Source organism: Nuphar pumila, chromosome 7, assembly GCF_984573655.1.
Source record: "Nuphar pumila chromosome 7, dmNupPumi1.hap1.1, whole genome shotgun sequence".
Classification (NCBI taxonomy): Eukaryota; Viridiplantae; Streptophyta; class Magnoliopsida; order Nymphaeales; family Nymphaeaceae; genus Nuphar; species Nuphar pumila.
The window spans coordinates 36,329,560-36,395,873 of record NC_143255.1 but is presented as its reverse complement, the minus strand read 5'-3'; the positions used below and the strand labels follow the sequence as shown (position 1 = coordinate 36,395,873).

The 66,314-nt window shown below is 37.7% G+C and overlaps 3 protein-coding genes and 1 long non-coding RNA gene across 5 annotated transcripts; 1 reads left to right on the top strand and 3 right to left on the bottom strand.

Annotated features, from left to right (window-relative positions):
* Positions 1-9,932: 9,932 nt before the first annotated feature.
* LOC149831920 (LEAF RUST 10 DISEASE-RESISTANCE LOCUS RECEPTOR-LIKE PROTEIN KINASE-like 1.2) lies at positions 9,933-10,739 on the bottom strand. Its single transcript, XM_090013115.1, has one exon. The coding sequence runs from the start codon at positions 10,737-10,739 to the stop codon at positions 9,933-9,935; it is 807 nt and encodes a 268-aa protein (XP_089869241.1).
* Positions 10,740-21,650: 10,911 nt separating this feature from the next.
* Positions 21,651-25,303, bottom strand: LOC149831919 (rust resistance kinase Lr10-like). Its single transcript, XM_090013114.1, has 3 exons — positions 25,298-25,303; positions 24,760-25,027; positions 21,651-22,117 (listed from the first exon to the last, which is right to left on the bottom strand). The coding sequence occupies exons 1-3, from the start codon at positions 25,301-25,303 to the stop codon at positions 21,651-21,653; spliced, it is 741 nt and encodes a 246-aa protein (XP_089869240.1).
* On the bottom strand, positions 25,243-53,936 carry LOC149831917 (LEAF RUST 10 DISEASE-RESISTANCE LOCUS RECEPTOR-LIKE PROTEIN KINASE-like 2.1). The gene is made up of 3 exons (XM_090013112.1): positions 53,084-53,936; positions 27,373-27,402; positions 25,243-26,594 (listed from the first exon to the last, which is right to left on the bottom strand). Exons 1-3 carry the CDS (start codon positions 53,934-53,936, stop codon positions 25,495-25,497), a joined length of 1,983 nt encoding a protein of 660 aa, XP_089869238.1. The 3' UTR covers positions 25,243-25,494.
* LOC149831918 (uncharacterized) lies at positions 35,763-37,485 on the top strand. 2 transcript variants are annotated; one of them, XR_016433315.1, is made up of 5 exons: positions 35,763-35,839; positions 35,920-36,164; positions 36,351-36,407; positions 36,491-36,641; positions 37,005-37,485. It is a non-coding gene; the product is annotated as an uncharacterized LOC149831918 (long non-coding RNA). The 2 variants fall into 2 exon arrangements; XR_016433314.1 differs by lacking the exon at positions 35,763-35,839 and having other exon boundaries at positions 35,860-36,164.
* Positions 53,937-66,314: the final 12,378 nt, after the last annotated feature.

Genomic DNA, 66,314 nt, shown 5'->3' with positions numbered 1-66,314 from the left:
ATGGATAGCTTAAAATGGAGATCCCCCATTTGAGAAGGGGTGAGATCCCTACACCTTGATCTGATCCATGTGTCCGTCGATCTCAAGAGATCAACGGCTGCCAACAACTTGATGATGGTGGTGATGGTGCATCCTATGCTGTCGTGCACTCATACAACAAGTGTGTGGTTGGTTGGATGGTCTTTGTCTTATGGGCGCCAATTAAGTTGGGACTCAATACATTCTCTATGTAGTTATGAATTTTGAAATACAAACAAATTGGATCAATGACATTAGGGCCACTATGGGTTGAATGCAAGGCCAGTAGCAGCTACTGTGGGACCGATTGCTTTCAAGTTATAGGTTTAACATCCCTGCAATTAAGAGCATGATATTATGTTCAAATCATATTAATTTTGGAATTGAGACAGCTGAGGTCAAATGTACAAAGAGGTAGAGTTACCAACCATATGTATAGGCCGCTGGATGGCTTAAGTTTATGAGGATATAATATAGATATATTGGCTTGAGTAGATACACAGATACAGCTACCAAAAAAGAGCTCTGGTCATAGGATACGTTTAGCATTCTGTCTACTTCTCTTGTAAAATTAAGTTGAGATTGATAGGATTACTGTCTTTAGTCTTGAGCATTTTAATCTTAATTTAGCATTTTGCGCATAATCTACCAAAAAACAAGATTCATTGTGAGTTTCATTTTTTTTTTTTGAATGGCAAGCTGGGGTTAGGCAGACTCCTACCAGTTATACATCTATACCAATGGGTTTTGAACCTGCAACCTCCCAACACAAGGTGACGTGCACTAGCTATTGTGTCAGACTGAGTAGATATAGCTGCACCTAGACAGGAAGGTCACCCACAAGGGCTCAACACACCTGACTAGGTAGGTTAACAATTTTTTCATAACAGAGCTGGGTGAATAATCAACCACCTACTTACCAGTGGGATTCAAACTTGATGGTGACTGCACTAACTGCTCTTACCATACAAGTGAAGCCATGGTTGGTGGCTAAGTAGGTTAACTGGAAGCCTTCAAATTGAAGGACGTTGCCAGTTCAATCCTTGGATAATAAAGTTCTATAAGATTATTAATGAATGACAACAGCCTATAAAGAGTAAGTACATCCGCAGTTAACAATACATGAAATGACAAAACTTCATTGAAGATCAAAGACATGATCATTAATAAGGTTTTACATTAAAACACTTGGATGAGAAAACAAAAGGCTAGGCAGAAAAAATGATTTACGAAAAGAATCAGTAGATAATACATACCAGTTTGATTTGGGTTGAATTTTACGAGATGAGATCAAAAAAATAATCATATATATTGGATTTTTTCTATTGAAAAACAAGTTGGGGTATAAAAACGACAGGACTCAATGTGATTCAAATTCAAGATCCGGTGAGATAGGATCCATATTTTTCTTTAGAAAATAATTTTTTTTCTAAAATATAATTTTTGTGTTCTAAATTTTTCTTCAAACAGTAAGTTCTTTTTGGAAAAGATGAAGTTTCATTTGTTCATTTTTTCGAATTTCAAAGTTTTGATGAAAAAAGACAAATCATAAAGAGAGTTTTGCCAACTCTGAGTAAAACTAACAAAAGAGGAAGTGGTTAAGGCATCACATCCTTGTGATACATAGTTGGCATGTGGTTGTTAAAGAGATCTAGGGTGAGGAAACGAGACACAGTGATATCAATCAAACTGATATGCATTGGTCGCAGCATCTTCTTTGGTTTAACTAGTCCTTTTAGTTTTACCAACTATCCATGAGACTTGAATCTTGGTTAGTGAACATGCCCAAAACCTAGCAGTTTGCACCTAACAATAACTGTGATTGAAAGCAGTGTTATTGATGAAACATTAATTAACCTTAACTAGCAGAGTCTGCATGATGTGCACTATTTGGTCTCATCTACTACCATTTTGTAGGCCATGTTTTTTTATTGAATTACGTATACCACTACACGTGAACGCAACTGTTCCAAGTGACTCTTAGATGGTGCACCCATCAGAGCCAGATGAGTGCCATGCTTGTGCAATCAATTTAGTGAAATGAACAATAGACTAAGTTGCAGTGTCCAGCATGGGTATGACGGGACAGATCAGTTAAAAAATGCTTTCAACAATGAGATCTCAGCATGGGTATGACATTACCTTTTTCTGGGTGCAGGGGGCTGTGTTGGAATGGATTTCTTGGGAAGAGTTCTATGTGGAATTTCCTTTCTTAGCACACAAACATGCCCTTAGACAAGAGAACCTATAAAATGAGCAATCCGTCTTCCGTTTACCTGCTATCTGGCCCCTGGAGGGTCGATCTAAGACATACCTGTTGGGTTAAACCACCACGTTAGTGGTGGTTACCCACGATGTAGGTAACGCTTCTCCACATAAATTGCTCCTTCCGTTAAAACTGCATTAATCCAGAGGGAACGGTTACTCAACTGTTCTCAATTTTTGAGCTTATAAAAGGGTATCCATGAGCGACCCTTGAGGAGAGCGCAAATATACAGAAATTTTAAGAGGGAAGAGGTCGACTCACCGGTAGCATTCAGAGGCCTGCGCTTGTGGTGGTTGCAAACCGGCTGAGTTGAAGGAAACCCCTCTCCGACAAGCACAGCAGCTCGTCAATGACCGCCTCAGGTACGCTGTGTGTTTCATTTTTGCTGGGGTTGTATACTGGATGGTGGTTGAGACGCCGGTGCACCAGACCGGCGGTGGAAACCCCTGGTCGACCCTACATTGGGTTATGGGCCCACACCCCGCTTCCGCTGCCGGGTGTGCTCTGGGTCATCCAGCAAATCATAAGTGTGGTTCTTCTGCAATGCATCTATCTCATCGTGCATAACTATTAGCCATTGCTCTTTCTGCTCACACTCTTATGCTTCCTAGTAACTCTTTGGTTCACCTGCATCAGTAAGCATCACATACTCATGTGGAGAATACCTTCTACACGGTTGTGACTCTCTGGAAGATCTTCTCAGTTGGGGTTCTGGAAGAGGTTGTTCTCTAACTTCTTTCTGCTCAACATGGTCTGCGGGTAAATCAACATCCGTCGCTGCTTCATCTTCCTGCACTATTCTTCCTTCAACTTGTGCCATTGGAGGAGTAACTGGATCTAAGTGGATAGATCCACCTTGTAGAAGTCTGAATTGACACCTCTTTCTTGATATCTTCAAGTGGTTGGTCTTCAAAGAATACCACGTCTTTGGATCTGAATACCTTCTGCTTCTCTGGATCTCATAGCCTGTAGCCGAATTCGGCATCACCATATCCCAGAAAAATGCATTGCCTTATCTTATCATCAAGCTTGAACCTCTTCTCCTTGGGGATATGTGCAAATGTCCTGCATCCAAATACCCTCAGGTGCTTGTAAGACACATCCTTTTCTGACCATACCCTATCTGCAACATCATTTGCTAAGGCATGAGCAGGAGACAAGTTGATCACATCAACTGTTGTCCTTAAGGCCTCACCCCAGAATTTCTTTGGCAGCTTGGACTGTGCAAGCATACACCTGATTCTTTCTGCAATTGTACGATTCATCCTTTATGTAATTGCATTGTGTTGTAGGGTACCTGGAACTGTCAACTCATGGTGAATTCCATGAATTTTACAATATTCATGGAATGGACCTGTGTACTCGCCACCATTATCTGACCTGATGCATTTCAGTTGTTTTCCTGTTTCTCTCTCAATCATAGCATGAAATTGCTTGAATACATCAAGAACCTGATCTTTGGTTTTCAGAGGGTATGCCCAAACCTTCCTGGAGAAGTCATCTATAAAAGTAACAAAATAAAGTGCACCACTGAAAGTTTTTACATCAGTAAAACCATTAACAGTTTTTGTTCTCAGAGGACCACAAACATTAGTATAAACTCGCTCTAGAATATGAGATTTTCTATGAAAGACATTTCTAACAAAGGATACTCTATGTTGCTTACCATCTAAGCAATGAACACACAGGTTTAGACATGTACATTTTAACTCTGGGAGTTGCTCCCTCTTAGCAAGAATTTGCAAGCCCTTCTCACTCATGTGGCCTAATCGATTGTGCCACAAATCAATAGAAGAGTCTTCAGTTGTATTCAACTGTCCCTTGCATACCTTGCCTTGCATCTTGTAAAGAGTACATCATCTCTTTCCTCTGGCCTAAACCAATGACCTGCTGTTGAGTTTCCACTGTCCTTGGCTAAAAATACTACTTCTGCCCTCTTCATCAAGCTTTCTTACTGAAAGCAAATTCAACCTCAAGTCTGGAACATGTCTGACATCCTTGAGCACCAACATGTACCCAAGACTGGTCTGGAGATGAATATCTCCAATACCTACAATTTCTGACGTTCCTGTGTTTCCCATTCGGACAACACCAAAATTATCGGTCCTGTATGTACTAAAATATTCTCTTCGTAGTGTGGCATGGTACGAAGCTTCTATGTCTATAACTCAATCTGTATCCTGACATACACAGATACATGGATCATTAGTAGTAGACAAAATCACAAGCTCACCTTCAACTGTGGTTGTGGTATCTTCTTTGGTTTCTGATGATTCTGTCTCTTTTCCTTTTTTCTGATTTTTCTTTGGCTCTTTGTACTGATTCTGGAAGTGTCATTTTTTTTCACAATTGTAGCAAGTGGTGTCCTTCCTTGACCTGAACTTGCTCCTATATCTACGGTCATTTTTTTTGTCCTTTGACCGACCCCTGCCTTTGGATGAACTCACCATCAATCCTTCACCAAAATACTCATTCAGTGATGGTATTCTCCTAATTTCATTGGAAATGAGCGTACATGTGACATCTTCCATATCCAATGTTTCTTTTCCATAAATTATAGTTGTCACAAGATGCTCATAAGATGGTGACAATGAGGTTAGTAACAACAAAGTTTTATCCTCATCTTCAAGTTTAACATCCAGACTAAACAGACCAGCAATAATCTTATTAAACACACTAAGATGGTTAAGAATGGGAGTACCTTCCTTCATACAAAGACTATAAAGTTGTTTCTTGAGGTGTAACTTGTTGGAAAAGTTCTTGGTCATATAGAGGCTCTCTAGCCGCAACCACAATCTCGTTGTTGTCCTCTCTTCCATCACGTTACACATAACTTCATCTGATAGACACAACTCAATCATACTAGCAGCCCTCAAGTCAAGATCATCACATTCATCATCGGTCATGCTTTCTGGCTTATTCGCCTTCCTGACAAGAGCCTTGTGCAACCCTTGCTGTGCAAGTAGAGCTTTCACTCTTCTTTGCCATAAGGAAAAGTTTCATTTGCCATTAAACCTCTTCACCTCAAACTTAGAGCTAACTGACTTAGAAGACATGATTTTCCACGAACCAGCTCTGATACCATTTGTAGAGAAATTAAGATAACAAAAAATATGCGAAAGCAATATAGGATCTAACAAAGGCACAATCAAATCACAACACAAGGGTTTACGTGGTTCGGTCAACACGACCTACATTCAGGGGGCACAGAGAGAATAATCCACTATAATGAAAGTAGAGAGTACAATGTAGAGAGTACAACGTCCAATAGCTTGCCCAAAGCTAAAAATAATAACAACAAAGAAATCACAAGAAGAAATGAATACAAGATTACCTCTCGGGTGCACAACCCGAGTCAAAGCTCACACCACAACCAACACCTCTCTCTGAGGATCAATGCGTGGTGACGAACCTTCTTCCTTCTACTCTCTCTCTTACTTCTTCTTTCTCTGCACGTTGCACACAGCCACTCTACCCTTCTCCTTTTAGCACACAGCCTCTGCACTCCTATTTATAGATGACATAGAGTCTTCTAGATATGAACCTTCTAGAAGTGAGCCTTCTAGACTCATTCTAGAAACCGAAGGGATTTTAACCCTTCAACTTCCTGCATTAATATGAGTTAGGTGGTTATTTCACTTCCCCACATCATTAAATGAGGGGATAGGGCTGACCCTTCAACTTCTTCTGCATTAATGAGAAGTGGGTGGTTATTCCACTTCCTCATACCATTAATGAGGGATAGAGCTGGACCCAACAAAATCTCCTTACAAATAGGAAAAACCCTCTCTTCTCATTTATAGTTTTCTTCCCTGGTAATTCATTTTCTATTGAAACTAGACTGGAGCCAACCTTTTTGAAAGGAATCAATGGGGAGAGATAAAGATCTATACGGAGTAGATTCCTAACAACACTTTGCAATGGATGCCTAACCACCGGCCAAACCAAAAAGCGCTTCGGCGCACCATGGTTGGGGTTGGTTGGAAACTCTATGAATATTGGCAATCTTATTCTGCCACGTCTTTTAGCTTGTACGTAGTGGAGCAAGCCATAGCACAATACATTAAAAGTGAATGGTCCTCCCCCTCCAGTTCATGGCTAGAGTTTGGTGGCTTTTGGATATTGCCAAACAAGAACATGTCCCATGACACCAAGAAACAGAGCATCATGCAAGTGACACACTTGAGGAATCGGATTGGGTGTCACAGGCCAACAGATAATTGATATGAGGCGGTAGCCAGTCCTAGTATATTGGAGAATCATCACATCTTAGATGTCAAGATTATTGAGGATAAGGCAGAATCTTTCATCGTTCATTTTTCATGTATTGTGGGATCAAAACAATGAATGGATAGAAATATCTATCAGATGGAGCAGGGTATTAAATTAGAGAGACTGATTAGAGGAGTTATGACTACCGGCCAGTCAGTTACAAGAAAGATCAGCTTCTAGCCTGATAGAAAGCTCTTTTTCAAGAGATTTATCAATAGCTCCCTCCAAAAAAAGCAAATGAATCCTTAAATGAAATGGATCTTAACGAAGAGTCGTCAAAGTCCAAAAAATCAATGAGACATTGATTAACTGAGGAGTGTTGTCGTCTACCGGCCAATTGGGAAGTTAGAAAAAGGTTGAATTGAAGCCTATTAAGTCAAGTAAAGAGAGTGACTGGTCGGTCTTTTTCCTCCGGAGCTTAATGATTTACTTCACTATTGAGGATAACTTGAAACTCTGTTACCAACTTTGTGGGTAAGGATATCCTAGAGCCCTGATGCTAATGTGATCCAAACTCAAATCTCCCTTGATAACTAGAGACGAAAAAGCACAAAACAAACTAAAGATGTGCTTTGAATAAGTCCACATTTTGCTAGCAATTGTCAACTGCCTCAGCTTTAACTCCTGGATCGAATTTAAATTCTATTTACATGGGGTATGACCTGATTAAATAGTGCTATATATATATATATATATATATATATATATATATATATATATATATATATATATATATATATATATATATATATATATATATATAAGTTCCAATGAACACACACACTAAATGACCTTGAATTAGCTTATAAATACAATGGTGAACATTTGGTTCACTAAGCATATCCCTCTAATTAAGCTTTTCAATGAAAACACAAACACACTAAATTCGAACACTGGTAGCCAAAGCTATAACCTGTTAAAGTCGGATATCTCAATTTGGTCTTCAAAATGGTCCATCGAATTTGCTTCTCAAACGGGCTTGGATCCATACTCAGATAGTCCAAATTTTCCTTAGGTTGACTTTCTACCGTACTAAATTTACAGAATCAAAACATTTTGTAGAAATTATCTCATGTCCTAAATTAGGAGCTACTGTTCACTAAAAGTGAGCTACACTTTTCTGTTAATATCAGATATATTCATTACATTTTATTTTTTGCCCAATGAGAATATATACCTAAGCCGGGAAAGGATAAGTCTAGCATGAATTCAAGCTCCAAATATTAGAGGATCATCTGACATGTTCAATATATAATTAATCTGCTCTTACAGAGACAACTTGAAATATTGAATGTCTGCAGTATTTTCTTTGCATCAGGCAAACATCACATCATAGAAATTCCTAGAGTTTGGCATCTAAAGATATCAGCCTAACAGTTAAAGAAGACCAGAAGATTAGCACCGAATATGAGTTTCGACTTGCATTTTGGAGATCAAGGTTAAATTCTTTTCAAAGAGATGTAGTTTGAGCCCATGGAAACTAAAAGCCTAGTGCGAGCTTTGTTTGTCTTTAATATTCAAATTTCAAGATAATAACTAAAGTTTCTGAACCCCAACTCCGCTCCATTATTCTGTTCTTGAGTCTTGTGTTAAGGAGAGAGAATTCATGATGCTACTCGATAAGGCCGTGTTTGGTTGGTGTCTTGGTAGGGGTGTCAACGGGTCTGGTTTACTCGGACCAAACCCTATAGGATCCGGGTATGGTGACAAATAAGAAGACCCAATTAAGACCCGGGTCCAGACCCGAAGGTCCGATTAATATACGAACCCCGGTATATTTTGTGAAATTTTATACTAGACCCGGACCCGACCCGAGTTTCGATTAAGACCTGCAATTTTTCAACGTAAAAATGATAAAAATATTATTGTACCAGGTATGGTCTGGGTCAGGTTCATGTAGTTCTTATCGAACCAGGGTATGATTTTTTTTTTATAGTAGACACGACTATAACCGGGTCCAGACCCGATACCATACACAAAAATCTGGTCCAAGTCTGGTTTGACATGGGTCCGAACCAAACCTGACCCGTTGATACCCCTATGCCTTGGTGGTACTTGAGTTTCTCGATAGGCACCAATATAGCTTCCCATTGCATTTCCACCGGGTCGCTGGATCCACGGGTCTACTTACAACGGGTTAAGGGTGTTTCCCCGGCTTCCTAGATGTTAGTAAGGCACTTCCTGGTTCTATTAACCATAATGGTCCAATCTGGTATGAGTTGTAGGCTAAAAATGCTAACAGGAAGCCGATGCAGTAGTGGTACTACCCGAACCATTATAGATCCAGAACTGCACTGATCAATGTAGGCTTTGGTGATGCCCAAATGTCGGTTATCGAGAAAAAGCCTCATCATAAATTAGAAAAATTTATAGTTTCATGGATAAAATTTTACAGACATATAGAGGAAATATATCAAAGTATAAAACAAGGAAATATAAAAATTCAGAAGCGTGTAAATATTGCACTAATATCGTCATAATATCACACAAATTTTAAATATCAAGTAAGTTTGGTATTTTTGAGATGGGAAAAGTTGCAAAAATCAATAGTACGTACCATCAACTTAGCAAAGCACTTTTTTTTGCCACATCTAACATCGCAGATGTTTTCTTCGTGTCTGTTTTAGTGAGAACCAGCTTTTGAATTGCCAAAATCTGACATGTGTATAGGTTTATTTCATGATTCAAAAATCAATAACTTACAATGCACGATACTTTCACGGGTCAAACAAACATGATTTTTCATTGAAAAAACATGATCCAATGGTTGATTCCCACTAAATCAACCATATTGAATAGTATGTCTGTATCAGGTTAGATTTAGCCAAAATGACTTGCATCATCAGATTTCAACTAAATTGTACCTACAATCGATTGTATTGAATATATACCTTTTAAGACATAATCGTGGTCCTATGCTTATAGGCTTCGAGATGTAAAGGATGTAAATGGGTGCAACCTAATTGGATTCCAGACTCAGATTTGGAACTGGATATGATCTAATCCAATCAAGACTTGCATGCAATTAGAGTCGCATATATCTGGTCAGTTTCTTTGTTAGATTCGGGTTCAAACCCGGGCTCAGATGTAAAATCACAAACAAACTAGAACAGATTCAGTCAAGTGGTCGGATCTTCTCCTCTCCTAATCCGACTAAACAAGCTCATGTTTAAAGAGAAACTCCTAAATCCCCAAAGAAATTCAAAGTCCCATTACCTCTGAATTCCAAGCAAAAATTTTCGAAAGAGGAAACAGAGTTCCAAATTTAACTGAAACTCCAAGTCCTGGCAATTCCCGAGGGACAAAAATGAAGAAGAAGAAGAAGAAGAAGAAGCCAATATTTGATTTAAGGCCCAGGAACAAAAGAGGGAAGCAATTAGAAGGAAGGAACGCGTATACCTGGAACATTGCGATAGTTGCAGTCTCGATCGTGGGCACCATCCTCGCAGAAGCAACCGAAGCCCTGGCCTTGATCGGTGACGTTGTAGCCGCAGAACCCTTTGGACGCCTCACAGTCGTAGCATTGGGGCGCGTTGACCAAGTCCAAAATGAACCCTGCCTTCACCTCCGGCGGGAAGCTGTCGGGCTGTTTGCTGTTGGGTTGCTTCCCCATGGCACCGTTGTAGGGAACTACCACAGAACGGTCGCAGGCAGAGGGACAAGCGGAGCTAATGGGAATATCGGTGGGCAAAACGTAGGACTTCTTGTTAGCTGAGGAAGTCAAACAAGTTATGGGAGGGACACTTTTATCCGCACTCCGAGAAGGCGGTGGTGCGTAGTCGTTGGAGCAATCGAGGAGGAAGGTTAAGTTGATGTTCCCGGGGTGGAAATGGAGAGGGGAGGTGGAGTTAAGGGTGACATTGTGGCGCGGTGCGGGGCAATCGCGGGCGTGGATGTCTGTGTCCACGAGAGATAGCTGGTTTGTGCTGTAGTTGATGTTCTTCACCACGTACTTGTCGCTGTGGAGGGTGAAGATGGGCGTTTTGGTGCTGTGGTTGCAGTAGATTCCGAAGTCTTGGTACCCACAGAAGAAGAAGGGCTGCTCAGCGTTTGTGAGGTAGAAAGGGTACTTGATCGAGATGTTCCCACACTCGTATTCCGGGCAGTAATCGGAGAGGGAGGCAGAGGAGGCGCTGCACAAGTAGAGGAAGAGGAGGAGGAGGACGAGGTGGCGAAGAGTCATGGTAGACACCTTGTGTTTCTTTTTCTTTCCTAGTGAACAGAAATGAGGAGGATAGTCTTGGGGTGGTGGGGGATTGAACGAGTGAGAAGGAGAAGAAGGGATCGATCATAAAGAATCTTCTTGGTTAGGCTAAGCCATTGACTTGCAGATACCAACACAGTTCAGAAGCTTCACTTGTCAACTTGCCCCATTGGAAACGACTCATTGACCGGGTCGTTCACTTTTTTCCTTTTACTATGACAATCGCTGCTTCTGAATATGCCCTACTTTGAACACTTATCTCCTCCTTCAAGGACCCAGTCTTAATTTTCTCTCTCTCTCTCTCTCTCTCTCTCTCTCTCTCTCTCTCTCTCTCTCGATCGATCGAGTGAAACCATCAAGAAAAAGACAACACTCTCTTGACTGACTTCTACTTTCCCTCTTTACACGTTCAATTTGGGTATGAAATCTGGGGGTAAAAAAATAAACATAGATTGGGATATCATCATTATAAAGGACTCGATTTGAATTTTGAAATGTGATATCCAAATTAAGGTCGAATAAACCATATTTGAAATCAACTCAATACATTGGGTCTAGTTGGGTTTTGGATTCATATCTGGTATTGATGCCTAAAAATACAGATACAATTTGACATTGACCGCAAACCAAACCATACAGATAGATTAGAAATCTTTCCAATGTAAAAACTGCATCCCAAACATCATGTGGGAATAGCTTAATGGATTCTAAAGAGAGATCCCAAATGACTCTAAGGATTTGCTATATCCATGACCATTCACAAATCCTCCTTTTCATCCCCAAGAGTCAGTCTCCATATAGAGCCTTAACTTGTGTGTGCAACCACTAGGGTTGTCGATGACTCAGGGTTGACCAGGACCTACCCATACCAAACCTTACAGAGTTAAGGTTTGGTGATAAAGAAGTAAGTTCAATTAGAAATTGGGTTGGACCTAAAGGATCAGATTAATTATGTATGGTTTATGAAATTTCATACGAGGTCCGAGTCCGACCAGAATTGCAATTAAAACCCTTGATTTTTTCAATATAAAATAGATAGAAAGTGTTATTCTACCAGGTATGGACCGGGTTTGGATGATGCAATCCTTATAGGACCAAGTATATATATAGTTTTTTTTTTATGGTGGACCCAATCAGACCTGGGTTCAAACCAGTACCCCCGCACGTTAAAGTCAAGTTTGAGTTTGGACTCACCCGTGTCTGAACCAGATCCGACCCATTGACACCCCAAGCGACCACCCATGTGATATATATAGAGAGAGGTTCACGTCAGTCACAGATGCCTTGGATGTGGTTCATCTTAAAAATGATTGACACTCATTAAACAGTGAATAAGCTCATTGTGAACAGTTTATTTTAAACATTCTGATGTTGTCCATTTGAAATATGAATGGCATCAGAAAAAAAAAGTGGGGCTCATCCAAATGATGGGCGTCCCATTCGAATAGGTTTTAAGATGCCGTTCATCTTGAGATCAACAACCTCTGGAGGTGCTACAACGGAACACCAGAGCACACTCTGACCTGATCCCATCTCACAATTATAAGGCCTCGTCTGCAAAAGTTTTGAGGTCAGTCCCAAGGGGTTTTGTGCAGTGGAGGGGGTCCTTGTGATAGACGACAGCAGATCCAATCTGATGAAGGATCCGAATCTGAGATCAAAGATGGGTCCAGGTCAAAAGAAGTTGGATGCAGCTCAAATGTCATTTTGGCAGTTCAAAAAATGTTACACCAAATGAGCAGCCAGACGTTATCTTATTTGGTAAATCAATTAAGTCTGTTAAAGACAAGCCAGAGATGTTATCTTATCTGGTAAATCAAATGAGTCTTTTAAAATGTTATCTCTAGAAGACTCAGTTGTAAGATCGACCAGTATATTTGAATGTGATGAGTTGTACCGAATATGAGGAGAAGTCTCCCCTTAATGTAAGAGTAGATAAAAGTAAAAAGCTCAAAAATAATTTTAGTGTAACCAAACAATATAAAGAACACTTGTTGGACTCTCTCTCTCTCTCAAGTATGAGAGATAAAGTGACAACCTTTATCGTAGATGTAGGTGATATTCACCAAACCATGTACATGAAGGGTCACCAGAGATGGCTGATGACGTAAAATTTAACGCTTTATGGGAGTCAACCCATACTGTTCTAATTTTAGTAATCCAATAGTTCTGCCTCTTTTTGTTTCATGAGCATGTATGACAAATCATGTATATATTTCATTCTGTTTGAATATGGTTTATGAGTTACAGGTAATCAGACAAATTTCATAGCACGGATCCGGTGACTTTTACTCCCTTACTTGCATGTCTTTTGTTCCATAGTGTGCATTCATCTAGTTTTATGTAAGCATGGAGGAGTGTCACTGAGGACAGTGTCATTCAAGCATGGGGGGGTGTAGTTTGCATACCTATTTTTTTTTGTTCATGTATTTACATTGATGAAAACTTATAAAAAATAGGCTTTTAAGGAATGAGTTTGACCTTATATGAATGCTTTACATAATCTAATGTTTTTAGAGAATTTTTAAGTCTCACGAAAAAAAATATTTAGACACTAATCTAGAAAAACATGGTTATTTATGTGGATTTCAAAGAAATATCGATAGATGCATGTTAGAGTTTATTTTGAATCACAAGTATGAATATGCATAATTTATTTTTGAAAAACTAAGCAAATAAACAACATTGAAAATAAGAGCTCAAAAAGTAAAAAAGAGCATACGTTTAGTTGTTTGACCTCTTTGTATTCCCTAGTAGCTAGGCTCAGACATAAGTTGAAGTGGTTAATTCCCATGTCGAAAAGGATAACGAAGGAAATCACTTCTTTGTCTAAGTTGATATATGTGACTTATTTGGTTCGAGCAAGTAAAGCATGAGGGATGTTTACACCTGGTGCCCTAAAGCCCTTTGGTTTGAGAGCCACCAGCCCGAAAGCCCATTACGTGAACTTTATGGAGAGCCTAATAGATATTGACATTACAGATGACAAAAAGCAAGCTATACGTAAAACTATTAAAATGAAAGGTCTAGCGACTCGAGCAATTGAGTTTGAAGGATACTTTGTATATGGTGCCCTAAGGTCGTCTGGCCTGAGAGTCACTGACCCAAATCTCGATACACGGGTCACAAAAATTGGAAATTTGACATAGTGCTCAACAAAAAGAAAAGAAAAAATATATAAAAAAATTGAAAAAGAAAAAGAAAGAAAAGTCAAGCGCAAAAGGATTAAGTTCACTGCTTAGGAATAAGTATTGAGAAAACATGTGCAGAAAATATATGAGTGAGGATAAGTAAATAATGACATATATATATTTGATTTTCTGAGAATAAAGAATAAATGATTATGAAATTTAGAAAAGTAAAAGAAAAGACTTTTATTCTGTGGTGGCCTATAAAAGACTCTAATTATATTTTGATAATGTAATGGTATGAAATATTTACGAAAATAAACTCTTTAATTGCCTAATACTTTTTGAAGTTAAATTTTTATGCATGCATGACAAAGACGTTTGTGGGTAGCATCACTGCAAACCCGCACGAGACCTTACTCATCCACTGGGGTAACCCAGGGGTTTAAAGTGCTTGTTGCATATGCTAAATACAATCGTGATTCCTACAAAAGTGAGTTAGGTTTTTTCTTTGTTAGTTTGCTTTTGTTTTATTATTCTGGTTCAGTTTGCTCGAGCACTAGCAAACGATTAACATGGGAGAATTTGATCATGCATATATTTTGCATCTTATTCATACAATTTTATGCATGATCTCATAGAAAATTGCATTAAAAACTTATTCTTAATAGTGTTTTTAAGAAACTGCTTTGAAATAAAAAAAATCACATATTTCAATCTCTTCCCTGCATTTTTCAGAGTGTTTAGCTTTGTTTAGAACTTTTTAATTCTTAGTCTAATTAGTTTAGAAGTGTTTAATTAGTATTTCATTCGGTTTAGAAGAGTCCTTTTTGTGAAACATGTTTTTCTCAAAAGTACTATTTTCAAATTTTTGAAAATTAATTAGAGTTTTCTGAAAAAATGTGTAACCTAATTTTTTAGTATAAATAGTATGTTTGCAGCCATGGAACACGTTTTTGCTTCTTGAGAAAATGCAGGCCTCTTCTCCCTTTTTTCTTCGCTTCCCCCTCTTTCTCGTTCTCAATCAGTTCTTCCTCGATCTCTTCCTTTCTCTCCCATTTTTGTCTCGCTTCTAACCTTTCTCTGACACCAGTTCTTCTTACCCCCTATCGACGGAGGCAAGTGCAGCTCAAAGATAAGGCCACTTTCTTCTTCTCAACCCCTCTGTCGAAAATAGATCAGAAGGTACATTTTTTCTCCCCCCTCTCCCTATAGTTTCATAGTTTTAGTTCCTGCATATATATCTCATATCATTGCATATTTAGTGCATATAGACTAGATTAGTTTTATTTTTAATATCTAAAAATATAAAAAGAAAAACTATATAAAATAGTTTAGTGTAGCCATTTTTCTCGATGTGTGTGTTGAGTTAGATAGTAGTATTTTTTATATAGTTAGTTCAGAATTTTAAATTCATGTCAGCTGTTGTTTTTATCAGAATTAATTAGTTACTTCTATTAGACATAAATTAGTTTAATTTAGTTTAGATTTAATCATGTTAGCCAATTAGGGTTTCTTGTCTTAGTTTCGATTCTTTTCAATATTTGATTATTAGATTTTTTTTATGTATTTACATTCATTAGGTGAATTTATATTCAGTTAGATCACATTCTTATATAAGTTTAGTAAATTTAATTGTGTTAATTAGTTTTTACTTAAATTATTGTCAATCTAGATAATTGATAGTTAAAGTAGATTAGAATAATTAGATCTTTTAATTCAACCAATTTTGATAGAGCATGTGATTTGTTGTTCTTTATCAGTTATTCATGTTAGTTTAATTCCAGAATGTATTTCTTTTATTTAGTTTAGAAAATAGTGTTAATCATAATTATCATTTTCAATTAGATTTTTTTATGTTTCGTTGATTTTTGTTCTTTCTTAATTATGATTTTTTTTATAGTGTAGAATATTTTGTTAATCACATTTTGCTTAGAGTAATTCTTAATTAATTTTAGTTAGTTTAGATCAGATTCAATTCACGTTAACCACTTTAGATTTATTTATTTATTTATTATTTATCATGCATTTTTAGTTAAATGAATAGATAGCCGATTTTTGCTTATTTCATTTGATTATTGAATAGCTTAGGTTAATTTTTACTTTACAGTTTTATTGATTAATTCTGGAAATTTTGAGTGAATATAGTTCTTGTTGGATTCATTGTCTTTTTTTGTCTTTTACTTAATGTGTTCTTAGTTTGTTACATTAGTTATTTTCTTTCTTGTTAATTAGTTGATTAATTTGTTTAGTTTGTTTTCATTTAGTTACATTGATTCTTAGTGTTAAGTAGTTAGTTTGATTGTTAGTTTCATAATTTGTTAGTAGTTGATTCGTTTCTTGATTGTTAGTTAGTTAGTTTTACTATTTTGTCTTTTAGTGAAGTAGTTACATGTAATTAGTTGTTATAGGTTGGTTATATTCTTGTTTTTGTGATTTTTGCCTAAACTAACATTTGATTTTTGTTCGGTTTCTCTGTGTTTTGTTCTTATTTTGTGATTTTGTTTTGCAGAAAAGCAATTAAATGTGTGGTGAGCTCTCAAACGAGCCAAAAAGAACCCTCTGAGGTTCTCAAAAGGCCCCTTTGAGCCCCTTAGGGAGCCCTCAGAAGAAAGAAAACCAACAAAAGCATAGAAGAAGAAAGGAGGGACTAGAAGCTCATGCACTGAAAACTTTTTTTTCTCTTTTCTTTTAGATTAGGGTTATTTAATTCATTAATTTGGGTTTGTAATAAGTCTATTTAATTATTCTTTTATTATTTGTTTAAGCCCTCCGCAGAGGGTCGCACTCATTCACATAGATTAATTAAGTATTTTTATTTTTCAAGGCAATAAAGAGTAGATTTCCATGAAATACAAAGTTTTCTCCTGTTCCCTGAGTTCGACTCGAATCTCACCCTAGTGTGAGCCGATTTTATTATTTGGTGTCTAGCTTGCATAAATCATTTTCACCAAAAATATCTTTTAAAATTTTATTTCATAAAACTTACGCCAATAACAGAGTAGATTGAGAGAACTTTATAGATTGCAGCAAAGAATAAATGAAGTTTTATTTTCATCTAGATGCAAATCTAGAGATAATAAAGTGTGGCATGCTATATTAGGGTATGCTCACAAGCAAGTAGTTGATTTTTTTAGTAGCAATAATGACATTGATATGAGGCAGAGCTCTTTAAAATTTTCATTTTGTTCAAGTTGTCAACTTGGTAAGATGAGTAAACTTTCTTTCTTACCTGTGGATGAACATTGCAATAAAATGTTTGGAAAAATTCATACAAATTTATGGAGACTGGCACCCATAGCGTCATATCAAAAATTTAAGTTTTATGTTATTTTATAGATGAGTATACTCAATTCATACGGTTTTTTCCCTTGAAGTTTAAGTTTAAGTTATGTTCAAAATTTACGGAATTTCATAAAATGGTTCAGACTCAATTTGGTGAAGAAATAAAAATTTTACAAAGCGATGAAAGTGGTGAATATAACAGTAAAGAACTCCAGGCATATTTGAAGAACAATGGCATTCTACATCATAAGGCTTGCCCTAAAATGCCAGAACAGAATGATTTAGTTGAGTGTAGACATCGAACCATAAGCGAGCTGGGACTAAATATGATGTTCCACGCTCATGTACCAACTTGGTTATGGGAAGAAGCCTTCTCTATAGCTCTTTGGCTCATAAACTGACTGCCTACATCTATAATGAAAATGAAATCACCATTTGATTTTTTGCTTAGAAAAAAACTTGATTTCAATTGTTTAAGAATTTTTGGCAGTAGATGTTTTCCTTTCCTTCAGTAATACAACACATAAATTTGAGCCAAAATATTTATCGTGTGTTTTCGTTGAGTACAGTGAACAACATAAAGGATATAGATGTTTGTATCCTCTAATAATGTGGATTTATATGTCCCAGCATGTGATTTTTTATGAAAGCATTTTTCCCGATAGTAAACATGAAAACTTATTTTTTCAGTTGAAAATAATGATAAAATTTTTAATTTCAAAGAGTGGAATGATGATAAATTTCTTGGCAAATGTTAAATAAACTTGAGTGGACTCTTAGATGATGTCCGATTGAGGTCAGCAATTAATGATCCAAATATCTTTGAGGTGGTCCATCGTGATGAGTGTAATGAAACACTTATAGTCGAACATCAAAGTCCTACAAGTCTAGGACTCAGTGAAGCACATAGTCAGGATGATAACAACCCTCTAAACAATGAGGGTGCTATCAGTTCTCAAAACAGTCATGAACATCAAAGTCCTACAAGTCTAGGACTCAGCGAAGAGCATAGTCAGGACAATAGCAGCCCTCTAAACAATGAGGGAGCTATCATTTCTCAAAATAGTCATCCTATGATTACAAGGATGAAAGATGGTATTATTAAACCAAATCTGAAATAGTTGCTGACTTTGTCTATTGTCTCTAAACCAAGAACTCTCCAAACTTCTTTAAAACATTCAGTGTCGCTCAAGGCTATGGAAGAGGATATGAAAGCTCTATATGATAATGATACTTGAGAATTAGTTCCTAGGCAGAGGCACATGAATGTGGTTGGTAGCAAATGGGTATACAAGACCAAACTCAAGAGTGATGGCACTGTAGAATGTCTAAAAGTGTGATTAGTTGCTAAGGGTTTTCACCAAGATCCAGTGATTGACTTTCTTGAAACATTTTCTTCTATCATTAAACCAACTATAACCCATATTGTTTTAAGTATTGCGCTTGTTCACAACTGGGATATAAGGCAATTGGATGTAAAAAATGTCTTTTTACATGGTTTTTTAAATGAAAGTGTTTCTCAAGCAACCACACAATTTTGTTGACAAACATAAAAATAATTATTTTTATAAACTTAAACTAGATATCTTCACTTTTGGGGTATAAAGGTTCATAAATTTTCTGCAATACTGTTTTTCAACCAACGACGTTATGCATATGAGTTGTTGGAAAGAGCTCGAATGTGCTTTGCATGGCCTGTTCATACCCCAATGTCTCTAAACCTTAAACATAGTTCGGATGGTGATATGATGTATCCAAATCCCACATTCTGTAGAAGCTTAGTTGGGAGCTTACAATATTTTATCATTACTCATCTAGACATCTCATAGAGTGTTAATTATGTTAGTCAGTTCATGCAAAATCCCAACAACTTTCAATTTCAAATAGTAAAAAGGATTTTAAGATATATTCATGGTACTATTGATTTGAGAACCTGATTTTTGATGAAAATATTCGGAGAACCTTTGTTTCCTTCCAATTACGACTTGTAATGTATAAGATTTTTACAAACTATGTTATTTAGGCACTTCACTTGACATGAGTGTCCATTTTCGATAAGACATGACACCTTTCATGACATAGACACAATATGACTCTTCATGATGCAATCAACTATTTCAAACATAGTCAAAATTGTGTCCTTAACTTTTTCAATTTCTTTTTATGATTTTAGTTGTTTACTTTGTATTGGTTACATTATATTCAAGTTTTCAACTTAGATTTATTATTTAACACTTTTAATCATAATGATTTAAAATTGTTGTCCAAGAATTTTCACTTATGATATTCATGCTTCATTTCTTTAGACTAAGAATTTTGAATTGCATAATATAAATATTGTCATGTATGTGTGTGTGAGTATATATTGCATGGTTGTCCCCCGTTTCTAGTTTTACAAAACTCATAAATTACCAAGTATGTATGTTTATGTCCATATGACAACCTATTAGATGGTGTTGAATTAAACCTTCATATTGGTAATTGCACGATTGGAGTTGCATCAATGTATAGCTGGGCATCAAGGTAATTTATCATATGATAGAAGATAATGGTTATGTTGTTGAAACATTTCCTTCATAATGTTTATTGAAACACTTTGATACCCAAGTTGATGTGTCAACTTACACCCCGAGCAATGCTCTTAGCCTTGAATAGCTAAAAAGCTATTGATTCTGCATGAAAATGTCACATCTTATCATCATTTGTTATTGTTGTAAATGAGCTTACTTTAGAACTTAAGGTAATAATATAAACAAAATATATAATTAGAATAGATGCTCTTTTCTGCTTTCTCTTTGTATTCATGTTCTATATTTGATCATTTATTAAGAACATAACCACAAATATTAAGCTCAACTATATCTTGGCAAAGGCAATTTGTCACGATATTATAGGTTAGGTAGATAATTCTCAAGAAAATCTCAGGCTTAAATTTTTAAAAAAATTATATAAAATAACAAAATTAAGAAAATAACATGTTTATTGTTAAGTTGTACATGTATATATATGTATTTTCACACACACACACACACACACACATATATATATATATTGTATATCTACATATATATTTTACGGTGGTTTGGACATATTCGACGAAGGCCTAATGATGCTCCAGTTAGAAGGATGGAGAAATGGGAAAATATATTAGTTAAAAGAGGTCGGGGTAGGCCTAGGAAGACATGGATGGAGGTGATAGGAAAGGATATGAATTCTTTGAACCTCACCGAGGACATGGCATTGGATAGAAATGAATGGAGGAGAAGGATTCATGTGGAAGACCCAGAATGATTTTCTTTGTTGGTTCATATCGCCGACCTCAATTGTTTTGGGATGAAGGCGTAGTTGTTGTTGTTGTTGTTGTTGTTGTTGTTGTTGTAATGTTGTAGGCCATTAGTGGCATTGTTTTTGCATTTTTTGCCATTTTATTATACGGTGACAGAGCCAAGAATTTCTTCTTGGCATTTTGCCTCTTTTAGGTCTTGGGATTCTTTGGTTCGAGTTCATGCTTTGTGAAAGATTCATGATCGTTGTGTAGCTTGAATTCAAGAGAAATCTTGACCCGGTTTGTATGTTATATATATATATTATTTTTATAAAAAAAATAAATAAAATTTTTAATTATCATTGAACTTGTTTTTATTAAATGTCTTATAAGGCTTACTTTTTTTTTTTAGAATAATTATATGTTCTAGAATGCCAAAAAGCAACCCACGGTTGCAAGATCAAGTGCCAAAGCCGAATATAGGGTTATCTGCTGCAAGTGTTGAACTCACATGGATACTATTCATACTCGGGGACATTGGAGTTTATCTGCCTCAACCCCCAAATTTATTTTGTAATAATATGTCTGCTCTTCACACCATGATCAAACCTGTGCTTCACTCAAAAACAAAACATTGGAAATAGACTATCACTTTGTCAGGAAAAAAGTTGTCGTTGGTGCTCTTATTACAAGATACATCAACTCTACAAATCAACTGGCAAATGTTCTTACGAAAGCCTTACCAAGAAGACAGTTTGATTCTCTAATAACCAAATTAGGCGTGTGAAATTCTTTCCAACCTATTTTGAATATGATGAAGGATCCAAATCTGAGATCAAAGACGGTTCGAGGTCAAAATAAGTCAGATCCAGCTCAAATGTCATTGGCAGTTTAAAAGATCTTACACCGTTATCTTATCTGGTAAACCAAATAAGTCTATTAAAGAGGAGCCAGACCTTATCTTATCTTGTAAAGCTCACTCTCGAGCCGGTCTGCCTCCCTCTTCACCTTGCCCACAGCCCACACCAGGGTTCGTGTAAACGGGTTGACCTGCCCGCCTAACCCGTTTATTAAACGGGTCAAACGGGTTGGCATACCCCTAACACGAACCCGACCCGTTTAATAAACGGGTTAGGCGGATCGACCTGTTTACGACAAGAACCCGTTTAAGCCAAACCCGAACCCAGCTAAGAAGCGGGTTGGCTGGTCGTGTCAAATTTTGCCACCCCTAGTTTTATTAGTGCAAATGAACTTATCAAGTGAACCATTTGGCATATATTCATATATAAGAGCCCTTTGAGATCCTTCAACGCAGAAGCGAAGAAGGCGAACAATGCCAACATGGTGGATCCTGCCAATAGTAGCCACCTCATTGATAAACTCCTCACCTTCATTGTGTAATTTGCTCAATAGTTTTACTGCCACAGCAGTGCCATTAGGCAGCTTTCCCTTGAATACACTTCCATAAGCACCTTGCCCAAGCTTATGCTCAAATTTGTTTGTCATTCTCTTTATTTCACTGTAAGTGTATCTAGTGGCTGTCAGGGATTTGTAATTACTCAAGAACTTTTCAAGTTTGGCAGTTGTCAAGGATTTGTATCTTCGATGGGAAGTAGATCGAACGCAGAAACAAACTACACTTGCTGTCAGTAAGAATCCAGCAACTGTACTCAGAACACCTGTGCAAGTAAAAGCATATGGTTATACTATTGATAGGAACTCAATATTTGAAATTTGGCTTGGTGACCATTTGGACTGAAAAGGTCGCGAAAGGCCAGCCCAGGCAGCAACGCTAGATCATTGATTCATTCACTTCTTAGATGCCCATGACTCATACAACCTGTGCCTAATTTATAAACCAAATATTGGAGCATATCAAATTCTGTACAGTGACATTTGCCAAGAACTACCAAAGTCTACAACTGGATGAAGCTTAAAATTTCCGTTTAGTAAATATGACAAATTGAATAAGTTCTGAAGACTGACTTGAGGTGGCTCCCAGGGATTCACTGATCCTGATTTGTAATGAAGTGGATTGAATCCGATACACATGCAAGAGATACAAGGCCTTAAGGCCAACAAGAGGGAGCCCTTGGAGCAGCCCAATGTAACTGTTGGGCGGCTCCCAACGGTCAGAATTCTGACTGCTGCTCCCAATGAACAAAAAGTAACTTTAAAAAACAGAAAAAAGAATGAAAGAAAATAAAAAATAAAAAAGAGATAAAAAAGGGTTGTCAGGCCTTGGGATGATGCCTATTATAATGAAAGTACCTAAATACCTTTGATGAGTATTTCGGTTTACAGTATATATATATATATATATATATATATCAAAACAACATAATTTAAAATGATTGGCATTAAACCAAGAGCTTTCACACCTTGTATGTTATTGAAAACTCTTCCTGTCAAGGATATGGGTGATTCAACATTCTCCCTGGTTGCCATCCATCGTCCATTCATCCTGATGAAAAACTGCAACTAAGGTCCCTAACCCTTTGCTTTCTGCCTAGATTTCTTGGCTCTGGCATTCTTTAGCTTTGTTTGTCTAGATTAACAAGATCAGAGGATGAAGTTTTTACCTATTATTATGATGAGTCCGGTCTTCCAATGGCGAGCTGCAACCAAAACAGGGCCTGATAAGTGAAGCAAACCGCATAGCATGTATTTTTAAACAATAGAATGATAATAAGGATATGACATTATAAGAAACAAAGCTGCCATGATTTAAGAACCTTAAAAAGTTGCAAGCAATTAGATCTAAAATCTATTAAACTGCCAATAAAAGTTAACACAAGATCATGGTTCGGTGGTAATGCCACTCCCTATTAACCGATGTTTAGGGGCAGAGAGCTGGCCATGTTAGGCACGGATTGGGCCTACAAGGGCTTGACATTCTTGGTTAGAGACTTGGCAGAGCAGCCCCAGCCCTTAATTAATGTGGGTCTTAGACAATAGAAAAATTCAGAGTAAGCTTTTTAACAGAGAAACTTTACTAGCCAATTGAAGCCTCCAGATTGACCTCAGATTCACCATGTGTACTTGTATCAACTTGGCCTGAGCCAGGCTAATTCCAACTTGGTCACTTTTCTATCCTACATATGTAAGACTAACCCCCGTCTGAACATCAAGCAACGAAACTCTCCTTTGCAGAGACCATTCATATGAAAAATTTAAGGCACTCAACCTGGGAAAGTCCAGCGTTTGAGTGCAGTACTCGACACAACTAGAGGGTGCAACGCAAAAACCACAGATTTCATCACGAATTTATTGTCATGTGTTTTTCAAAATATTGGCAATATTTGAAATACAGCTGCATTCCATGCCTGTATCTTTAAAGGCTATCCACTTCGAGTTCTCTACGGGTATGTTTGAATCACTGTTCCCAGCCCGAAATGGACGTCGGGGACGGTGACGTTGGATGCGGCAGACGCTCGAAACAGCGTCCACCCAATCCTTAAAAACCTTGTCTTTTTTAATACCCTTCCTGTTACAAAAAGAAAAGGGCGGAGAACACGTTTAAAAAAAAATATATATATATATATATATATATATAGGGGTAAGGGTCCCCCGACTCTCTCTCTCTCTCTCTCCTTGGCAGCCAGGGGGTCACCGGTGCCGGGGTTACCGACACTGGGGATGAGGCCGTCGTCGAGAGTCTAGCGAGGTGATGCGAGGTCGATGACACCGCCGGCGAGGTTTTCCATTTTCTTTCTTTTTCTTTCTTCTTTCTTTTTTCTTCTTTTATTTCGGTTTCAATCAAATTTCTTTTTAAGGCATTTTTAGGTTTTCATACTTAAGGGTTTTCTTAGATTAGGAGTTTTTGTTTGAATTTATTGATTAGGGTTCTCTTCTTGATTAGGTTTCTTCTTTTTTATTAAGTTTTCTTCCATTGATTAGGGTTTCTTCTTCTTCATTCTTCCCCATCAAACAAAGGACATTTATTGGAAAAGCGATCAAACATACCCTATTGTTCCCACTGTGGGATCTTGTTCCGTATGGTAGAATTTAAAGCAGAGATTAGAGTTCGTCTATCTATTACCCCTGCATTTCCGAGCTATTGGTCCATCTCTGCACTAACAAACAGGGCGATCACCATCGAAGCCACAGCGTTGCCCCTCCTCTGAGCACTTGAAGCAATCAAAATCGAGTTCCCAATGAAATACGAAATCACCATCAAATACTTGAGACAAGCTTAACCCATCAGAGTTCCCGACTACTCCAGAAGGAACTTCATACCCCGGGCACCCAATTTCAGCACCATCAATGCTTCCCTTCGCACTGTTCTAGTAGTAAAGAAGAGAGCCATCACCACATTCACCCCCCTTGAATGGCGTAGCACCATCCACAGAACCATTATAGCCAGGCCTGCACTTGAAGATGGTGATGCGGGAACCCAAGAGTCTGAAATGGCCGCCTAATCGGTTGAGGAACGAAGTAGTCAAGCTGTAAGGCGCAGCACAAAATTCCTGCTTGAACGAAGCAGGGTAGCTCATCGTGATATTCTTGTCGAGGTACTCTACACGCTTCACGGAGAAGTTGTGGTGGATCTGTGTCACGTTTCCATTGCACTCTATAACTTCTTCATTCTAGATAACCCAAGAGTCTGAATGGCATAAAAGTTCATCTTTTCTGATGAATGCCATAAAAGGAACCGACCCATTGTTTATCGTTCACTAGACAATCAAACATCACTAGTGTTATCCAATAAACGCCCTTAAGATTTAGTATTTAATTGAGACACATCTTAGTCTTTTTGTACTTCAAACTACTCTTCCTCTACGAAGGCAAAATATGTCAATGGTTTTTCTAGAACGTGAACTCTTTAACTTCAACATTACAAGATCATAAAAACTTACAAACATTGCTCCATACAGGTGGCATGGAATGCATAGATCGTGTTCAACAAAATGCAGATGTCATTAGCTTACATCTTCTTCACTACTTGTGAGAGAGCTTAAACCGTTAGTACATATAGCCTCTTGAACTCCTTTATGCAGTATCTTCAATCCAAAAAGGAAAAACAAAAAAAAAAGCTCTTGTATAATATTTTCAATCATTCTGATAAACTTGAAGAGTTGAAACCATTGTTTATAAGTTCTGTTTGAGTTGCAGGGAAGAATCGATTGGGTGGCATTTCCGAGTCTGCAAAGTCACTTTCGAACATGCTAACAACTCTTTTCATGGAAGGTCTATCAGTCGGATTCCACTGAATGCACCATAAAGCTATAGTGGTTATCTTCCTAATAATTTCCTCATCTCCTCTGCTAACGTCAACTTTAATTTCTCTATTATGGCAAAGGCGATCATAAATCCACTGAGGCAAATAGACATCGCTTGAATTGCTACCACTGGAACCTACTTTCTCCTTCAATCCCACCATTGCTATTAATAGCATCCCAAAACTATAAACATCTGATTTATGTGAGACATGTCTAGAGTTTCCATAGAATACCTCTGGTGCAATATAACCAACTGTACCTTTGCCTTCTGTAATGGAAACAATACTTTGGTCTTTACAGTACAATTTTGCTAGCCCAAAATCAGAAATTTTTGGTTTAAAATCATTGTCCAGTAGAATGTTATGGGGCTTGATGTCAAAATGAATGATTCTTTGATCACATCCTTGGTGAAGATATTCAATTCCTCGGGCGATGCTTAGAGCTATGTTGTACAACTTCTCCCAAGCTAAGCGATCATGTTGTGTGGTTTTATGAGTGCAAATGAACTTATCAAGTGAACCATTTGGCATATATTCATATATAAGAGCCCTTTGAGATCCTTCAACGCAGAAGCCAAGAAGGTGAACAATGCTAACATGGTGGATCCTGCCAATAGTAGCCACCTCATTGATAAACTCCTCACCTTCATTGTGTGATTTGCTCAATAGTTTTACTGCCACAGCAGTGCCATTAGGCAGCTTTCCCTTGAATACACTTCCATAAGCACCTTGCCCAAGCTTATGCTCAAATTTGTTTGTCATTCTCTTTATTTCACTGTAAGTGTATCTAGTGGCTGTCAGTGATTTGTAATTACTCAAGAACTTTTCAAGTTTGGCAGTTGTCAAGGATTTGTATCTTAGATGGGAAGTAGATCGAACACAGAAACAAACTACACATGCTGTCAGTAAGCATCCAGCAACTGTAATCAGAACACCTGTGCAAGTAAAAGCATATGGTTATACTATTGATAGGAACTCAATATTTGAAATTTGGCTTGGTGACCATTTGGACTGAAAAGGTCACGAAAGGCCAGCCTAGGCAGCAACGCTAGGTCATTGATTCATTCACTTCTTAGATGCCCATGACTCATACAAACTGTGCCTAATTTATAAACCAAATATTGGAGCATATCAAGTTCTGTACAGTGACATTTGTTTACTTTTCCCCAGTTGGCAAGTTGAGCCTCATATAGTGATATGACATGCCACTGGATCCAAGTTCCAAAGATCAGTTGATAGCAGGCAAGCTTGGAAAGAGTAGTTCCTGACCTTGCTTGCAACTCAACAGTTTTTTTTTCATTGTTAGAACAAGAAAACCACCTTCGAAATGCGAGACCTAGTCATGCTGAACTTTGTCTGCCGTACTTAGGGTCGCTCTCCCGCTGTGTAGACCTGTGGAGCACCCCTTAACCCCCCAGGAGCTGCCATAATTAGCTTACTGAAAGCGGTTGGCACATGGGGCTCAAACTAGGAATAAGGAGATATCTCCCTATCACCAAGACCATGGGAAACCCCTCGGGGTCCATGTAACTAGACTTACTTGATCGGGAGAGCTTGGGCACGCTATCTTAGGGATGGGTGTCAGTTTTTTCCACTTGTACGAATTAGTGAATACCTTCCATCTTTAATATCATAGATGAGGCCAAGCATTGAGTCTCTTCACTATTGTACCTTTATGCAATTCTATAAGAGGTCAATATAAAAGGAGTTTACCTATTAAAACCTTGAGTGCTGGTTTGCGTCCTGCAAGAAGAAAAAAAAGTTAAAATATAGCACTTCCCAACAATATTTGCAGATAATAGCCAGATTGAAAGCAATCAGTAAGGGTAACCAATTAATATACTTAATGTAATGAACTGCTACTTTTTATGCATCAAGTACTGACTTCCTTTTTCCAAGCATGTGGTGGCCTTAGTCTTTAATCCTGTTTTCAGGTTCTACAGTGATTACCATGAGAGAGATTAAAGAAAACATGTAGAAATCTGATTGATGGTGATGCTTAGTACTTGAGGAGCGCTTGTCAACCGGGTTAACTGTGACACTTGAAGAGTCGCTTGCAAATGCAGTGTTTTCCAAACACCGGGTGACAGAACTACCAAATGGCCCTAAGGATTCAATGATGAGGTATGGTTTGAATGTCCAACTGATCAATAGTCATTTTACCTTGACAACATAAGCTTGTTCAGATCAAATTAGATGAATGATTGCATGTGGTTTGCACTTTTTACTTCTAAATCTGGAAAAAATTTGCCTTGGGGTCCAATTATAATTCTAAGTCCCATCACATGTAGAATCATATTAATATGGCTTTAGAGAAAATCATTTTCTCAATCCAGCTGGGCCTCCCCCTGTCTATGAAAACTGATGCTTGATTTTTTTTTTTCGAAAAACATGATAGGAAACCAATTTGATTACAATTCAGGTGTATGTACGTGCTTGTAGTCTTCGGATAAATAGGATAAACTGGGATATTATATTATACAGCAGTGTGCAATAAAATCTGAACTTATCTCATTTGTTCGGATATGCTGGTGAATCCAAGCACAGCAATAATTTCTCTAATACGGGCCAAGGGACAGTCTCAGTCTGACAGTTTCTATGGGGCATAGGCCTCCCAAAAGGTAATGGAATACTAAGATGCCCAAGCAGGATCAAGGCGAAGATAATCTGGGCTTGGCTAAACCGAATGTTCCAGTCTAGACAGCTTGAACTAGGGACAGACGTCAAGTTTGGCACCAGTACCGGCTTAAACAGATTAGATTCAGCCTGACCTCTGATCCGGATCTGATGCAGAGCAGGCGGTACCAGTACCATGTGACCCTGGCACGGCCAGGGAACCCGACCCACCATTTGGAATGGACGATCGGATCCAGCAGCAGGATCCGACCCCAGGTGAGTTGACTCGATGCAGGAAGATAACGCGCACCTACTCCAGAAAAGGGAAGACCCGGCTCAGCACCGATCCAGTCCCGAATTGAAGCCTTCTCGGGTCTGGGTCCGGGTCTGGGTTCAGATCCGAGACCCAGATCCAGTGGCCATCTTTAAAAGCACTGCTTAGGGCTGCGTGAGGGCAGTTTTTGGAAGAATAACTACAGTTTGTTTTTCAGAAGCCTTGTTTTTTTTCCCTGTCATTCTTTTCTCCCTTTTCCCATTACTGTTCGTTGTTTGCCTTTTCCTTCAATTTTTATCAGCAACCTGTTTATTGACATTTGGCATTTAATACAAATAAGTTCCAGCATCACCGTCTGGGTGAGCTTTATTGTTTTTAGCCTGTTCAGCACACGATTGTACACAGTCGTGCCTTCTCAGCCTCCATCAAGGTCATGCGAGGGTTGGAGATCGCATCAAGAGGCCGTGTCTTCACTGCCCTTGTCGCAGCCCTCTGAAGGCTGCATCAGGATCTGATATTTTTATTTCCAGATATGGATCTTAAAATAAGATCCAAATCGCGTTCTGAAGTATATGGTCGGACCCGTTTCAAGTTCGAATATTTGAATACAGATCAGTACTTTTTGTTGAAGGTAGATGCAGATCTACATGTAAAACTATAGGCATTAAAATTGTGCTGGTGCACTGCACCAGAGAGAGAGAGACCATTGTTGTAAGTACATATTAAAGAAAGAAAAGGCTAAAGGCATCCCTGTATGTAGGCAATATGGTAGGTATGGATAGGCGATGCAAAAAGGTGAAGGCCCCTCTAGGCAATTGCTAGAAGTGGAATAAGAGTGGGTTATAGGTGGAAAGCAGTGTTGTGAAAAGCGTTGAGGCGTAGCGAGGCGCTCCACCAAATTCTGAGGCGAGGCGTAAGCCTCAAATTTTTTTTTTAAAAACTTAAAAAAACTATAAAAAATATCTAAAATTATAAAAAAATAAAAAAATCTTTATTGATGAAGCAACAACCAACAAGAAATAAAAAATCTCAAGTAAATACTGAAAAAATATGAGATTAACATGTAAAAGTAATATTAATGCAACAACCTATGTCACATGGGTGCGGGTGCGACACGGGTGCGGCGCAATTTTAAAAATTTTGGACACGGGGACTCAACTATATATATATATATATGTGTGTGTGTGTGTGTGTGTGTATTGTCCTCTAAAGTTTGGCACCAACATGAGTGTTTTTATAAACTTTGCAAATTGTACTTTTTTCCTCGCAGAAAGGGGGGTCCGGGGGCTCCCCCTGGCACGGGTCCCGTTTTTGGGGCTTATGTTTAATACTCATGCTATATATATTTTTTTTTAAAAAATATATAAAAAGATTATTTTTTTGTTTTTTACCCTAAAAATAGACAAAATTAGACTCGGTTAACGTTGACCAAGTCCAAAACAAGGACGGACTCGGCCTCGACTCGTTGACTGAGTCCGACTTGGCGTTGACCGAGTCCGGGCCGTGTCTGAAGCCGCACCCGTGTCGGGGCTTGTCGACTCGGGTGCGACACCTCTCTAGCCGAGTCCGTGTGACATAGGCAACAACTTAATCTATGTAAGTATCTAAAAATTAAGACATGGGCATTCAATAAATTAAAAACCGTTTCACTTTCTACAGCTGCATGCTTTCTTGAATTAAAAAAAAAATAGAAAAAAATAAAAAAAAATAAACATCGTACATTTGCGCATGAACTGCAACATAGAATATCAGTAAGCATCCTTGTGCACAAAAAACAAATGAATTATTCTTTTCTAAAAAGAATCAAAACTGCCCTGGAACTTAACACATCGATCACTTTCTGTCAATATGCTTAACACAAAAATTCAAAACTGTCATTAGGCTTAATACATCTATATCCTGTAACTTAACATAAATAAATTTCTGTCAATATCCTTAATACAAAAATTCATCAACACCGAAAACATGCAATCAATCAAATAAATCTAAGTTGAAAAATGAAATCCTATGTAATCAACATAGAACACTTTGTTTGCTGGGACCCAAGAATGCCAAAAATAGGAATGCACGAGAACTGTTTGTTGAAGTGTGCTACTCTTGGTTCTTTCTTATACCAGGTCTTTCTGACCCAGTTTAAACAAATTGAAATATTATGAACTGTATTTTGCAGCTGCTGTTACTTCAGAAATAAGTCTGACACATTAGATGAAGCTAAGAGAGCAATGCTGGCGACATATTGTGAGAGAGCAGATGTAAAAGATGGGCAGACAATTCTGGATATTGGGTGTGGCTGGGGATCTCTTTCTATATACATTGCTCAGAAATACAATAATACCCATGTCACTGGAATTTGTAATTCTGAATTGATGCAGGCCTTCATTTGGTATGGTGTTACTGAAACCAGGAAAGGCAGATAGTTGAATGAGCACTGGTCACCTCCCCAATAGACAGAGGTGGACTAGGCATCACCAGGTTAGATGTCTTGAATAGAGCCTTGCTAGCAGACTGGGGGTGGGTGTGATGCACTGAAGACAAGATCTGACATTGGGTGGTTTCCAAACATGCCTTATTAAGTGCTGAGATTTCCCCTAGAGCTCGCATGTTTTCATGATTGGTCTCTCTTGACAACCCAATTTAACCTTAAAAGGAGAGACATTCATGTGGTCAGCAAATGCATTATGTGTGAACACGAGGAAGAAGACTATGTAGAGATCCTACCTTAACCGGCGTTTGGAACTGTTTTTGTTGCGAGAAGGAGGTCGCCGACGACGGTGGTCCTGCTGTCGTGCACGAAAACGAGAGGGAGATGGGAGGCAGATGGAGATAGGAGGTGAGAAAAAAATAAAAACACATAAAAGGGGTCGGTAGGGATTTGTTTAAGCCCTATTTTTTTGGTCAAATGAGGGTGGGTTTTGACCCTCATTTGACCAAATAAATTGAGGTGTGTGCACCTCAGTCTGAGGCGCGCCTCGCCTCAAGGCCTATGAGGCGCACGCCTCAAGGGTATTGGGCCTTATGCCTGCGCCTCAAGGCACAAAGCCCCTCACCTTAAGGAGAGGCGCGCTTTTTGCACCTTAAGGTGCACTTTTAATAACACTGGTGGAAAGTATAGAAAGTGAAATCAAATGAGATTGTTTTCGAGGGCATTTCATAATTTTTGGGGGGTTTGGACCCCTATAAGTATGTAGGTCAAGCTTTGTTGATTAAATTTAAACGTGGGAGGGTGAAACTTACTTGAATTTGTGTGAGATCTTTCTTTAAAAACGTAGAGGACGCCATTACAAGCTGTGACCATCCTTCGCCTTGCGGGAAGGTCACTACAAGAAAAACGTTAATTAGCGACGGAAATTTGCGACGGATTATTTCCGTCGCAAATTTGCGATGAATTAGCTAGAGAAAACTAGCTGTCCCTATAATTGAAATTAGCGATGAAAAATTTCTGTCTCAAAATCTATTGCTAATTAGCGATGAATTTTGAAACCGTTTTTTTTGTCGCGAATCTGTCGCTAATTAGCGACGGATTTTGAGACAATTTTTTTTTCGCTAATTCCATCGCTACTTTTCGATATAAATGGCCCGTCTTGGGTGCGGAATTCTCCCTCTCTCTCTCTCTGATTACCCCCAATTCGACTTCCCCGTTCGCAGCCGGCACGAGCCGGGTGGTATCGTCGTAACCACCACCGCCTCTGCCTCTTTCCCTTCCCCAACTGCAGTCTCGTTGCAGCCGGGCCGTCGCCGACCTCCGTTGGATCTAGCACCATCGCCCAACTCTGCATTTCCGTCGTAGATCCAGTGTCTTCCTCAACCCCTCTGCATTTGGATGAATGCCACCTTTCATCCCGCCGTCATCATCGATAATGGGACCGGGTGAGCACCCCTTTTCCTCTTTTTTTTTTTTCGAGTTTCGTTTTCCTCTTCTGATTGATAATCGTCGTGTTTGGGAGTAATTGCATTATGGATTTGGGGGTTTCTCCTTACGCGCCACAGGCCGCAGGTGTCGTCGTAGACGGCGGATTGGACGTAGGTGTTGAAGGTTGGGTTTAGGGCGAAGTGGGCAGCGTAGGACTCAAGGTAGTCGACGAACTGGTGCTTGGAGGGGTACTCGGGGTAGTGAGGAGGGAAGGAGAGGCAGGGGTGGCAGAAGCACTTGGGGAGGTGGAGCTTGAGGCGGTCGTAGGTGCGACGCTGCCACAACGAGGCAATGTTGGCTTTCTCCAGCATCACGAAGGGCACCCCTTGCTGCTACAGGCACGCCCCCGTCGCCATCCCTGACGGCCCCACCCCTACGATCACCGGCCCATTCACCCATACCGACCATCGCGTGGACAACGACTCGTCGTCCGGGATGCGCACCATTTTCCTCTTTGCTCTTTCACTTGGTAATCCTTAATCTTCTCTCGCTCGGTTTGTTTTATTTTTGTTTCTAGTGTTTTCGTGAGAGAGAAGATTCACGGATGATATATGTCCTCTTTAGAGAAAGAAAACAAGGATGGTGTTTCCGCTCTTTAGAGAGAGAAAGGAAGATGCTGATTTGATTGGTTTTGCAGGAGAGATGAGTTACTTTGTTTCCTTCTACAGTACGTTGATCCAATCATTGAGAGATTGGATGGGAAAGGATGTAGACAATATAGACTTTCAAGAGTTGCAACAAGATATGTTGACGGAAAGCATTACAGGGTGAGTTTGGGGCTGATTTATTTTAAAACTCTTTTGTTGGAGAATGAACTATTATCCAGGATCCATTGTTGTACTTATCTTCTTTCTGCTTATTTATATATTCTTAGAAGGTAAAATCAAATTTCTACTTGAAGTTAATATAGGGTTCAAAGGGAATAGAGGCTGACTGTAGTCTTTTGTATATTCCAATTATATGACACAAAGGAGACAAAGGTTGACCGTATAATGTTTTGTTTATTCCAATAATGACTGAAGTCACTGAACTGTAACACTCATGGTATTTCAAGAACTGCTTTATGTTTTGAAAAGAAGTTGAGAACTGATGCTACTGAATTGTTGGTGCCTTGGTCAGTTCCTCTCTTAACCTTGCTGAACATCCATCCATGGAAGGGAGAGCACCCACTCTTGGAAGTTGAGAACCTCATTAAGACTACCAAGAGCCCCTGCAGAAGGCCCCAACAGCGTAAATCTCCAAGTTATGATCCTCTCATGCTCCTTTCCCACCTATTGAACTACAACCTCAGAAATCCCATTTAAAACTACTAAATCAAGGAGATCCTTTGGGGGAAATTATATGCTAACTCCATATCACATATGTAAGCATGCAATTTTTATATGGCAATACAATAAATATATCATCTTCCCTGGTGGTGGGACTCAATTCAAGAATGGGGCTCAGCATTATATTGACTTTGTACAGGAGGTAATCTAGTCCTAGTATTACCAGGTTATTACTTTTTTCCATTTGGATGCATCTGATTTATCCACCCTGATGGGGATAATTTACCCTTGTTTATCCTTACAAGCATGGATTGTTTTTCCTTTTTTTTTGTTCAATCATTTCATTACAACTAAAACCCTCTAATTCTCTCTCTCTCTTATATATATATTGTTTCTTGTTATGAGAATGTAAAAGTGTTGCTTAAGTTCTTTCTCTTTCATATCTTCTGTGTGTTTTGTCTGACCTAAAAAATTGTGATCCGACACTTTAACTGGATAGGCCTCAAGTAGGTTATATCCTAGTCTTCTTCATGATACAGCTAGTCTGTTCAATTTGGTTTGATTTGGTTGAGTATCAGTATTGATTGTTTACTTATGTGTCTTAAATTGTCCTAGATTTACTCACATAAACTGCCGATCTTAGTTTCCTGAACTTGGATCCAGCTGTTTTTAGTTCCAAGATTGGCCTCTGATGTTCAAACTGCACGATGTTTTTATTATAGTTTTGCTTTCATATTCATATGTCCAGTTGCTAGTTTGTTTATGCAGAAATGTAGAAATTTGTTTGATCTCTTTCTCAACATGCTTAAAAAACTCATCAGTCATAATTTCTATGGGCATATTTTCACTCTTTTTGGTTTTTATATTTTTACCCTTATGCCAGGGGAGGCTTGGTAAGTCAAGCATATTGATGAAAGTTTTTTGACAACATTAGAACACATATAAGCATGATTTCATCACTATAAAAGTTTTTTGACTGCTTCTTAACATATATAGTGGTTTTATTGAATCACTATGATTTTTTTTTTGTTTTTTGTCAACCTTAGAACACATATATGCATGATTGAATCACTATGAAAGTTTTTTGACAACCTTAGAACACATATAAGCATGATTTCATCACTATGAAATTGTTTTACTGCCTTATAACACATGTATGCATGATTGAATCATTATGAAAGTCTTTTGACGGCCTTAGAACACATATATGCATGATTTCATCACTATGAAAGTCTTTTGACTGCCTTATAACACATATATGCATGATTTCATCACTATGAAAGTTTTTTGACAACCTTAGAACACACATGAGCATGATTTCATCACTATGAAATTGTTTTACTGCCTTATAACACATATATGCATGATTGAATCACTGTAAAAAAATTTTTTACTGCCTTAGAACACATATATGCATGATTGAATCACTATGAAAGTTTTTTGACTGCCTTAGAACACATATGAGCATGATTGAATCACTATGAAAGTTTTTTGACAACCTTAGAACACATATGAGCATGCTATTAGCATATATGAAAGTTTTTTGACTGCCTTATAACACATATATGCATGATTTAATCAATATGAAAGTTTTTTTACAATTGAATCACTATGAAAGTTTTTTGACTGCTTTAGAACACATAACATTTGAGCCTGATTGAATCAATATGAAAGTTTTTTGACAACCTTATAACACATATCTGCAGAATGTGCTCAAAACACTAAACTGGAAACCAGGGTTCAGTTGAGTCAGAAGACCCTGCCTACTGATTTCCACTTGGGAAATTATTGCAGGAAGCTTTTGCTTTGCTCTTATTGTTCCATTAGTGATGTGAAGTGCGGACCGCTGTTCAACTTCTACTTATTCAGGTATGTTTCAATGATGTCTGAACCTCTGGTGTGTGCATTGCTCAAATATGCTTGAACTCTTGCATATATCACTGTCATACATTATGTTTTTTTAGCTAGTTTAAGTAGATGTACCGGATGCCTGTGTGGAAATTTGGTGACAACTGTTGGTAAAATAATGTTATTAGTTGAAAACGTTCTTTGCAGGCTGAAGCAGACACGGACGAGGTGTACTCACATTTGACATTGATTCCAGAGCCAGAGGTAGGCACTTGTCTTTAACATTACATTTTTATGCATTTGAGTTTCCAAGTATAATCGATGGTGTTTTCATGCCGCTATAGCAGAAAGACGGATCTATGAAAGAAGAAAGTACAAAAGCACCGCCTGTTAAGCCAAGTATATACAGCTTTTGCAAGATATTGACTGCCTCAGACACCATCACACATGGTGGATTCTGTGTTGAGACGCTACGCTGATGAATGTCTTCCTCCATTGGTAGGAGCCTTTGCAGGAAGCTTTTGCTTTGCTCTTATTGTTCCATTAGTGATGTGAAGTGCGGACCGCTGTTCAACTTCTACTTATTCAGGTATGTTTCAATGATGTCTGAACCTCTGGTGTGTGCATTGCTCAAATATGCTTGAACTCTTGCATATATCACTGTCATACATTATGTTTTTTTAGCTAGTTTAAGTAGATGTACCGGATGCCTGTGTGGAAATTTGGTGACAACTGTTGGTAAAATAATGTTATTAGTTGAAAACGTTCTTTGCAGGCTGAAGCAGACACGGACGAGGTGTACTCACATTTGACATTGATTCCAGAGCCAGAGGTAGGCACTTGTCTTTAACATTACATTTTTATGCATTTGAGTTTCCAAGTATAATCGATGGTGTTTTCATGCCGCTATAGCAGAAAGACGGATCTATGAAAGAAGAAAGTACAAAAGCACCGCCTGTTAAGCCAAGTATATACAGCTTTTGCAAGATATTGACTGCCTCAGACACCATCACACATGGTGGATTCTGTGTTGAGACGCTACGCTGATGAATGTCTTCCTCCATTGGTAGGAGCCTTGTTTTGAATTGCTTTGATATATTCTCTCTCATGTATCTTTACACTTCGTGCCCATCAAAGAAATATAGACATATAACTCTGATTATAGTATTGAAGGTAAGGTGAAGACAGGGCATGCATTTGATATTTCTGACTACTGACTACATATGAAACTGAAGGTGTTATGATCTAAGGTTTTCTCCTTGTATCAAAAGTCATTTTTTTTCTGGGAATTGCTTGAGGTAGTATGATAAAAGTTATTGCAGGGGATATTAGCTCTCTCTAATATGAGAAGTAAAGAGTTGACATTCATTGTACAGGATCTTGGTTTGGCTGATACATCATCTCTAATATTTTGAGACTGCCTTTACAGGACATGTCCTAGCAACCTCCAACTCAAGATCTTGTGGCAAAGGACTTACATGGCATTGAGTGGCGCTTTTGGCATATCTTCAGAGGTAAAACCAGACACTGAAGTTACCTCAGCAGTTTAAAATCCTTAATCGGTTTGCTTTGTAAGCTGCTTTTTTTAAAATAGTTCAAAATTTGACTACTTTCTAAAACATCTTATTCCTATATAGATTCTAAAGTACAATGTGCTTGTGGTAGAGCTGCTTCATCACATTCATAAGATGGACAAACAATCACCACTAGCAAATTTTATGTGCACCTGCATACACATGCCCGTGCACACGCACATACACATACCTCAGGTACATCATCAGATCCACATTATTATACTAGGAGCTTTTGATGTGCTTGCCTACTTTCAGTGGTTCTCTTTGGTGTTTGTAGGATTTAAATCAAGTCTATATCTCTGACCTATGTTAGTAATGACTTGAATTCATACTCAACTCTGGTGTCACATTATATCAGTACCCCAAGTTGATTGATTTATGTCTCTGGGTCTAGTCATCTGGTAGACTCTCTAGTGTTGTGCCCACGGCATTTTGTATTTAGAGTTGTTTGTCTTTCAACTTGGACATTCGGTATGTAGTGATTTACTTGCTGCTTTTGGTGATTCACTTTCCTATTGAACCATCTTTACTGATTTTGATATCTATGAACCTTGTCTACATTTGATTACCCCAAGAAAACACTACGAGAAAAGAATCATTAAGAAAATAAAAGAAAATCTTTTCAGTATGCATTTTCTCTTTTAATGTTGTAGCTTGGATCTCTTCTCAGATTTGAGACAAATAGAGGTCTCATACTTGTTGCAACTTAGGATCCGAGCCGAGCTGGAATCCCTCATGAGGACCCACTCATTTTAACATAGGTCCAACTGATGAGTTGTGGAGCAAAGTTTTTGCCCTTGCAGTAAGGGGGGTCCGGGGGCTCCCCCCGACAGCGCTCCCCGGAAGAATTTTTTTTGGGCCTTATGTTTGAGACCCAGTGTCTTATGGATCAGACCTGATTTTTTACTACCAGCTTAGTTAAAACTACGTAAAAAAACCCTAATTTTTGCTTAAATAAGGACTTTGACCCTCATTTGACTAAAAAATTCAAGGCATATACGCCTCGGCTCGAGGCGTGCACCTCAAGGCGTCTGAGGCGCACGCCTCGGGGCTCTTTTTTTTATTTTATTTTTTTAAATTTTGTGATAGATTAGCGACGGATATTATCCGCCGCTAATATCCGTCGCCAATTTAAATCAGTCGATTTTTGTGACGGAATTTAATCTGGCGCTAATCCATCGCTAAATTGGCGACGTATAAGTATTCATCGTTAAATTTTATCGATGGATTAAATTCCGTCGCAAAACCAAATCAGTCTCTATTTAGCGACGAAAATGATCCATCACTAATTAGCGATGGATTGGCGATAGATAAATTTTGTCTCAATTTAGCGACCAGGATTATGCGACGGATGCTTTCGGTCGCTAAACACGTTAGCGACAGATAGAGTTTGTCACTAATATGCATTTTTTCTTGTAGTGGGTACATCGGGCGGCGATCTGATTGTATCATTCCCCTAATGAACACCACTCTTATTCTATCGTTCACAACCGATGGCTAAACTACTCTGTCATCCATCACTGGATGGCTAAATTGATTTTGTCGTCTAGTGGCAGTGTGTTCAATTTTTGTATCTGCATACTTGGAAAAAAATATTTGAGATTAGTCATCATAAAAATTTTGGTATCTACAAATGTCCCTCTTTGTCATTAATCAATATGAATCGGTTTATGACAAAGAAACAGATACTCAAAACTTAGAATACTAGGTCGCCAGGACTGGATGCAGTCCAGCCGAACAAGGCTGGTGCCAGCATCTGAGGAAAATGAGCGGTTGGACTATTGGGAATGTGATGGGTCTCACCAAGCGAGGTCGAATTAATCCAAAGACAACTGGAATGTCAAGATCATTTGGTGGTCTTGTCGAGCGAGGCCGGTGTCAGTGTCAGAAAGTAAACCAGGTTTTCGATATTGTTTATAGGCTCGCTGAACGAGGCCTGGTCTGAAAAACATTTTGTTTGGAGAAAAAATGTTGAGTGTTGGGCAAGGATGTGACTCTCTTTCAAACCTTTTAGGCCCGTTTTGATTTTTGATATCTTTTTCATAGTTTTCTTTTTTAGCATTTATGGGGGTGAGCGCTAAGAGTCTTACACCTCTTGTAGGTTTATGGATAGGGTGAAGTTGCCCTATTAAGATGATAAATCTAAACTTGAGATTTTTTGTCCCTAGTAAAAAGATTTCTATGAATTTCTTAGACTCAGGATCCTTATGGCTAGACTCTTTGGTGCATGCAATGATATGCAGTGAGAATCATGCATTCGTAATATGAGTAGCCTATAACAGTCATCAATGATTGATTGTTTAGGGTAAGATATTTCTTCTCTTTTTTTCAAATTAGAACCTTCTAAACAAGTTGATTCTTGCATTTGAAATTCTTATACCTTGGACTTTCTCTTCTCAGGTTGGTACAAGATAGTGACACTTCTCAGGTTGGTCAAGTCTCAAGCATTTTTTTTGCTAGGTTCAAAGGTTCTCACTAAGGCTTGAACTCTAACAGACTAGAGTTCGGGTGAGAATATGCTCAAATATGGATTTTGCTCCTAGGTAAGTTCCTTATTAGCCTAGCATCTTATCCTATGAGGGGTTTATTTCTTACTCTTGTCATCCCTTGAACAGAGACCCAACAATCATGGGTCATTTGACTACTCAATCCAAGAGGGGTACCCCTATTTATCCAACCTCTGCCTCCAAGAACGCCTGATCGAAGCTTGTCTCCTTGTCATAAGTTTCGAAGGCCTGTATGACTTTCTCCTAGCATGCATTTTTGTTTTCAATCCCTACCCTGAAGGTCATTTTGTGATCGAAGCCTGCCACCACGCCATGGCCTCAAGGATAAATATTATCTTAAATGCACTATTCTTCTTTGTATATGCTTTTTCAATATTTTTCTATTGAGATAAAAGAAAAGGACTCTGCCTTTTCCTTGAAGATTCAGTTGCCTAGGTGGGCTTCCACTGGATCTATATTTATGCATTGATAATAGTCTTGCTCTTCTATAATTCATCCTTATAGGTTCATGAGTTGGAATGATTGGATTAACGTACCTCAACTTCATCGTGTCACTACCTTATCCTCCCTTAAGAATTAGATGTCTTATGTGACAGACCCTTGTGTGCAAAGACCTACTTGAGGAAAGGACCATTTTGATGAGAGTGGGATATGTTTTTGGGGAAGGTCTCTAACCTTGAATGACCAATGCAATGACATGCCTTGAATCACAATGAAATTTTATCCTCTTCCTATAAGTGTTGGAGTGAAGTAGACTGCCAAGACTGTTGTGGATTTTGTCAAACAATGTTAGATGAATTCAAGGATGATTGAGGCATCAAGACCATTTGTGGTCTTGCTGAATAAGGTTGGGCTAGTGTCCGAAAAAACTAGGTTGTGGAGACCGTTTGGGTCTCACCGAATGAGGTCGGGCCAGTGTCAAGAGGTAAACCGGGCTTTCAAGACTGTTTGGATCTTGTCGAACGAGGTTGAACTAGGTTTGAGATGTGATGTTTGGATGCTTGGCTACTAGAGGTTCCTTCTTGTCTAAGAGGCTTGAACTTTGAATGGCTTTGCAGTATCCTATCTCTAGGTTCTGGATAGGTTCAAACTCCTTTGACTTGCCCCCACATGATTTTGACAAAAAAACATTATTGAGAAATGGTCTGACAAAAGCTTTCTTAGTCTCGTCAACAGGAATAACATGCTCCTGCAACGAAGAGGATAGCTTGGACCTTGAGAGAAGAAAATATTTTTGGATTTTCTTGGTTTTTCTCATTTTTTGGATTTTTTAATATTTTAGTTTTTAGTTTTTTTCTTTTTCTATTTTTTTAAAATTTTTGGTTTTTTTATTATTTTAGTTTTTCAAAATACTATTTTACAGAACTCGGGTTTTTGAAGGCTTACCTAGGGCCGTGAGATGACGATCAATGCAGGAAGTCTTTCCTCCTCTATACCATTACAACTCTGCCCTGACTTGTGATAGCTTTGCTCTCAGCTTGCTGACCCTTTTCAGACGAAGAGACGAGAGAGTCCAAGCTACCTTAAAGCTTTTTCTATCCCAGGCTGAGTCTTTTTTATGAGAGAATTCATATTGTGTTTTTTGATGTAGTCCTTCAGGACCTACATAAGCTTTTCTCTTTTGGCCTTCGGCTTGAGTCATTTGTGTCTGAGACCTTGAGTTCTCTTTTCTGGTATAGCTGGAATGACCTTTGACTTTTTGAAGAATAAAAATTGTATGGGGAGACCATCATTTTCTATAATGGACTTCGGGAGAGGAATCTTGGTGTGATTGTTGACTGTGTGGATCCAAATACATCACATTTACTTGATTGACTTTCTGATTTTTTCATGGGATTCTTCTTTCTTGGACCCTTGTCCCCCCTTGATAACAGACTTAGGGTACCAAAGTCATCGAACAAGAATAATTATTGTAGATGAGGGCTCATGGATTGTACATCATTGTGTAGTTAGATGGCCCTTGTCTCGTACTGTTCTCTAAGAATCAATTTTTATTTGCTTTATATGCCTAAACTATTGTGGTATGATCGTTGCTAGCTTTTGTCTGGTCTTCATTCAGTAGCAATTCTCCACTATCTATGTTGTTCTAGATAATGTGCTTTAGGATGAAGCAATCCTCAGTATCGTGCCTCACATCTCTGTGATATCGGCAATACTTAGCTGGGTCGTTCCCTTTCATCTATGATGGGTTAGACACTTTGGGTAGCCTGAGTAGGTCGTCCTGTAGCAGCAAATCTATGATCTGTGACTAAGACATTTTGTCCTTGGTCCACTTAGGATTGCCCATGTATCTGTTTTCATTCTGTTTCTTGGAGGCCTTATGGTTACCTGCCTTATGCCCTTTTGTATTAGAGTTCAATCCTGAGGCCGTTATGGTGTTGACTTGACCTTTAGATGAGTCTGACTTCCTGTAGATGTTATTCTCTTTACCATTCTTCAAAATCTCATCATACAATCCTCTCTTTATGCCTGCCTCAAAGGCTGAAGCCTTTTTTATGAGTTTGGCATACGTTCTAACCTAAGCCATACTGATGAGGCTCCGTAGAGGTTGAGAGAAGTTGTCTATCAGGATGACTAGTGTATGGGAATCCACGATAGGCTCTTTCATCATGCTGGCCATGGACCACCACCGATTGATGAATTCATGGTCACCTTTCTCCTTCTGTTTCAGATTGTATAGTTGGCTTATGGTGGGAAAGGCCTCAACATTAAATTTAAACCTCTCCATAAACAAATTGATCATCTACTTGAACTCTCTGATGTTCTAAAAGTTCTGGATGGTAAACCATTCCAAGGCCTCCCCTTTCAGGCTTCGGGGGAGCCAATTGATTAGCCTCCTATCGTTGTTTCAATATTTGGCCATATTGCTCATGAACAAGGATAAGTGAGTCCTTAGGTCCCATTTCCCACTGAACTTTAGAAATTTGGGAGGCGTATCATCATCGTCCTCATACCCTTTAGGTAAAAAGTCATCCATTGAGTATTCTTTCTAGTCAATGTCTATATATCTTATTCTCGATGTTAAGTTCTTGACCACGTCTTCCAATGAGCTGATCTTTTTGTTTGATTCGAACAACATAGTTTGGACTTGATGGTCTGCCCAAATGTAGGACTCTCCTCTCTAGGTTGGACACTTGGGACTCTCCTCACTAACTGTACTCCTCTCGTGGCTCCGGAGTCTGTCTGTTTCTTCTCCTGGCCTCTCTATCTGATCAAGCTCTATCATATTTTGACTCCTGGGCTCTTCTCTCGGCTCGTGTTTGCTCATATCCTAATTATTTATGTATCTCTCTCATCTTCTTTATATTCCTTCTAGCTTGTGCTAGCACGTCGTCTTCCTTAGACCGGACTTTGAAATATGGGATCCTAAGAGTTCGTCTCCTAGTAGACTCACCTGTGCTAGAGCTATCTGTCTCGTAACTTGCATGAGGGACTTTACAAGACCGAAGGGGGTGCTATTCTTCAGACCCAACTTTGAAATGTGAGGTCTTATGGACTCATCTTTTGGTAGACACGTTTATGTCAGAGCTACCTGTTTCGTAACCCGCATGAGGGACTTTACGAGACCGATGAGAGTATTAACGTGAGCTGGATTTAGTAGGGTCTTTCCCCTTTTTCGGTCATACATAAACTCATCAGTAACATCTGTATCGACCCTTTTGTTTAGAGCCTCATTGAATATGACGTTTTGCATCATATAGGGTGGCATCTTGTAAGTAGGATTCTCTAGAGGTAGTTCTTCTAGGATATATTGGATTTTAAGTTTGTGAGCTTTGTATCGGGTATCCATTATACCCCAAACAATTGTTCAAAAACAGACCTAAACAATTAACTAGAGATTTTAAAAACACTTGGATACCTAGAACGGTTTTATCCATGAGGTCTCTTTAGGTTTTAAGGTTTTTGGGCTCCCTTTCGGGTCTACACCCCCAACTAACAAATAAAGGGTACTAGTATGAAAATTTTGGCTTCAATGGCACCCTATGTCACACGGACTCGGCTCCAAGGTCGCCGCACCCGCGTCGACACGCACCAACACGGGTGCGGCTCGGACTCGGTCAACCCGACCCTGGGTGTGGTCAACGCACCCAGGGTCATTTTGGTCCATTTTTTGGAATTTTTTTTTGATTTTTTTTTTTTAAATTTTCTGGGCTACAGCTGTAAGGAAAAAAACCCATCACAACTAAAAAAACTGTACACTTTCAAGTTTTAAGTACAGAATGGGCACAACTCAAGTTTTTGTGGTTTTTTCCTGTACGAAAAAAGTGAATTATTACAGTGTATGAAGAAAGTGCCCAAAAGTGAATTATTCTTGTATGAAGAAAGTGTACAGAATGCCTTCACAACTCATCACCTGTCCCCTAATGGGCACAACTTTGACCGAGTCTTATATATATATATATATATATATTTTTTAATATATATATAGCCGAGTCCCCGTGTCCAAAATTTTTGAAATTGCGCCGCACCCGTTTCGCACCCGCACCCGCACCCGCACCCATGTGACATAGATGGCACCACTACCAATATATCCCAACTAACAAATAAAATGTACTAGTGGGGGGATCCGAAGATCTAAATAATATGACAAGAGATTTAAAAAAAAAATCACAATAAAAGAAGGCTTTTTTCTTAAGAGAGAGGAAGAAAATAAGGAGCACATGATAAGAATCAAAGTGTTTCATACAAGCCCTAACTTCCTGGAGAACCCGTTCATGAGAGATTTCTTATATGCACAATTCTAACAGCATGGTATCTAATATGAATGTGCTTAACACCCTAAAAGTAAGTGTGCAACCCCATAATTGACATTTCAAAGAGGGAGAGTGATCCGCAATTTTCATTCATTGACTGCTAAAACTAATATTTTCATTTTTCAATGAAGAAGAAATAAGATATTCAATATGTCAGACAAGGTTTGAAGTATCAGACTGATCAATACTAGCAGGAATTTCATAAACAGGGGAGCCAATTCCCTTGTGACAAAAGGTAGCCCAGTGTTCCCCCAAGGAAAAAATAACAATATACGAGTCATCATTTGACGAGGATGGACTTGCTACAGTTGAAAGGGAAAGAAAACTGGATTGCTTTTCCATCAGAGAGAACGCCATCGAAGTGAAGATTAAGCATAAGAAGCAGAACAGATGAGAAAGACAAGCTGCAAGTAGAGACGGCCATGCCTGTGGCTAAGAAGTTTAGAGAACAAGTAGGTAATGGAGATAAACATGGAAGAGCAACACTTCCCACGACCATATCAATTCAAATTCAACTTCTAAGAAATATTCAAGACCAAAGTCTGTGGCTATGCCTCAATAAAGGGGCTTACAAACATCTACTAGAGCATAACAACACTCCGAACAAGGTGACTCCATGCAAACTTATTAGCTATTTACAAAAGCCACCCAATTTTTCAGTCATACATTTAACTGCTTATAATTTTCATCTTAATTTCAAAGGGACGTTAGTGAAAGCAGATAACCAGATGCCCTTAATTAAAAAAGATAGCATAAATGAGTTATTTTTGACAAAGTATGGCATATAACCATAAGGACAAAGATGCAGGCCCACCATTCGCCTAAACTGCAATTATTTCAAGACAAGTTTGAATCCAATTTTGATGTGGCATCGTTTGTATTTTAGCCTTGTTGTATTAGTTTACACAGCTGTTTTTCTAGTGGCCAATAATGATGATGCGTAAAGGAAAGCATATACAAAAAAGTAGACTATCGTGCCTAGCGATCTGTCTAGTTAATATACTATAAAAGCAAGTTGCGGCCAACTCCGCTGTGTTTAGCAAGAATTCATTAGATTTTTAAAAAAAAAAAAAATCATTAGATATTGTTATATTTCCACCTTTTGACATCAGAGAGAGAGAGACCAAAATTATTAACTTTCTCTAGAGGAGGACTAGCCAAAATTTTCTAATATCGGCAACATCATCGCGTGATTATCTTGAGGGTATTTTTCAAATTGATACATAAGTTGTTTTGCATAATTCAAAAATATGCCTATCTATTAAAATGTTTAGAATACACCTAAACTTTGTCATGGTTAATTAAAAAAGAGATGCATCGACAGTTTCGATATTAAAGTATAACAAAATCTCAAATGTTATCTAAATTTTATCAAGCCATTTTTTCTCTCAAAACTTGATTTTTCTCTCTTCTCCTCCAAAGTTTGAATCTTTTCTATAAGTTACCGATTGGCTGTGGAGTGAGGAAGATGATGATCTTAAGATCAAAATATTTTAAGGATAGAAAGAATTAGTAAAATAATAAACTGAGGAAGATGTCAAATAAAAACCGACCTAGTTTATAAGCATATCCACAAACCAAGGTTGTCACATAAGACCAATAGCGATTCAAATTGTTGGAGGCATTCACTTGTTTATTAGCAGAATAATACTTTAGTACCTACCCAAGACAGGTTAGTAGTAACTGCAACTAATTTTTTATGCCCCTCTGAAAATTTCTAAACAAAAACACACCCAATATAGGTTAGTAGTGTACTAGTGTACACTTATCTGTGGACCCCACATTAGGTAAGGTAGACCATGACTTCGTATCGACTTGTGTTATTGGCCCACCAGAGAACCGTGGGACCCGTATTTCCCTAGGGTTTCCCGTTTCCTCGTCAAGAAATTCGAGAAAACACCATTGATGACAACCGTGATGGACGGTTGTTATTATGGTTTTCATCCTATGATTCAGTACACACGGCCCTTACGTTACCATATTGGCCTCCTTGAAAGAGTCAAAAGCGTAGAGGTTGGGCAAAGCGTAAACGTCTGAAATCGAGAGGGTTGTGTATGTTCGCCCCCGATGATTCACTGAATCTCACGTCTGTGTTTGGGGCTTTGAATGAGCACCACGTATACAAGCACATGGGGCTCGTATTCCCGTGTATGTTGACATAACTTTGCATCGGACTCTAGTGTTGTTGCAAAGACTTAAGTACCCTTTCTTGCTATTCTTCTCATAAAGTGATGGTTTGAGAAAATGACAAAAATGCCCTTCATTCAAAAAAGGAAAAATAAACAGTTCAAAAAAAGGACAAACATGTCCTCCATCCAGAAAGTCGAGGATGATGTTGACTCTTCAAAGTCTTCTTCTTTTTTTGTTCAAAAAAAGGACAAACATGTCTTCTTCTTCTTTCTCCGTAAAACACTGTAAAACCCTCTCTCTCTCTCTAGAGAAGAAATCAAGGGAAACAAAGAGTTCTTCCTGAAGAAGGCCATGAACAACAACCCTCTCACTCTCTCTCTCTTCTCTCTCTACTTCTGTGCACATCCAACAGAGGATCCTACATTGCTCCATCGTCATCTTCTTCTTCTTCCTTCTTCGTAAAACACTGTAAAACCCTCTCTCTCTAGAGAAGAAATCAAGGGAGGTAAAGGGTTCCTCCTGGAGAAGGCCATGAACACCAACCCTCTCACTCTCTCTCCCTTCTCTCTCTACTTATGTGCCTGATTTAGAGTTTTTGCCCTTACAAGAGGAGGGTCCGGGGGTTCATCCCAGCGTGGGTAGCATCATTCAACTAAATGAGTTGTAGATCCTGATTCAGAGCTTTTACCCTTATAGGAGAGGGGTCTGGGGGCTCCTCCCAACGTGGGTAGCATCATTCAACTTGAAGAGTTGTGGAGTCTGATTCAAAGTTTTTACCCATGCATATTTTAAGGCATTAGATCTCATGTTTGAACATCCACGCATGTGCAGTTTGCTTTCATCATGTTCAGTTGCTTTCTAGATTATACTTTGAATTCTTGTGCATTTTAGATCTATCGATTTGTATGTAACCAGAGCTCATTTTAACTTTAAATTTTTACTGCAACTTCATGCATATGTCTTCATGCTCTCCACCAAAAATCAGATCATTCTGAACTTGTTTGACCCACTTTAAAAATCGAGATTCAAAACCTGTTATTTTGCACCGTCAGGATTTTAGCAGAATCAGGACCAACTTGCGGAAGTGATTTCTTCCTAACCAGAGATGATTTTTCCGATCCGTAAAAAGGGTTGTTTTCTAAATTGAATCTAGTTTGTTCATACCAAATTTCAGCAATTTCTATGGTGTTTTCGTACTAGTTTCGTGTCAAAAACCATAACCCTGTCACCCTGTGTCATTTTAACGGCTCAGATTTTGATCCATTTTGTTTGAATTTTATTTTCCTAATGGAAGATCATTTTTCAATTCTGTAAAACGGGTTCTCTTCGTTTATGTGTCTAGTTCATCCCTGTAAATTTTCAAAAATTTTCATGGTAAATTACTATTTTATTTTGATTAAATACCAGAACCTTGTATCCAGATTTTATAAATGTTCTGATTTTGGCCCCCATATCATGACTGTTGTAGCACTTCTTCAACAAATCGTTATTTGATTGGCAATATTCTTCAGCAAATTATTGTTATGATTTTTTTGAGTCTCTAATGAGTCTTTACTATGATTTGTAGTATTTTTGGGTCTCCAACGAGCCTCACAATGATTTATAGTGTTGTTCGATCTTTTAATTATGATTTATAGTGCTTTGGGGTCTCCAACGAGCCCCACAACGATTTGTAGTGTTTTTCGGTCTTTTAACTATGATTTATAGTGTTTTCGGGTCTCTAACGAGACCCACAGCGATTTATAGTGTTGTTGGACCTCGTTATAGCGATTTGTAGTGTTTCTCGCTAAACACTACAGCGATTTGTGATACAAATCGCTATCCGAATCATGACCAACTTGTTAGGGTCATATCTCCCTAACCAGAGATCGGATTTCAAATCCGTAAAAAGTAGTGTCTTCGTTATGAAGTCTAGTTTATTCCTGTAAATTTTCAGCCATTTCTATGGTCATTTGATACCCCATTTGGATCTAAAACCAGACATCTATCAGTCTGCCTTATTTGAGTGACATAGGTTTTTATTTCATTTTGTAAGAGTCATATCTCCCCAACGGAAGATCATTTTTCAAATCCGTAAAAAGGGTTTTCTTCCTCTATGTGTCTAGTTTATATCTGGAAAGTTTTATAACTTTTTATGCTCATTTGATATTTCGAACCTGTTAAAAACCGAGACATGTTATAAAATGTTATAAAACTTAAAAAAGTTTGAAACTTCCTCTATGTGTCTCAATTTTTAACTGGTTTGAAATATCAAATGAGCATAAAAAGTTATAAAACTTTCCAGATATAAACTAGACACATAGAGGAAGAAAACCCTTTTTACGGATTTGAAAAATGATCTTCCGTTGGGGAGATATGACTTTTACAAAATGAAATAAAAACCTATGTCACTCAAATAAGACAGAATGACAGGGGTCTGGTTTTAGATCCAAATGGGGTATCAAATGACCATAGAAATGGCTGAAAATTTACAGGAATAAACTAGACTTCATAACAAAGACACCACTTTTTACGGATTTGAAATCCGATCTCTGGTTAGGGAGATATGACCCTGACAAGTTGGTCCTGATTCGGATAGCGATTTGTATCACAAATCGCTGTAGTGTTTAGCGATTTGTAGTGTTTCTCGCTAAACACTACAGCGATTTGTGATACAAATCGCTATCCGAATCAGGACCAACTTGTCAGGGTTATATCTCCCTAACCAGAGATCAGATTTCAAATCCGTAAAAAGTAGTGTCTTCGTTATGAAGTCTAGTTTATTCCTGTAAATTTTCAGTCATTTCTATGGTCATTTGGTACCCCATTTGGATCTAAAACCAGACCCCTGTCAGTCTGTCTTATTTGAGTGACATAGGTTTTTATTTCATTTTGTAAGAGTCATATCTCCCCAACGGAAGATCATTTTTCAAATCCGTAAAAAAGGTTTTCTTCCTTTATGTGTCTAGTTTATATCTGGAAAGTTTTATAACTTTTTATGCTCATTTGATATTTCGAACCTGTTAAAAACCGAGACATGTTATAAAATGTTATAAAACTTAGAAAGTTTGAAACTTCCTCTATGTGTCTCAATTTTTAATAGGTTTGAAATATCAAATGAGCATAAAAATTTATAAAACTTTCCAGATATAAACTAGACACATAGAGGAAGAAAACCCTTTTTACGGATTTGAAAAATGATCTTCCGTTGGGGTGATATGACTCTTATAAAATGAAATAAAAACCTATGCCACTCAAATAAGACAGACTGACAGGGGTCTGGTTTTAGATCCAAATGGGGTAGCAAATGACCATAGAAATGGCTGAAAATTTACAAGAATAAACTAGACTTCATAACGAAGACACCACTTTTTACGTATTTGAAATCCGATCTCTGGTTAGGGAGATATGACCCTGACAAGTTGGTCCTGATTCGGATAGCGATTTGTATCACAAATCGCTGTAGTGTTTAGTGATTTGTAGTGTTTCTCGCTAAACACTATAGCGATTTGTGATACAAATCGCTATCCGAATCAGGACCAAATTTTCAAGGTCATATCTCCCTAACCAGAGATCGGATTTCAAATTCGTAAAAAGTAGTGTCTTCGTTATGAAGTCTAGTTTATTCCTGTAAATTTTCAGCCATTTCTATGGTCATTTGGTACCCCATTTGGATCTAAAACCAGACCCTTGTCAGTCTTTCTTATTTGAGTGATATAGGTTTTTATTTCATTTTGTAAGAGTCATATCTTCCCAATGGAAGATCATTTTTCAAATCCGTAAAAAAGGTTTTCTTCCTCTATGTGTCTAGTTTATATCTGAAAAGTTTTATAACTTTTTATGCTCATTTGATATTTCGAACCTGTTAAAAACCGAGACATGTTATAAAATGTTATAAAACTTAAAAAGTTTGAAACTTCCTCTATGTGTCTCAATTTTTAACAGGTTTGAAATATCAAATGAGCATAAAAATTTATAAAACTTTCCAGATATAAACTAGACACATAGAGGAAGAAAACCCTTTTTACGGATTTGAAAAATGATCTTCCGTTGGGGAGATATGACTCTTACAAAATGAAATAAAAACCTATGTCACTCAAATAAGACAGACTGACAGGGGTCTGGTTTTAGATCCAAATGGGGTAGCAAATGACCATAGAAATGGCTGAAAATTTACAAGAATAAACTAGACTTCATAACGAAGATACCACTTTTTACGTATTTGAAATCCGATCTCTGGTTAGGGAGATATGACCCTGACAAGTTGGTCCTGATTCGGATAGCGATTTGTATCACAAATCGCTGTAGTGTTTAGTGATTTGTAGTGTTTCTCGCTAAACACTATAGCGATTTGTGATACAAATCGCTATCCGAATCAGGACCAAATTTTCAAGGTCATATCTCCCTAACCAGAGATCGGATTTCAAATTCGTAAAAAGTAGTGTCTTCGTTATGAAGTCTAGTTTATTCCTGTAAATTTTCAGCCATTTCTATGGTCATTTGGTACCCCATTTGGATCTAAAACCAGACATCTATCAGTCTGCCTTATTTGAGTGACATAGGTTTTTATTTCATTTTGTAAGAGTCATATCTCCCCAACGGAAGATCATTTTTCAAATCCGTAAAAAGGGTTTTCTTCCTCTATGTGTCTAGTTTATATCTGAAAAGTTTTATAACTTTTTATGCTCATTTGATATTTCGAACCTGTTAAAAACCGAGACATGTTATAAAATGTTATAAAACTTAAAAAGTTTGAAACTTCCTCTATGTGTCTCAATTTTTAACAGGTTTGAAATATCAAATGAGCATAAAAATTTATAAAACTTTCCAGATATAAACTAGACACATAGAGGAAGAAAACCCTTTTTACGGATTTGAAAAATGATCTTCCGTTGGGGAGATATGACTCTTACAAAATGAAATAAAAACCTATGTCACTCAAATAAGACAGACTGACAGGGGTCTGGTTTTAGATCCAAATGGGGTAGCAAATGACCATAGAAATGGCTGAAAATTTACAAGAATAAACTAGACTTCATAACGAAGACACCACTTTTTACGTATTTGAAATCCGATCTCTGGTTAGGGAGATATGACCCTGACAAGTTGGTCCTGATTCGGATAGCGATTTGTATCACAAATCGCTGTAGTGTTTAGGGAGAAACACTACAAATCGCTATAGCGTTTCGCGATTTACGGAATACACTACAAATGCTACAAATTGCTGTAGGAAAGCCCGATAATACTACAAATCATTGTTGGAAGGCCCAAAAAAATTTTGGTCCGGAGGGCGCTGCCCCCCGAGCTCCCCGCCAGGGGCGACCCCCCCTGGATCCGCGCCGGGGGGGAGCCCCCGGACCCCCCTCCTGTAAGGGCAAAAACTCTAAATTAGGCACATAAGTAGAGAGAGAAGGAAGAGAGAGTGAGAGGGTTGGTGTTCATGGCCTTCTCCAGGAGGAACCCTTTACCTCCCTTGATTTCTTCTCTAGAGAGAGAGAGGGTTTTACAGTGTTTTACGAAGAAGGAAGAAGAAGAAGATGACGATGGAGCAATGTAGGATCCTCTGTTGGATGTGCACAGAAGTAGAGAGAGAAGAGAGAGAGTGAGAGGGTTGTTGTTCATGGCCTTCTTCAGGAAGAACTCTTTGTTTCCCTTGATTTCTTCTCTAGAGAGAGAGAGAGAGGGTTTTACAGTGTTTTACGGAGAAAGAAGAAGAAGACATGTTTGTCCTTTTTTTGAACAGAAAAAGATGAAGACTTTGAAGAGTCAACATCATCCTCGACTTTCTGGATGGAGGACATGTTTGTCCTTTTTTTGAACTATTTATTTTGTTTTTTTTGAATAAAAGGCATTTTTGTCATTTTCTCAAACCATCACTTTATGAGAAGAATAGCAATAAAGGGTACTTAAGTCTTTGCAACAACACCAGAGTCCGATGCAAAGTTATGTCAACATACACGGGAATACGAGCCCCATGTGCTTGTATACGTGGTGCTCATTCAAAGCCCCGAACACAGACGTGGGATTCAGTGAATCATCGGGGGGGAACATATAACCTGCTTTGTCTGAAATCAGGGAAGAGATTGACCTGTTCGTTCAGTATTAATTTTTAGAAATCCATATGTCCACAAGATGATCCTTGACCATGACACGCGTCAAACGCTGGACCAAACTCCAACTAGATCATTCGGGTTGTGGATCAGGTCAGGGGTTACCCATCAAACGCAAGAGATCTGGACAAAAGACAAAAGAGCAGAGAGAGGATGAACCCCCCCCCCCAATCAAACGCCGGATGACGGGATCCTGTCGTATTGCCAGCAAAAAAGTTGACCGCTTTTCCATTTGTTCCCACCCAATAATAACGTTTTGTGGAGCTGTGGGGACCACTATAACAGAAAGTCATTCTTCCTGTTTGGCATATGACAGGATCCTGTCATATGGAATATCGCAAGTTTCGTTCCCTACGGACCTGGCCAGCTCTCCCACATGATTGTGCTATCGACAAACATGAGAGAGAGAGAGAGAGAGAGAGAGAGAGAGAGAGAGAGAGAGAGAGAGAGTCACCAGAGGAATTGGGGTGGGTGCTGCAAGTCCCCTGGTGCGAATCGTCCTGGCAGAAGCAAAGGAAGGAATCGTCGGTGGTGTTTAACCCGCAATGCCCACCGGACGCAGTGCAATAGCTGCAATCAGGCGCGGAATCGAGAGTCCATCCCAGAAAAAAACCGTTGGACAAGGACGCAGCCAAGTCGTTGGAATTACTGGTCGATCCCGCCACCGGAAAGCTCACGGTCGCTTGGCAATTCATAATCACACCATCGTTGGAAGGGGAGTGGTCCAAGAAGGCGTAGGAGTACCAACCGGCACTAGGGTTGGAACAATAAGACACTTTATTGGAACTGAAATCGTAACTAGGGCTGCTACCACCAAGGTAACCACCACTGTCACCATTAGTAGCAGTACCGGTGGGCGGTGTTGAGCAATTGTAGTAGAAGGTCTCCATTTTGTAACTGGTCGTGATGTTGAAAGGGAGAGGGATGTCTGAGAGCGCTATGCTTCTCTTTGGGTATTGACAGGTTTTGGTCCCACCGATGAAGCTGGAGCTGATGGCCGCTTTGATGGTCTGAGCGGTGTAGTCGATGGCCGTAACCTTGAAGTTGAGGTTGGGGATTTGGAGGAGGAGGGTGCTGTTGTTGTCAACGCAGGTGAGATTGAAGCCGGCGTACCCACAACCACTGTCGTATTGGGAAGGAAGAAAGAATGGGTATTTGACGGTGATGCCATTGCAGGTTTGAGGTGCACAGGCCGAGTACTGTGGGTTTACTGCTGAACAAGCGGTGAAGAAAAAAAAGATGATGGAGAAGAAGGTGGTTGTCAACTGAATTATGACAAACGATGAAAGGCTTCTGTAGGGAATCATTTGAGAAGAAGAAGATGATGATTGAAGAATAAGAAGGGGAGGAGGAGGCAGTACACGAGATTAAGGGGAGCATAAACTTTTAGAAAAGAAATCAAGTTGTCACGGAGGGAGAAAGAGAGATGGTTGCGACGAAGATGTGAAGTATAAGAAAAAGGAGCCGTGGTTCGAGAGAGGAAAAAAAAGAAGGGTGAAAGTGACTCGAGGACAAAATAGTCCATGGAAGATCGATCACGGACACAAATGTACCTTGTGTTTCATAAATGACTTAATTACCCTTTAGCATAAACAATTGGCAGGTGACCTAGGTTGAAGGTGGTTAGGATGGGCAGGAAACCCTAATTTTTAACAAAAATGGCCTGACTTGCCCTTTGCCTATTACTAGAAAGAGCAGGCCACCTAAACCTATGAATAGTAATCAATTGAATCGACCAAGAAAAGTGCATAATCATATATTATTAAATAACAAGTCTTACACTTTGCTTAAACACATCTACTAAGATTTTTATACTTATTATAGTTTGGGGTGCTTTTATGGTGGTACCGTAACACCATAGCTGACTGTGATACACACTTAATTATTTACATAGTTCTAATCTCCAAAATGCAAAATCTAACCTTTGGATCATGTTTAATATGTTATATTTACTATTTTTACGTGTTAAAGTTCACCAAAATATAATGTCTATTACAATTTTTAGACCACCCTTATTTTCATGAATTTGTGAGTGGTTGATTTTCAGTCTCAAAAATACCGTTAGATCTGCCCTTTGGTGTCTAGATTCATACAATCAAGAGTATACCACCATATGGTATCATGGATCTTATATATATATATATATATATATATATATATATATATATATATATATATATATATATATATATATATATATATATATAATTTTTAAAACTTTTCAATCTTCTTATTTGCCGATATTTTCATAATAATTTTCTGAAATTCTGTGTCTAGATTTTCCTCATGTAGATTTTCTTAAGAACGAGTCGTGATCTACACTGATTTGGGGCTTCAAGTAGACCTAGATGTTTCAATTCGCCGTCGTTCAAACTAGGAGTTGGATCTATTTGGTCGATCCAAAATACCCATCAGGCCCATATTCTCTCACTCCAATCCCCATCTTACAGCGTTGGACAAGGATTCTAGAAAACGCTCAGGACTCAAAAGGATCAATCTTGTCCAAAAGAAGAAATACTGGGGAGATTTTGGTAAATGAACGGTGAGAACACAAAGGACGCGGTTGGGGGAGAAGGTGGGCGTCCGCGTTGAACGTGGAAAGCGAAGGGCCCCCACTCGACTAAATGTCTGAAAACAAACAAGGTTTTGGCTTGCCTGCAACCACGATCTAAAAGTTTCTCAAATGCCAAAAATGCCCATGCAAATTCGGTGATGGGACGGTTAAGGCATATATGTCAATGGGGGCGTTGGGAGTCGAAAGTGGATCCCAACTGCTCCGTGTCAAATGGTCGGGTAGGACCCGCTATCTATCCGGATCAGATCCGATAAAAACAATAGACTAAGTTGCAGTGTCCAGCATGGGTATGATGGGACAGATCTGTTAAAAAATGCTTTCAACAATGAGATCTCAGCATGGGTATGACATTACCTTTTTCTGGGTGCAGGGGGCTGTGCTGGAATGGGTTTCTTGGGATGAGTTCTATGTGGAACTTCCTTTCTTAGCACACAAACGTGCCGTTAGACAAGAGAACCTATAAAATGAGCAATCCGTACCCTTTGCATAAGCTGAAGCCCAACATAGGTCTTGGGGCGAGGGTCCTAGCCACATAGTTCTACCCCTGGAGGGTCGATCTAAGAACTCCAACTCAAAATTGCCAAGTTAACTCGTGATGACAAGTCCTTCAGCGAGTACATAAGTACTCTTAGAGGGATGTGCGACGAAATGCTCCAATATCGTCCACCAATGGGCTACATCCTCAAAAATAAAAGGAGGATTGAAGAAGATAAAGTTTTTAAGGTCCTTGCCGGCCTCGACCTAGACTATGAAGCTCTGCGAAGTCATATTCTGACGGCGACGCCGATGCCATCATACAACGTTGTATGTGCCATGATATAGCGTAAAGAAATTCCCCGAAAGGTGATGAATCCGAGTAAAAAAATTAAAGAGGAACAACCAGAAAACATGGCGTTTCAGGTAAGCTACAAAAAAAATATGTCATATACCGAGCCTTCAAACAACCCTAATCAAGATCGATTCAAAGCCAAATCGAAACTTAAATGTTCCTTTTGTAAGAAAGTGGGTCATTCCAAGGAGCGGTGCTGGGATCTGGTGGGACGTTCCAACCGTGATATTAAGTTCTTAACACCCCAAATTTTTCTCATATATTTTCAGACACCCCCTCTCAGCAGATGCCAACCCTCTGTAGGTTAGTATAGGAGTCTAGCCCTAGGTCGATTCCGGTTTAGGTGTCCTTTCATTCCTTTTTATTAGAAAAATTATCATTTTACCCCTAGGTCACTTTAAATTCTTGTCAGTTAGAGTCGACCGAGCTCATTCTCAAGTTCAGAACAGTTAGAATGTCAGTCATTTCTAGCTCACCTGAGCTCATGATGAGCGAATCCTGTTCATTTCTGACTATTTCGATTAAAATTGATTCATTTCCTCATAAATGTGCTCAATCCCAGCTTGAATTGTAGTCAATTATTTTCGAGTCAATTGATCCCAGTCGACCCTATTTCCCTGAGTCTAACCTGAGCTCACCAAGAGTTCAAGCGGCTCAGATCTAGTTCAATTCCATTTCCCGCAGTCTAGGAGTCCATTTTAGCCCATTTCAGCTCATTTTAGTTGAAATTGAGCTGTATCCAGTCAGTTGAGCTGGTGTTTGAGCTCCAGATTTAGTTTATCTCAGTATCTCAGATCTTTATTTTATCTCAAACCCAATGCATTTCTGTTGCCCATTTCACTCCAATGGTCATTTCTCACCATTTCTTCGAGAATTATATCATTTCTCAATCATTCAGCCTAGGAGTTTGTTCGAATCAGTGTCATTTTAGTTCTTCTGAGTTCAGAAACCTTAGGATTCAGTTTAAACCAGTCGAGGCCAGTCCAAACCTCGTTTCCAGTGTCACTCCATGCCCTGCAGGGGCAAAATTATTTCTCAGACCATGTTGTCCAGAACCTCATTTTGTCATTCTTCAGCTGGTATAATCAATAATCAGATATCAGATCAGTTTCTTTCCTGTAAATTTTAGCTATATCCGAGGCTCAATTCACATTTGGATCGGATCCAGTGTCGGATGTGATATTCAATTATCAATTTTCATCCTTGGACAAGAATTCTCAACTCTTTGTCAGGGGTCTTGGACTTCAAATTTCTCATCCCAAGTTTGCATTTTGTATATCATTTCATGTCATTTGATATCATATCCTATCTTTTCATATCATTTCGTGACATTTCATTGCATTTTCTCGCATTGCATTCCATCCTCGAGATCCATCACTCATGTTTTTCAAAATCTTAAATCCAGATTCGATTTTAAAACCTTTATTTTGAAATCAATTTCAAAAACCTGGGTTTTAAATCAACATTTGCCATTTGGCCAACCCCTAGGGCTTTGCATTTTTCATTTCAAAAACATTTTCTTCAGAAAAATAATCTGAAATCATTTTAAACTCAATTTTCAACTGATCGCAATTCTCGGATGGGACCCATCTAGGTGGTGTCGCCTCTGAATCACTTATTTCATTTCTCAAATTTTAGTTATTTCAGAGTTTTAGTTGATTTAGGATTCTGTCTTTTTACCTTTTAAACCCTTTTCAAAATTTTATTTTGGTTTTAAATCAGAGGTAACCTTACCCCTTTACTCATTTCCTTCATTTTGGCTAAAATTTTAGAGTTTTAGTCGAACTAAGACTCTATCCCGAAGTTACAGTCAGATTAGGACTCTTTCCTGGAGTTCCAGTCGGATCAGGACTCTATCTTTCATTTCAATTTTTACCTATTTTCAAGAAAACCTTGCAAAATCTTTCAAAAGAAACCAAAATGTTGAATTAGGACTCTAACCCTGACTTCATTTCTTGTTAATTTTTGAGAAAATCTTTTTAAAACCCCTTTGTTTGCTTTTCAAAAAACCAAATTTAAGAGTTTTAGTCGGTTTGGGGTTCTAGTTCAGAGTTTTAGTTGGTTTAGGACTCTAATTTTCTCGATTTTATTCTTATCCTTTATTTTCATCTGTTTTAAAAACTCTTTTTAACCTTTATTTTAATCATTTCAAAACCCTAATGTGGGGCCCACACAGTTGACGCCACATTTGGGAGAGTTTTAACTCATTCAGAACTCTAGTTGATTAAAAACTTTCAATTTCAAATTCATTTTTTATTCTAACCTCTTTTGAAAACCTTTATTTTCACTATTTTAAAGTCATTTTCTGAAAAATCAAATGGGGCCCACACAAGTGACGCGACATTTGAAAGTGTTTTAGGTTAGTTCAAGTTTAGTTAGTATCTTAATTAGATTGGGAGTTTGAAAAACTAAAATCGATTTTAAAATTCAACCTTTATTTTGACCTTTTAAATATTTTATTTTTAAAATTTGTAATTAGGGTTTTTAAAAAACCAAATGTGAGCTCACATGGGGGGCGCCACATTTGAGATTTCTTAAAACTAATTAAGAGTCTCAATTAGGGTTAGTAGTTAGTGCCTTGTTAGGTTAGAACACCTCAAGAAAAATTGCCCCCACCCCCTCCCATTGGATCTATCTTAATTAATTAAGGAGTGTTTCAAAAGAATCCAACTCTTTAATTAAGAGTTGGAAATTTCTATAAAAGGGGGCTATAGGGGGTCAACCCCCTCATTATCTCCACTTTTCCTTCTTGCTCCCTCTCTCTCCTCCAGCAGCCTCTCTCTCTCCTCTAATATCTCCTTCATTGTTGCAGCCCCAAGATAAGGTTTCCTTCATTATTTTTATTAGTTTTTTTTACTTTATTTAATATTTTAGCCATTGCTGCCCCTTGCATGATTGATTCAAACTTTATTTTCATTCAAGAACCATTAGCATGATTCAAGAATATGATTTAATGTTGCATGAGGATGATTTTTATGCTTTTTTAATCTGTGGAAATAGCTTAGATTATCGTTTTCTATGTTAATGACAAAGAAAAGATGAGATTTGATCCCTCTATGGATCAAATCCCTCTTTTCGAAGGCCAAATCAAGTTTCCAACTGTGTTTTTCGTGAGTTTCTTTTTTTATATTTCATCATGTTCATGTTTGTTTCACTCGTTCAAGCATCAAATCATAATTCATTATGTTATTTACAAGTTTTTTTTATGATTTTGCATGACTAGATTAGGGTTATTCATATGATTTATCAGTCTTATGCATATATCGATTAGGGACATACAAGAACGATGTTATTTCATGTGCATTTCTCTCTCAATAAAATCTGATTTTTTAGGGTTGAATCATATATTTGTCTGTGACTTTTAATAAAAAAATTGAATTATTTTGGGTTCTGTAACCCTGTTTAAAAATTCAGAAATTGGACTATGATTCTTGTACCGTGAAAATGCTATATGGAATCAAGGATAGTTTGTCAAAGTCATATCTCCCTCATCGGAGATCCGATAGATGATCCATAAAAATCAGTGTGTTCGTTAAGATGTCTAGTATATTTTATAAAAAATTTAGATTTTTCTATGGCCGTTTGCTATTTTTACTTTGTTAGAAAACAAAGTCCGTTTCTCAGAGTCCGTTATGCATTGCTTAAGCTCTGGGTCAACTTACGCAGATCATATCTCCCTAACCAGAGATCGTTTTCCCAATACGTAAGAAGCCACAGATTCAACTACATGTCTAGTTTTATCAGTGTGATTTCTGTGATTTTTTAACTCTGTTTGCTATTTTTACTTGAACTGAAATCAGAACTGCCTTTTATGAAACCACTATACATTCGTCGAAATCAAGCACATATTTTTTGAACGATATCTCCCTAACCGGAGATGTTTTTTATGATTTGTAAAATGGATTATTTTTGTCCAGATGTCTAGTTTTTTCATGTGAAATTTTACAGTTTTTCATTATTGTTTGATACCCAATTCAGGTCTGACACTGTAACAGGTACGTGCCCGCGGGCAAAATTATATCTTTTTATTTAATTTTCATATCAAAATAATACTAAAAACATATTTTTTCGATTGCATTTTAATTTTAGGGTTATTAGAAGTGTTCATACCGATTTTTGTGAATTTTGAAATTCATTTGATGCATTATTTAGTTAAATCATAAAAATAGAATGCCTGTGAAGTTCTGATTCAACTGAAACACGGGCAAAAATTGATTTTTTTAATAATATTTTGAATTTTTCATGAAAAGTATCATATTTTTAGGGTTGGATCATGTTCATAATCATGCTAGGATTCCCTCCACCTGATTTTGCTTCGTTTTGAATCCGTTTGATCCCCGTATTAAGCGTTTTACAAAAATATTTTCTGAGAAACCCTATTTTCAACCTTGTTTTGCAATGAAAGTCAATTTTTATGGGTATTTTAGCCATTTTTCCAAAATTTCTGAATTTCAAAGTTGTTTATTTCTATTATTTATTCAATTTTGCATCATCTTTTATTATGTTTATTTCAAAAAAACATGTAAAAAGGTTTATATCCAGATAAATCTCTCAATTTCAGATATTATTGGATAAATCCTGAAAAGCCGACTTAGTCCACTAACAAGTTTTCTAATTTTGCAGAGACATTGAAGATTGTATTTTTTTTATTTCTCTTTTCTATCTTTAATTTATTATTGATGTAAATTGTAAACATTGGAATAAGAATTTAATTTTCTGCTTGAAATAGGGTTGCATTGCATATAGCTTTTTTTTAATAATGTTAATGTGTGATGAATGATGATTCATGCATATTTCATTTCCACCATGATCTACATGAATGGCACGTGCACTCACTTCTAAGGAGTTAATAAACTCGATTGAATTCGTATTTGTGGCCATAGTCAGAATACAAACAATATCCAGATTTATCATCATCTTTTAAGCCACAAATGACCTACACTCTTAGGCATTTTCAGAAATCATTGCATATTTTCAAAACTTTTCTAAGTATTTTCTCATTTTAGAATCAAATGAATTATATTCAATACATATTTGTGGCTATTATCAGGGATATGTGGCAAATATATTTCATCTAAATTTTATAAGGCAAAAAAAAATCTTTTATCAATGATTTTCCATAAATTCTTCAGAAAATATTTCCTCAAGTTGCATCCATGCATCATCTAGGTTTAAATTGCAGCATGAATAGTTTTTCACAGGTCCACACGCCCCTCCTTTTGGTTAATCTAAGAGTTCAAAATTGATTTTCTCAAAGTCACTTGAATTTTTCTCAAAATTGATTTTCTCAAAAGCCCTTTTCCAATTATTTTTCTAAGTCCAGATTCACGATTTTCCTTTCTTCAAAAAATATTTTGCAAGTGTGAAAAATGATTTTCCAAGCATCTTTTTTACAAATATTTCCAAATATTACAAGTTTACATCATGTTTTCAGTCAATTTTTTTTCTAAGTTCATAGCACATGCCTGATTCTTTACGCATTTAGAAAATAGAACGCCGATTTAGACAGTTGAGTAAAGCAAAGGACATGATTGATCCTTGGTTCGATTACCCCTGTTATGGCACCATGAACGGTTGAACCTCGTACCGATAGGCGAGTCCTATTTTTCAGAATTTTCCCGCATTTTAAAACGAAGGTGAGTTATTTTCAAAACTTTTTCAAATGTCAGTTTGACTTGCAAAAGTAAAATTTTGCAATGATAACACAAGTCCAAATAAAAAACAACAAACTTTGTCACCAAAGATGAACTCGCCCGATTTTTTTCAGCAAATGGCTAAGACCAACTTTGCATCCATGACTCCCATCAAATAAGATATCGATGATCAGCAAGGTAAATTACATGTTTTTCTGTCTCATCTTTCAAATAATGAATGAATTGTTGACTCAGGAGCCTCAGATCACATGACAAACCGTGATACTGGTTTAGCCAGTTTGTCAAAACCAGTGTACACTGCCGATGGATCCATCATAATAGTCACCGGCATGAAAAATATGAAACTCATTAATCAAGAATAGGACTCTAAAGTTCTCGTTGTTCCTAAGCTTACTGTTAATCTCATGTCTGTAAGTAAGATCACCAAAACTTATGACTGTTTGGTTGTTTTCTCTTCAAAGGGTGTGAAGTTTCAGGACAGGAAAACGAAGAAGATGATTGGTAAAGGCATAGAACGTAATCGATTATATTTTTTCAATCAACCAGTGCAGGCTTTTTTCAGTTGCTCTCAATCAAATAATGACTATACCCTTTGGCACTCTTGCCTTGGACATGCCTTAGCCAAAGTCATCAAGACACTGTTGCCAGAAGTAAGGAATGACAACTTGGCTTGTGATGCTTGCGAATTTGGTAAGTCTTCTAGACTCCCTTTTCAAAAGTCATCCACTAGAAGTAACAATTTGTTTGAATTAGTGCATTATGATGTGTGGGGTCCAGCCCCTGTTGATTCATGTTGTGCTTCTGACTTGTCTAAGTCCCACTCTATAGAACAACAAGTTGATTTTTCCAAATTGTCTGAGTCCTATTGATCCTATCTGGCCAAGATCTATACCCATCATGAACCTAACGGCTTCAACGAAGCTCTTGAAGATGCCCAATGGAAGTCGACAATAGACGATGAGTTAAAAGCGTTACAAAAAAACAACACTTGGACTCCGGTTAGGCTGCCCCACAGAAAGAAAATGGTGGGATGTCAGTGGATATACAAAATCAAGTATAACAGTGATGGTTCTGTAGAAAGATACAAAGCAAGACTGGTTGCTAAAGGATATACTCAAAAGAGAGGGAATTGACTTCATTGAAACATTTGCGCCAGTGGCTAAGATGAGCTCTATCTGTATTCTCCTATATGTTGTTGCTAATAAACGGTGGGGTATTTATCAATAAGATGTAAAGAATGCCTTCCTTCATGGCAAATTAGAAGAAGTGTATATGGATCCACCTTCCGGATACAACTGTGATATTGGAAAAGTATGCCAACTAAACAAATCAATCTACGATCTCAAATAATCTCCTCGGGCATGGTTTGCAAAACTTAGTGAGGTTCTCGTCAACATCAGTTTTAAACACAGTATTGCTGATTACACTATGTTTGTTCACAGTACTACTCAAGGCATTGTGATTCTTTTGGTCTACGTTGATGATATAATTTTGACAGGAGATAATTAAACTATGACACAGAAAACCAAAGAAATCTTACATGCCAAGTTTGAAATCAAAGATCTTGGCCAACTAAGGTACTTTCTTGGCATTGAAGTTGTTCTCTCAAATAAAGGAATATTCTTGTGCCAACGTAAGTATGCTCTAGATCTTCTTAAAGATACTGGAGTAATTGGAGAAAAGGCTGCTGGAACTCCACTTGAAGTCAATTGCAAATTTTAAAAAAATGATGGAGATACGGTTGACAATGCTGAAAGCTTTCAGAGACTTGTGGGAAAATTGATATATCTCACTATTACCCATCCAAATATTTCCTATGTTGTAAGTGTAATTAGTCAATTCTTGCATAAACCACGATCTATCCATGTTGAGGCTGCCCACAGAATCCTAAGATACCTCAAGGGGTCCCCTCGCAGGGGAATTCTTATGAAGATGAATGAAAATCTAGACATTATAGGATACACTGATGCCGACTAGGCCAAAGACCCTAATGACAACAGATCCACCATGGGTTTTTGCTCGTTTGTTGGAGGAAACCTTGTTATATGGAAGAGCAAGAAACATTCAGTTGTTGCTAGATCCAGCGCAGAAGCTGAATACCGCGCCATGGTTACGTGCACATGTGAACTTGTTTGGATTAAAGCTCTTATCAGAGATATGGGTATAATCCTAACCCAACCGATAAAACTCAAGTGTGACAACATGGCTGCTATGCACATTGGCACAAATCCAATCTTTCATGAGAGAAACAAACACATCAAGGTTGACTGCCATTTTGTGAGGGAAAAATATCAAGCAAAAGAAGTGTACACATCATATGTTGGGAGCAAAGAACAATTGGCAGACATTTTTACTAAATTTTTAAACCGTGACATGCATCTCAAGCTAAGTCACAAGTTGGGTTTGATTGACATCTGTGCACCAACTTGAGGGGGAGAATGTTAATATTGATGCAAAAAATGACACTAGAAAGCAAATGTCCATTTGAACACGCAAAATGAGCAAATGGGAGAATTTGTATAGAAATTGCCATTTGAACAAGTTGGGTTTGATTGACATTTAGCGATTTCTATATAAGCTTTGAAGCGATTTCCATAGAAATCGCTAAATGAGCAACGATTTGAACACGAAAATGGTCACCTCATGTCGCTACATTGTAAATTCCTCACGCATAATTTTCAATTACATACTACAATATCTAACAAATCGACACTATAAAGCACTTAATATTTTACAAATCGGTACATATATCCCATAATATATTACTATACCTAACCCTATACCCTAAATCTTTAATATTTTACTAAACCCTAACCCTATACCCTAAACCCTTAATATTTTACTAAACCCTAACCCTAAACTCATAATATATTACTAAACCCTAAACCCTTAATAACTTACTAAACCCTAACCCTAAACTCATAATATATTACTAAACCGTAAACCCTAATGCCTAAACCCTAACCCTAAACCCTATACTCTGACCTCAAAACTTAAATCCTAAAACCTAAAACCTAAACCCTAAACCCTAAACCTAAATCCTAAACCCTAAACCCTAAACCCTAAACCCTTAATATCTTACTAAACCCTAAACCCTTAATATCTTACTAAACCCTAAACCCTAAACTTAATTCTTGATATCAATTTAAGATATTGTTTTGATTCTTAATATTGATTTATATGTTATTGTTTTGATTCTAAATATCAATTTTTAATATATCAATAGGAATTTTCATATCAATTTAAGATGTTTTGATTCTTAATATCGATTTAAGGTATTGTTTTGATTCTAAATATCGATTTTTAAGATATCAATATGAATTTTCAAATTGATTCAAGATATTGTTCTGAATCTTAATATTGATTTCTATGTTGATTTTTGATATCGATTTAAGATATTGTTTTGATTCTTAATATCGATTTATATGAGAATTCTATATATCGATTTATAAGCTATCAACAGGAATTTTCATATCGATTTGTATGATATTTGATCATCGATTTGCGTTATACTATGACAATATTTTTGTAACAAAGGCAAATCGACTAAGCATTACATGATTTTTTAGATATCAATAGGAATTGCCGTATCAATTTAAGATATTGTTTTGATTCTAAATATCAATTTTTAAAATATTAATACAAATTTCCAAATCGATTTAAGATATTGTTTTGAATCTTAATATCGATTTCTATGCTAATTCTTGATATCGATTAAGATATTGTTTTGATTCTTAATATCGATTTATATGCTATTGTTTTGATTGTAAATATCAATTTTTAAGATATCAATAGGAATTTTCATATCAATTTAAGATGTTGTTTTGATTCTTAATATCGATTTAAGATATTGTTTTGATTCTAAATATCGGTTTTTAAGCTATCAATATGAATTTTCAAATCGATTTAAGATATTGTTCTGAATCTTAATATCGATTTCTATGTTGATTCTTGATATCAATTTAAGATATTGTTTTAATTCTTACTACTGATTTATATGTCGATTCTGTATATCGATTTATAAGCTATCAATAGGAATTTTCATATCGATTTGTATGATATTTGATCATTGATTTGCATTATACTATGACAATATTTTCGTAACAAAGGCAAATCTTTGTGGTCGATAAAGACGTCTTTGCGTAAACCGCCTAAAACGTGAACCACTTAAAGGTATAAGTTAGTTTATTATAAAATCTTTGGCGGGTCCCATAAGCATTAAACTCCTCTGCTATAAAAGGAGCTCCTCGAAATATTCCCCCCTAAACGTTCCACAAAAAATCTAATGCTTCGTCTTCTTTCACCAGAGCACCCTTTGTCGTCTCGGTCAGTTTTTGTGTTGTGCAGGTTACCAATGGCTTACATTCGTAAGAGAAGAAACACTTCTTCGTTAGAAGGGAAATCTCTTAACGAAATCGTTGAACAATATGCTTTGTATGAGCAATTAGAAGTGTACTACAGAATAATGACGATTGAGAATGATAAAGAAAGGGAGCAATTAATGGTAAAGTATAGAGCGAAGCCTAATTCATTAGATATTGAAGATGATAATCCAATAAAGAATGATGAGGAAGAAGTACAAATGAAAAAGAAGAAGGATGATAAAGAGAAGCAAAATAAAAAGAAG

Coding starts and splice junctions, on each gene's coding strand:
- LOC149831920 (XM_090013115.1), bottom strand. CDS start 10,739: ATGACTCTTCGCCACCTCGTCCTCCTCCTCCTCTTCCTCTACTTGTGC.
- LOC149831919 (XM_090013114.1), bottom strand. Junction 22,118..24,759: donor TGCTACGCCATTCAAGGGGG/GTGAATGTGGTG, acceptor TTACTTGCACAG/GTGTTCTGAGTACAGTTGCT.
- LOC149831917 (XM_090013112.1), bottom strand. CDS start 53,936: ATGATTCCCTACAGAAGCCTTTCATCGTTTGTCATAATTCAGTTGACA. Junction 27,403..53,083: donor CACCCACCCCAATTCCTCTG/GTGACTCTCTCT, acceptor TTCTTCTTGCAG/GACGCAAACCAGCACTCAAG. Junction 26,595..27,372: donor AGCACTCAAGGTTTTAATAG/GTAAACTCCTTT, acceptor TTACTTGCACAG/GTGTTCTGATTACAGTTGCT.